The sequence below is a fragment of the Homalodisca vitripennis genome, chromosome 3 (assembly GCF_021130785.1).
Source record: "Homalodisca vitripennis isolate AUS2020 chromosome 3, UT_GWSS_2.1, whole genome shotgun sequence".
Taxonomy (NCBI): Eukaryota; Metazoa; Arthropoda; class Insecta; order Hemiptera; family Cicadellidae; genus Homalodisca; species Homalodisca vitripennis.
The window spans coordinates 108,200,113-108,272,201 of record NC_060209.1 but is presented as its reverse complement, the minus strand read 5'-3'; the positions used below and the strand labels follow the sequence as shown (position 1 = coordinate 108,272,201).

Here is a 72,089-nt window from a genome sequence, read left to right as displayed (position 1 = left end):
ACTAAAGTTTTTGACTTTAACGGCGTTTTGCGGCTTAACCGTTAGAGATACGAGAATAATTTACTGGACCTTTCTGGTCAGCAAGTTAATTTTATCCGATTCTGATCTAGGATTTTAGCTAAGAGTTTTGGTATATCCAGTACAGAGCATGGAAGAAAAGTCTGCACTGGTCAGCTACTGTGAATTGTTTAGTGTAAATATAAAAAAGACCGACCCTAAGTCAGTATTAAAGTTGTTTAGGGGGTTTAATTTACTCAGGAGATTATATGGTCATACCAGGAAATTCGGGGGGGTGGTGGTTATTGTAACCGGGGACTAAGACACACGTGGGGGCCTCTTTTGGAGAGTATTGTGTTTGTGAGCATAAATACAATTTACTCTGTCCCTAATTAGTATTGACCTTCCTTTGCTAACGCTCAGCCAATTCACGATGTGCTCTAATGGCCACGTTTACTGGTCAGTCGTTTACGTTGTATAGAATATATTTATTTTTCTAAAATAACAACTAAAATAATCTGGTATAAAATTATAAAAAAAGAAGGTAATAATATTAATTCACATTTAGTCTTAAATTAATTACTGCAATTAAACTATACAATATCACAAATTATCATAATTAAAAGAATAAAAATACTATATACAAGTTTAAATGCAACACACACATTCTAGTATATCTCCAGTATATATTTACTTTAAAAAAACATAGGGCCTCTAAGGCAAAGCCTGTGTAGAGGTTCCTTCTCTAATATTAAACATTTTGCGCTACAAAGATTTTTATGTTTTATTTAACCACATAAAGTCCTAATACATAAATGCAATTATGGCAATATAACTTCAAAAAAGCTAGCCGCTTAGAATAATGTTTGTTTCTTTAAGATATAGATTTAACACAAATTAAACTTGTATATTAATAAGATTAATTTATAATTTTTTTAAGCCAAATCTTCAATATTTTTTCAAACAACTTAGCATTTGTACAAATTTGCAATGATTTTCGGAATAATATTAAACATTTTCAGACCCATAAAACGATAACTTTTTGTAAAAAATGTCAAATTTGGCTTGGGTACTTCCAAACGTTTTTTATACATAAATTTTTTTGTATCAGTTATTTAATTTATTCGGATTCCCAATTTTTACGTAAAAAATGTTTAATACTTTATGTACAAACATATATTTTAGAGGGAGAACACTTAAATCTACAAATAAAGGCCAAGATGGTTCAAATTTACTTTTTCGTTTAATTAATGTAATAATTTTCTTTTGCTTCGTAAAAACTGGTTTCAAATTGTTGTCAAAAGTCCCACCCCAACAGAAAATACCATAATCCAATCTACTGTTTACTAATGAAAAATGCAACATTCTTAAGACATCTTCTGTGCACATGTTTTTTCAAAAAATAGAAACATCTTAGTGTATTGTATAATTTTTTCTTAAAACTTTCAATGTGTTTCTTCCAATTTACCTCCCTGACTAAAGTTACTCCCAAATATTTCAAACTATCAGCCTGCGACACAATTGCACATCTATTATCGCAATGTGTATTTTTAAGCAAACAGTCCATACATTTATATATAATTTCATTATCAAATTCTTGCTCACTTATTAAATTGAAATTTATGTATTTAGTTTTTTTGAGGACTTAAAAGCATACAATTACTTGTAAACCACCATTGAATGGCGTTCAAGTCTGAATTCATGGCTTGCTACATTTCAGTCCAACTATTTTTTACGTATCACAAAGATGTGTTGTCCGCAAAAGATGTTAATTTTCCATTTAATTTTACATTACAAAGATCATTAATGTAAATTAAAAAAGAATTCCTCCCAAAACTGACCCTTGGGGTACTCCACTACTGATGTAACCAATTTCACCAAAAACGTTGTTAATTTTCACACATTGACTCCTCTTTGATAAGTTACTTGCAAACCAGGAATACACATTTCCTCTATCCCCGCTCATATATAACTTTTCCAAAAGAATTTAGTGATCTACAGTGTCAAATGCCTTTTTTATGTCTAAGAAATTCCAGTAACTTTTTTCCGGAATTTAAGGGCTCATACACTAAATCCATGAAACGTTTTAATGCTACCTCTGTAATCAACCCTTCCCTAAATCTAAACTGATTTTTGTCACTATATTTTGAGCTCGTGTTCTGCTGGTTGGTGGAGGATCTTTCTGCCACAATGGTTTTTTATCACGATCTACAATTAAGTTGCTTCTAACTCGGGATAATGAGGTTGTGTTGTCTGGTTCTTCCGTGTCCGTAGGTTCCCAGTCAGGGTCCATATCCGTATCATCGGCACCATAATAATTGAGAATAGACGATTCATCTTCATCTAAAACACTTTTAATTACAGGATCTTCTGCATCTGAGCCCTCAGTTAGCAAGTCACTTATCATTGATCTCGTATTCAATAAATCGTTAAGAATGTCCTCTTGACCATAAAAATAATTACCATCGATCATGGAAAATCAGTTCTAACTATTTATGTCAGTAATTCACAAAAATTAGACCTAAAAAAAACCAAAACACAAAATTAGCACTTAAAAAAACACCAACACATACCATGGAGGGGTCTTTTGGGACCCCAAGGCCTAATAACTTCTGAACTAAAATAAAAAAAATAAAAGTTATGGCATTCATTTACGACTGCACGAATAGCCCACTGAGAATAGCTAGAACTAGGATGCGCTACCTCAGTGCTAAAGTTGTGAAAAATTAAATTAAAAAGTGTTGGGGTCTAAAAAGAAGTTTTGTTACATTTTGTTTTACATTTGCATACCTATTATACTCGGAACTTAAAACTAATTACTTCTAACGTTATTGTACATATTAAACAAGTTATTCTTTCTATTCTAAATTTTAACGTGATATCAATGGAATTTCGGATATGCGAACGTTTTGTGGCCTAACCGTATCAGATAGGACAATAATATACAGGACAATTTGTAGGCTCAGCATATACAAGCTCTTCAGACTTATAAGACAAAAAATTTGTCCCGTAGCACTTAATAACGTTGGTGTTCAATGGATATTTCAATAGCACTAATCGTACAAGAGTCTGAAGACCTCTAATACTTCAGCCTCCAGAATCAATATTAAATGAGTAAAAATACCATTTACACTTTGAAAACATAAATGATTACAAGATCATATTTTGTGAAGGGGTTTAATTCGAAAACAAATTTCAATTTAATTTATTAAATATACGTAGAAAATTGAGTCTTCTACCAATACAAAATATATAATAAAATTCAATAAAACAGTGATGTTTTGAAGAACAAGTTACTTTGAACATGGGATAAGAAATTCACGGAAAAATAAGATTATTTCACGATAGACCGCGACAATTATCTGGTTATTCTTGTTAGATGTTCACCGGTCACGCAAATCCTGGAAAAGTCACGGATTTAAATAAGACATTACGGATACCGCCAAAAGTATCGGGTCATGACTTTTGTTACAGATACTTTCTGATAAAACGATCGAAGAGCGATATAAAAAGAATATGACGAGCCTCCACAATTGCTACAACTCTGATAATAGCAACTCCATCAATTGTTGGTGTTTTATAACGTCTTGCATGTTAGCCCACGGTAGTTTTATCAGCTCTGATTACAATTCTTTCTATCGGATAGCATGATATGTAGTGTTGGTTTGAACAATGTAACCAATAGTTATTGAGTAGGTGAAGGAAAGCGTGTAGTTGTTCTATAATGGATCTCTTTAAGTTCATTCGATTCATTTCAAGTTCATTTCCATCCTGACATTGCTGGACATTCCGAAGACGGAAAATTTGCCGGATTTGAAGAATTTCTAATTCCTCGATGCAAATTAATCCTCCCGCGTCTTATTGGCTTCATAGTCTTGAAATAAAATATAAAACAACTCACATAGAATAAAGAAATCGAGGAGCGTGTTTGTCCATTGTGAAGCAACAATAATATTACAATCAATAAAGTTACACAAAAATCAGATTTTTAAAACATATGCTTTGCTATAGGCAGGCAGCCATGTTGCCTAATCAAAAAATGTAGTGGAGCTTAATCATTGTTTAAAACAGATAGTTATGTGGGTCAAACCAAACTATATAAGACCCAATTGACGCGATTGACTTTAATATTAAACTGACAAGTTTCTTAACCGCAAGCTATCACCAGTTTGGCTAAGAAGAATTATTTTTAGTTTTATCGATACTTCTGGGCAATATTTATCTCCATAAGAATTTTATTCTGAAATATTTTATGTTGTTGATTTGGTTCGCGTGCTTTGTAGTAATGCTCTCAGCATTTTCCGTCTTTTCGTTTTGCTCGTGGTTGCACGCGAAATTTCCTGCTGAATAACAGAGACGCCATGGGCATATAATATTTAAACGCGTACCAGACACTCCTGTGATGGTTAGTGGAAAATATTCTAATGCGATCCAAGAGGTGGGTGAAACAGTTTTTATTTTGCCTTCGAGAAAATACCTAGAATTAATGTTTCAATATTCCATTTTATTTAAAAGTAAACCGTTGTTTCAGGGTAATTGTAGCACTTCATATGGAAATGATAATAACTGTCAAGTGCCATTTCACTTCAGATTTCGTTTCGTAAAGATTTTAATTATTAGCATGAATTCTTCAATATGTTGGGCAATTCTTTTAGCCTCTCATTGTTGTAAACCATCATCGGACTGCAACGAATATTAAAAACCCATAATTAGCCAAATTTTTTTCAACCTTCCCCGAGATTAACGCTTACCTACACGTTTAGTTATCTATTTTTATATAGCAGTACACATATCCCTAGTAAAATCTAAAAAGCAACATAGAACATGCTTCACAAAAAGGATGTATGTAATATATCGATATCTACACACTTCAACACAGTCTTGTGAATATTGCAAGGCCAAATCCTGCTAAGGCCCAAGACGGCCGACGCGATGTGCCGATGGACAAAGAAAGGCCATCTGGAGGGGTTTATGGTCTTATTTTTTCACCAGTAGAGATATCCTTCATAATTTATGAGGGTTGCAGGTGTTCTTCAGTTGCTCCCGATCTACAAAAATTGGTCTTTCGCTTCATTTCCAGAATTTTTGAAACGTTACAATTACTACCAACACAAGAACACCCTACTGTCTTAGATAGTAGGTTTTTCTTATCAACCCATTCATAAGTTCAAACCTACACTAAAGTACTCATTCAAAAATAAGAAGTAAAGAAATGTGTTACACTTGTATTTATAGTTAATTATTTAAATATCTTTTATAATTTGTTAAGTAAAACAAAGTTTTATAAAAATATTTCAAAATTGTATCAATTTATCTTCAACCACGCGTTTAAAATTATATGATAGCAACCATAAAAATTGCACCTTTTCATCAATTCTTGAAGATAAATTTTTGAAACATACAGTTTGTGCTATTTTGAAATGGTAAAAGACAACTCATCTACTAATATGAAATCTTCGGAGTCGATTTTTTTATATTTCGCAAACAATATTATGATCAATGTAAAGTCATCCAGAATTCTTAATACACATTACCAGTTCAGAGGTATTTGCAATCTACACACGTGTGATGTTTGCCACGTGGCGTTTTTTATTAACGGCTTTATATAGTTTCATGCTCACAAATTACATTCGTAGGCTACACAGTTTTTAAATAATATTTTCTGTTCACTAGGGATATATCTTTGTTACGTCACCGATCATAGGATGATCCACTTGCACTAGCCAAAAGTAACATAGTCACTTTTGATGCTCTTTATGACAAACACATGTATAGGAAGCGTCCTATAATTTATTTTTGTTCTTATTCGCACCACATCAAAATCAAGAACCAAACGTGTAAGTGATCCGTTCCTCCCTAGGTACAATTTTAGAGATGGTTTCTTAGTCCTACCTTTACCTGATGAATTAAAAGACCTTTTTACCTTTTACCTTTTTACAATTTAGCATCCTGTACATTTAAGTTTCAATTTTTTAATTTAACTAACCCAGTTTTCCGATTGGCCGATCTCCCAGTTGCTGCAACAAATCTCGTTAACATTGTAAATATGTGTGAACTTGAAACACTGTTTAGGCATGTTTTAAGTCCCATGGTCATTGGAAATTTTTAATTTATTTTGGCAACTCGTTTATAAAATGAACACCTGCCTTCAAGGACAAGTGCTATAAACCATGGTGCTATGTATTCCGGTCGGTTAATTTACCTTGCCTCATACGAATTTATATCTCGGCCAACAATCGAGGCATACAATACAGAGTGCTTTTCTAAAATATAGAGATTCAGTAGAGTCATCAACAGTAGTTTTTGAAGACACTGGAAATCAAATAAACGATTGCAAATTGCTCGTTCTTATCATCTTAAGCACCCAAAATTTGGTTATTTACACAAGCAAACCACATAAACACTCCATAATAGAAAGGTGGAAGTTAATCGGTCCATAATATGCCATGATCAGATCCTGAGTAGGGAATTATTTCAATAACTACTTCAAGACATTAATGCATGAGGATAATTTTGCTCAAAAATGATACTTATGGCCATTCAATGTTAACCTTTGAATGTTTATCATGAAATTTCAAATATCAAATTCTTTTTGTACGAAGTCTGTCTAAATGACGGCAAAATACGGTCCTACAGAGTGCAAGGTCAAGTTCACAGAATGCTTTTTAACAGATTAAATACAATTTTGTTGAAATTAACAAACGTAGCATCAGCATATTGTACTACTCTTCTGTGCAATAATGATGACCCAATGTCATTACCAGATATTAGAAAAAGAATTGGTCTAAGAATTGATAAAAGTGCTTTTACAACTGTAGTAGAGTAACATGTTACCAGAATTACATTAAAAACATAAAACCAATATTTAATACATTTTATTGTTTTGTGAGGCCTTTCGATATCCAAGATATCTTGGATATCGAAAGGCCTCACAAAACAATAAAATGTATTAAATATTGGTTTTATGTTTTTAATGTAATTTAACAGTGACCAATATAAGCTCCATCTACAGCATGTTACCAGAAGTGTAAATTCACCTTATTACAATCAGATTAATTTTAACAACAAATTCTTTCAACGCGTTTTTCTACACAGTAAAAATTATTATCGTTTATACTGTAAAATAAAACAAACATCTGAGAACACAGGTAAGTAAAATACGGCTGCAATTTTATTACCTTATTCATTACCATGCGCCGTGACTACGGTGGACAACGCAGGGTAGCGTTTCTCACTCTGCCTGAATGGTGTTAATGGTCTCTACTCTCCTGATACTTGGGCCGACCCGGTGAAACCGCAACGGTTTTGTCGAAACAGTTTCGACAGCGCAACTGTTGTTACGCCTTGAAATTGTTGTTTCATGATGGCTGTTCTATATTCAATAATAAAAAATCATTCTCTTTTTACTTCAATATTCTGATATTGATCAGAATCTTCCCATAAAGCCTAAAAATAATATAATGCGCGAATCTGGCTAATAATAATAATTAATCGCCTTAACAATCAAATAATATTATGAAATTAATTAGATATGTTTATAATAATTTATCTAACATTAGAATATTACTCCTAATACCTACAAAATATCTTTGTAAACAATATTTACAGCAATCGTTTCGTTGCACAACATAAATAGGTTATTGTTGGAAGTTACTAATCAAAGGTCAACATTTAGTTGTCCATGTGAAACACATTGAACTCTTTAAACTAATCCTGCAACAATGAGTGTTTGAAACAGAAAGTCATTGAAAATGACAATTTCACAGGAAATTGCAGCCGTTTAATTTGAAAAGGGAAAAGGGTCTGTAGGGATTAAAGAATCCTAGTAATCGAAACAACTTCTTTCTCCAAGAAACATTTGCGGCGTATACGCTTTTTGAATCCAACAATAAAAACCATAACTGCTAAATTTGAGGATATAAATGTATAAGGTAGTAATTCCACTACTCGATGGTTTTAACTGTAGTTAAAGACCGTTTAATCTTCGATTTCATTATTATACTTCACGATCAAGTGTGGTTTAGCCGTTCTTTGGTCACAAGTCGCGCAACCAAAACACGCGGGCTTTTATACGTAATACCTATCTGCCAAAATATTTATCGCTTGCCTAAGCGTAAATATAAAAATCAAATGTAATTCTTGTGGTTATGAAGTTTCTGATTACAATAGCAGTAAAGAAAACAAAGGCAAACCTGAAATTAACGTTAGGCTAGCCTACGCATTTAGAAGTATAGGGAAAGGTGAACAGGCTGCGAAAACAGTATGCGGCATTATGAACTTGCCTAACCCTCCCTCTTTTAGGTATTATAATAAAGCCTTAGCAAGTGCTACAAAACAAGTTTGTCTTGAGTCTATGAGAGAAGCGGCTGAGGAAACCATTTCTATATGTGAAACTAGGGACATAACTGCTATATTTGATGGCTCCTGGCAAAAGCGAGGACACACCTCGCTGAATGGCATTGTTAGTGCCATAAGCGGAGAAACAGGAAAGGTAATAGATGTATGAATTATTACAAAGTACTGCAGATGTAAGAAAAGATTTACAACAAGAGCATGAACCTAATTGTATCGCGAATTATCAGGGTAGTAGTGGAGGGATGGAGGCACAAGGTATACTGGAGATGTTCAGAGAATCCGAGACATTGCATGGAATCCGCTACAAGTACTACTTAGGTGATGGTGATAGTTCATCTTATTCTACTGTAGTAAAAGCAGAACCTTACGGTCCAGACTGTCCAGTTGTAAAAAAAGAATGTGTAGGACACGTGCAAAAGCGCATGGGATCACGTTTACGTCGCCTAAAAAAGCAAATGGGCAAAACCACACTTTCAGATGGAAAAACAATAGGAGGAAAGGGCCGTTTGAGTAATGAAGCCAACCAAGACATGCAGTTATACTACGGTTTAGCAATAAGACGTAATGCAACAAGCCTTAATAATATGAAAACTGCAATTTGGGCAGAGTATTTTCATTTGATATCAACAAATGAACATCCAGCCCACGCTCTCTGCCCTAAAACTCCCGATACCTGGTGTAAGTACCAACTAGCTAAAATAAATGATGAAACTTATGATCACAATAATCACAATCACATTGCTCCTGCTGTCATGAAAGAGGTGAAACAAATATTTAGAGATTTATCAGATCCATCATTGTTATCAAAATGTTTGCACGGTGGTACTCAAAACCCCAGTGAATCACTGAACAATATTATTTCGTCGCGAGTTCCAAAATCAACCTTCGTGATGAAGGAAACATTAGAACTAGGTGTATTTGATGCTGTGGCAAGTTTCAACAAAGGGAACATAATAAAATGTGAAGTGTTGAGCAAACTAGGGATCACACCTGGATGCTATTGTTGTGAAACAATGAAAAAATTTGATGTCACCCGAATCAACAAAGCGCAGAAAGCTGTGGAAGAGATCGAGAAAAAGTGTCGCCAGAAAGTAACTGCAGCTAAAAGGCATTTAGAAGACTTATATGAACAAGAGGAGGATCCTGACAACCCTAGTTATGGACCTGGAATGCATTAAATGTAAGTTATGTTTCTAAATAATGTATATGCAATCTTTAAAAGAGTTTTCTGAAAATTCTTGTTTTTCTTTGTTTAGGAACACGTTTCTCTAGAACCACTCAACATATTTTGATGATTTTTTTTTTATTTTGTTCCTTGCAATTGGAGCAATGTTTATAGCACAGCAAATTGTTGAATGTAGTCTAATAATAATTTAAAAAAAGTTATTTATTAAAATAATTGATAAAAATTGACTTTTATAAAAAAAAAATATTTTTAATATTTAAATTTATGCTATGGAAATTTGCTGTGCTGTAAATGTAGATGAGAAATAGCAGATTCAAATAAAAAAAACCTTATCTTGATATGTTTATTGGTTATTGAGAAACATGTTCCTAAACTTATCTAATTTAACATGTGCGCTATATAGTCAACCGACTCCCCTGAAAGCGCTCAAAAACATCAATTTTCGCATTATATAATCTTTTATCTAATTTATTTGATTAAAATATTGATGTATCATACCTAAAAACCTGCCCTAATCCATAGCGCAGTCGACAGTAAAAATGGTATGAAAATCAGATGAGTAGTTGAGATGCACAAACAGACCTACATAAAAAGCGACTTTAATTTATATTATGTTTGATGATAACGAGCTAAGAACCTTGTCCTAACTGTTAGCAACATTTATTTGAAACAGGAAGGTGATTTGTACATTTATAACAGGAAAGCGTAATATTTAATGTCACAACTTGTCGCCTTTTTTGTTGGCATTAGGTTACAAAAATATTAAAATTTGACCATATATTTTCTTTAATTGTAACAATGTTTGTTATGTTTGCATATTACTAATCACATTGCCTCGGTCGTCGATACTAACACTTTGTATTATATTGTGTTATTGTAATATTAAAAAAACATCTAATTATTATTGTACTGTCTTACAGTTATTTGGGTGTAAGCCTACGCTTCAATCAGTAAATGGAACTAAGAACAAAATAATAGTGATAATAATAGTTTACAATAATAAACTATATTAGTTATTTATATAATAATAATAATTGTTATTTCACGAAATTGTTATATTAATTATTGGATCTAGTTTACTATAAACAAGTTGTCTGAACTATTGCAACAGATTAGTTACTTTAAACTACTGCCCAGCGACAATCCTATGAGGTGCAAGAGTTGGGGACGGCAGAGAGAGATCGACAACATGTGTTCACAAAAGCTCTGCTCCAAAACCTCTATCCGTTTCTGCTCTCCTAATATTCCTGGTACACGTGAAACACAGAAACGCAGGCCCCGCCCTAGCTCAATTTCTATTGGTTAGACAAATCTATAAAACGCCATTCTGGAAGGCCGAATTTTTGGGTCCGCCACCGATTTTTTGTTCTAGGTCGCCTGTCCTCTCGAGCGCTTGTCCGCCCCCGGACCAAATGGTGGCCCGGCATAACTCCGCCCATAAAGAAACAGCCGACACAACTCCGCCCATTACAAAAATATAGCCAATCAAGAACGGAGTTATGAATATTCAACTAACCAATAGATATTGAACCAAGATAAGGCAGCGTTTCAATGTTTTGAGTATCAGGCGCGCAGAGATGGATAGCAGAACCTTGGCCATCACCGATTCCATCACAAATAACTGGCGATCTATTGAGGCGGGCAATTTGAATGAGCCGCTCTGTTTTAAACAAACATATATTAAATAAACCTGCGCCGATATATTTATTTCTGAACATAACATTTCTAATTTCTATAGTCATTAACTGAATAAGTTGGTGCTTATAATAATATAAGATCAATGAGAGCCACAAGTATTGGAATTTAGGTCATTATTTCCAATTTGGCTAGTAAAAGTACTAACGTGTATTAACTATATTTAACACAAACACATCAGAAGAGTTGCATACAACTTTGAACAATAATACACTTATTTATTAATTTAAATGAGATTCGCCTCACGAATATCTAAGTCACAACTAACCAATAGAAATTGAGCCAAGATAAGACAGCGTTTCAATGTTTCACTGTAACTGAGTATCAGGCGCGCAGAGATGGATAGAGGTTCAGGTAGCAGACCTTGGCGATCACCGATTCCAGCACAAATAACTGGCGGTCTATTGAGGCGGGCAGTTTGAATGAGCCGCAGTGTTTTAAAGAAACATATATTAAATAAACCTGAGCCGATATATTTATTTCTGAACATAACATTTCTAATTTCTATAGTCATTAACTGAATAAGTTGGTGCTTCTAACTGGGTGGATTTTTAACAATTACATATTTATTGTAATTTATTTTAGTGAATTAAAACTTATAATCTAACTTATTTTGAACACCGTTAAAAACATAAAAAAGGAGTAAGCTAGGAACCATTTTATTATTGGGCCAGGAAAACACTTCCTACGACAAAGTTTTGGATTAAAGTATAATTTTAATCTGTTTTTTAAACGTTTTTGATAGGAAGTCATTTTGCACCGTTTATAAGCAACTACAAATAAGTATTCAAGCTATCATTACAGTTTGAATACTGGTTATACCCACTAATTAAAACAAACTTATTTCACAATCGTGTATCCAAACTACTGTCAATGGCGCTGTGTAGCGGGTACAACGGTTATCCCAAGATAACCGGATCAAGCAACGTCGAGCGTGGCTGCTGCTTGGATGGGTGACCGCTGAGAGATCCAGTCCTTGCAAGCAGCCCGCCTGCCCGACAATTGGTGGTGGTTCGTAAGTCACCTTTAAGCCGTTGGTCCCCAGGTTAAGTGTTAGAGAGGGCTTCTTAGCCCTCCACCTGGTAGAATAAGACATCTTTACTGTACTTGTTTTTACAAATGAGGGGAACTGGCGCGACACTGACACTGGACTCTCGACTTCTGTTCTCAGTTTGGCGGAAGCTATTATATTGAGTCACACGTAATTATCATTATAATAATATAAGAACAATGAGAGCCACAAGTATTGGAATTTAGGTCATTATTTCCAATTTGGCTAGTAAAAGTACTAACGTGTATTAACTATATTTAACACAAACACATCAGAAGAGTTGCATACAACTTTGAACAATAATACACTTATTTATTAATTTAAATGAGATTCGCCTCACGAATATCTAAGTCACAACTAACCAATAGACATCGAGCCAAGATAAGGCAGCGTTTCAATGTTTCACTGTAACTGAGTATCAGGCGCGCAGAGACGGATAGAGGTTCAGGTAGCAGACCTTGGCGATCACCGATTCCAGCACAAATAACTGGCGGTCTATTGAGGCGGGCAGTTTGAATGAGCCGCAGTGTTTTAAAGAAACATATATTAAATAAACCTGAGCCGATATATTTATTTCTGAACATAACATTTCTAATTTCTATAGTCATTAACTGAATAAGTTGGTGCTTCTAACTGGGTGGATTTTTAACAATTACATATTTATTGTAATTTATTTTAGTGAATTAAAACTTATAATCTAACTTATTTTGAACACCGTTAAAAACATAAAAAAAGGAGTAAGCTAGGAACCATTTTATTATTGGGCCAGGAAAACACTTCCTACGACAAAGTTTTGGATTAAAGTATAATTTTAATCTGTTTTTTAAACGTTTTTGATAGGAAGTCATTTTGCACCGTTTATAAGCGACTACAAATAAGTATTCAAGCTATCATTACAGTTTGAATACTGGTTATACCCACTAATTAAAACAAACTTATTTCACAATCGTGTATCCAAACTACTGTCAATGGCGCTGTGTAGCGGGTACAACGGTTATCCCAAGATAACCGGATCAAGCAACGTCGAGCGTGGCTGCTGCTTGGATGGGTGACCGCTGAGAGATCCAGTCCTTGCAAGCAGCCCGCCTGCCCGACAATTGGTGGTGGTTCGTAAGTCACCTTTAAGCCGTTGGTCCCCAGGTTAAGTGTTAGAGAGGGCTTCTTAGCCCTCCACCTGGTAGAATAAGACATCTTTACTGTACTTGTTTTTACAAATGAGGGGAACTAGCGCGACACTGACACTGGACTCTCGACTTCTGTTCTCAGTTTGGCGGAAGCTATTATATTGAGTCACACGTAATTATCATTATAATAATATAAGAACAATGAGAGCCACAAGTATTGGAATTTAGGTCATTATTTCCAATTTGGCTAGTAAAAGTACTAACGTGTATTAACTATATTTAACACAAACACATCAGAAGAGTTGCATACAACTTTGAACAATAATACACTTATTTATTAATTTAAATGAGATTCGCCTCACGAATATCTAAGTCACAACTAACCAATAGACATCGAGCCAAGATAAGGCAGCGTTTCAATGTTTCACTGTAACTGAGTATCAGGCGCGCAGAGACGGATAGAGGTTCAGGTAGCAGACCTTGGCGATCACCGATTCCAGCACAAATAACTGGCGGTCTATTGAGGCGGGCAGTTTGAATGAGCCGCAGTGTTTTAAAGAAACATATATTAAATAAACCTGAGCCGATATATTTATTTCTGAACATAACATTTCTAATTTCTATAGTCATTAACTGAATAAGTTGGTGCTTCTAACTGGGTGGATTTTTAACAATTACATATTTATTGTAATTTATTTTAGTGAATTAAAACTTATAATCTAACTTATTTTGAACACCGTTAAAAACATAAAAAAAAGAGTAAGCTAGGAACCATTTTATTATTGGGCCAGGAAAACACTTCCTACGACAAAGTTTTGGATTAAAGTATAATTTTAATCTGTTTTTTAAACGTTTTTGATAGGAAGTCATTTTGCACCGTTTATAAGCGACTACAAATAAGTATTCAAGCTATCATTACAGTTTGAATACTGGTTATACCCACTAATTAAAACAAACTTATTTCACAATCGTGTATCCAAACTACTGTCAATGGCGCTGTGTAGCGGGTACAACGGTTATCCCAAGATAACCGGATCAAGCAACGTCGAGCGTGGCTGCTGCTTGGATGGGTGACCGCTGAGAGATCCAGTCCTTGCAAGCAGCCCGCCTGCCCGACAATTGGTGGTGGTTCGTAAGTCACCTTTAAGCCGTTGGTCCCCAGGTTAAGTGTTAGAGAGGGCTTCTTAGCCCTCCACCTGGTAGAATAAGACATCTTTACTGTACTTGTTTTTACAAATGAGGGGAACTGGCGCGACACTGACACTGGACTCTCGACTTCTGTTCTCAGTTTGGCGGAAGCTATTATATTGAGTCACACGTAATTACCATTATAATAATATAAGAACAATGAGAGCCACAAGTATTGGAATTTAGGTCATTATTTCCAATTTGGCTAGTAAAAGTACTAACGTGTATTAACTATATTTAACACAAACACATCAGAAGAGTTGCATACAACTTTGAACAATAATACACTTATTTATTAATTTAAATGAGATTCGCCTCACGAATATCTAAGTCACAACTAACCAATAGACATCGAGCCAAGATAAGGCAGCGTTTCAATGTTTCACTGTAACTGAGTATCAGGCGCGCAGAGACGGATAGAGGTTCACGTAGCAGAACCTTGGCGATCACCGATTCCAGCACAAATAACTGGCGATCTATTGAGGCGGGCAGTTTGAATGAGCCGCACTGTTTTAAACAAACATATATTAAATAAACCTGCGCCGATATATTTATTTCTGAACGTGATAAAGGTGATTCGTATTAATGTTATAGTTCCTATGGCAATGTTTATAATAAAAAGATTATACAAAAATCGAACTAATTTAATTGCATGAAGTAGTCAAAAATGGATATTTGACTTAATAAAACTGATTGTTGGTTGACAACCAACAACAAATGGTGGATATTTTTTGCTTAATGAAAAATCTAGTTTTTTTTTGTTTCACTCAGCGCTAATTTTACGTTTATTATTCGGCTTCTATAAAATACGTACTTAGGCTGTATGAAAGTTTGTAACATTCAAACCTTCTGCTTTTTGACGGTTCTTTAATTCTTCTTGTTTAATTACTATGCCATATTGCGATTCAATTGTACGCATGTTGTGTGCTAGTTTGAGCAGTGGCAAGCGTCTAGCTAGCAGAACAAATACTTTACGCCCTATCCCTTTAATTTGAAAACAATGGTTGTGAAGGTAAACAACCAATCGAGTTTATTTACTTCAGAAAAAGTTTATTTACTACTAGTGTTTGCTCCATCGAAAGACTATTTAGACGTGTTACTGTGTCATTTCCAGTGTTATTATGATATAAAACTTCTAGATATTGAAAAAAATTAATTACTCACATTAATAAATAAAAGTATCCAGCTATCGCGATTGGATTGATCGGACCGGAGTATCAGGAGAGCAGGAAACTGTACTAGTTTTAGCAATGTTTGTAGTTGCCTCTACAGGGCTAGACCGGTTCAAGAATAAACGTTTCTAGACGTATGAACAAGATTTCTTCCGTTCTTTGTTTATTTTCTTATCTAAGAAAGATACATCTTTTTTATTATATATTGGTAACATTGAAGTCTACCTACATTTTATACAGCGTGCTATGTTCTGTAAAAATAATATTGTAAAAATAAAGGACAAAGATTTATGAATCATTTCGTCTCTTTGTAGAATTGCACTATGATAATTTTACGTTCCATTTAAGAAATCAAGTGACCAATAGTTATAAGAAGGTGTTATTGAAAGTACATAAAACATAAGTAGAAACCATTCGATTCTTAGAATGCACAAAAATACCAGTGAAACAAATACAATACCTCTTTTCTTTCGTTATTCAATATTAAAATGACGGTTTATTTAGAGACTCAATATTTCAAATGTCAGTTTTTTGTAAGTTAACGTAAAGTGCATTGTTAATATGTAACCAAGTACATATAAATTAAACAAAAGATTCAGCAAATACATTTATTAACAGTCAAACAAAGTTTCTAATATATGAGTTGCTCTATGTCAACAATTGTAAAAACCCTGTTGAGACAGGCACGCGGCGCGGCGCGGCCAATTTACTCACGGCCGTACTTAGCTTTGGCGAGCCCTGGTAAAGATATTCGGTCGGGCCCCGTCGTGTCCCCCCACCAGACACAGTCCCTTCATATAGACGTGTGACTGGCTCCGGAAGAAATTGTACGAAAACCCGGTCTGAGTTCGGACCTGAATATACAATCAAACAATTTCAAGCAAACCCGCACTGGCAGAACCGTAATTGAAAACGAAATTCTGTAATTGTATTATTACTTTTTTCTGTGCATACGTTATAGTCATAACATTTTAAAATGTTATATTATCATATATCATTTATAACACTACAAGATAATTACCGTTCAAATTGCAAAATTATAATTTATTTTAATTACGAATCACCAAAGTTAACCGAAAGTTAATCGCTAAAGAACGATATTTCAGTAATAAAAAGAACTTATTATAATAAACGAGCAATTCAAGTATAGACTGTCTGCACAACCAGTTAACTTGCAGAAAATTATTCGGTAGAAAAACTAATCTAAAGACTAATTTAAAATAACCGATCAGAATCAACGATTAATTCAAATATAGACTAAGTCTGCACAATCAGTTAACCCTTGACTGGTACAGTGCATTTCGTGGAACACAACTGGTACAGTGGGGTCTTTCAAGACCCCAATACAAGAACTGGTATATAAAGATTTTGTAAGATCATATTAGTACCAAAATTAGTTTCTTTTAATTAATATATTGTTAGTTATATACCAAGACGACAATTGCAGAAAAATAAATGTATACTTATATTATTTTTAAAGTTTTTTAAAACGAACACAAAAATCCTCTTGTTTTGGTAGCTATCTGAAAAACGGGCTAACCCAGCAAAAGTATTGTTAAATTCTTCATTTTATTACTTTTTCTCTACTGAATAGATCTCGGGAAACTACATGAAACAAGAAAATAGCTGTTATCTCTTAATTTCATTAAACCAACGTTAATGTTTGAAGTCATATTTCATGTAGCTAAATTTCAAAAATGCTTATGTTTTGTATTTATATTTTACTTGTAATTACAACTAAGTTTACTTACTCGTCACAACAGTTGTTGCAGATAATTACAAACTAAGAATGCTCTTTACACACCGTTTTATCGCAGTGTTTACAATTTAATTTTTTTTATCTTTTTTCCTCGGGCAGAGTTCATAGCGCTTTCGTTTGGCTGGTTCTTTCTTTTTAGGTTCAGTTTCAACCATCTCTATGTCAGCTACTGCAGAAGAAACAGGTCTGTTTTTATCTGGCAAAAACTCAGGTGAGATTTTTCGCTTATTTCGTCTCATGGTTCCGACATAAGTTAGACCAATCGGTCGAAGTTCCTCAACTAGTTCTATTGATGAGAACCAGTTATCTCCTGTAACATTTCTGTTTGTGTTTTGTATTGAAGACACCAATGTTAAGACATTTCTTGTAGGTGCAGAAAGCTTTCTAGGATTTGGAGCATTATCTTTCCCACAGTACACAAAGGAGTCAATCAAGTAGCCTGTGCGAGCATCGCATAGACACATGACCTCTAGGCCATATTTTTTGGGTTTGTTCTTGAGGTACATCCTATATTTGAACTTCCCTCGAAACGGAATCATATGCTCATCTACTGTGCTGTATTCTCCACAAGCATAGTTTTGAGTACAGTTTGACATAAAAGAATTATATATTCCAGAAATTGGAGCTAATTTATCTTCAGCTGCCTTTCGGTCATCTCTGGTTGTTCCATCATCAAAACGTTGAGATATTAGTAGGAACAAAAATCTTTTGAGAGACATTATTGCACGAAATATGTCCCTACCTGTACCATCAGAGGCAAACAGAGATGAGGCATTCTCGTGGCCAGATTTGAAAACTCCAGATAAAATGAGAAGACCAAGAAAGGCTTTCAATTCATTCATATCCACGTGGCCTGCGAAAGATGGTAAACCCTTATATCTAAAGCTTAAATTTGTAATTTTTTTGTTTGTATGTTCTAGAACATTACAAACAATGTCTTCTGTAAATAAAGAGACCAAGCATCTATCGGCAATTGGGGTCTATTAGTTTTCGCAGGTCCTACAACTTGAGGTATGTGCAGAATATTTTCTCTGCGGGTACGACTTGGTGCAGGGGGATTCTTAGCTCACTTATACCTATTTTCCCATAGAAATACGTTTCTGAATTACGTACTTGTACTTCCCCTTCCTCTAAATTTTCGTCTTCACTATTATTATCTGAATCGTTTGATAATCCGAACTCACTTCCAGTTTCATGATTACTATCAATTACTTCGCCATCAGACAAATCGCTCCCACCACTACTCTTCCGCATTCCAATCAACTCATCTTCCGGTCCCAACCTATGTTTTGTTTCTCGACCATATCGGCTGATGACTCGATATACCCAGCTCCTAAATAGTCCTTAATATTTTGCGCACTTGTTTTCCAACAACCCAATCCGTTTTGGAAGTTCTTAATCAATATATATATATACACACAAAAATTATAATTTAAATTATTTTGTAGAATTTTTTAGTAGCTTGAAACCCATTTGAGGTTCAAGATTTTGAAGGTCGGAATAAAAATACTTAATGAGTAGCCCATCTCGTGGTAGCATATGGTTTAACACTGCTTTTCCCTACCGAATACCGATACCTTTGGTAGAATCAAAACTGAAAATTATTTCACCACTTTCAAGGCAAATTTAGGATTTTTAAAGCATTTTAAAACCTAGAAGACGACAGCCATGCCATAAATTGTTTACTATAATTTGTTTTTCTAAAGAAGATCCCTGACGGAGCTGGGTCTAGACGACCTCTATTACAAGCTAAACATATTATTTCAAACTTCTACCACATAAAAGTATACACCTATAACACTTTGGAAAATTGTTTACTGATTGGGTTGTATTCACACATGTATTCGAGTAAAAGAAAAATATTTTGATTGTTATTGAGGATTGTGATAACCAAAAAAAGTTTTCTGTTTAAAATATAAGCTTTCTTCACGTTAACTTATCATTATTCCTTATTCTTATTCTGCATTTTGTGTGTCTCTTTTGAAGAACGACGTACAAAAAATTTAGAGTTCACGTTAATAATTAAAGGCGTAATTATTTTTGTTGAAGACCCTTACATAATCGGTTATCAGTTATTATTTTTAGATTTATAAAATACTGTATGATATTATATGTTTTGGTATTATATGTTTTTCGGTATTTACCGACCGGAAGTGATTTTTTCTCGATAATTATATAGGTGGTCGAGTACAGTTTAATGATAACAAAAAATCGTCGTCCTAACTCAATCAAAAATACCACGTTTACCTCAATAACCGAAGTCCGAAGTAGGTAAAGTTCTAATCATTAGAGTTTTTCAGGTGTATTTTATTTCCGACAGAAAGTGATTTTTGTTGCTCTGTTTTGTACTTTTTCTTTCTTGTCCAGTAAATCCAACATCACTTTGGTACGTTCTACTCGACCAGAATCTAACTTCGTAAAGTTTCTGTAGCTATACAAGAGAATTTGTGGTACTAGAGTTGCTGTGAGAGTTTAATTTGTCTATTACATCTTTCCACTTTCTATAAGGCGTGGAACTAAAGTTCCATATTTTTGGTATTTACCTTTTACCAGTGAATTCATTGGCAAATAACACACAAAACGTCCCCCGGATCCCCCAGTTTCGGACCTCCCCGAACGAAATTTCTGGCTACGCTACTGCAACTCACCTATCTCTTCCGAGGGATGGTTCACACATTGGGAAGGGTTTACTTAATTTCGTCAGCTGGCCGGGCGAACCGCGCAAGGGCCACGTTTAAGGGTAAACGGACTGTAGGCCCACGTCGTAAAACTGTCGGGACCATTTCAGCGCAGGAAGCTCGCTATCTCGGCCCACCTGCCACACGTGTCCAGTCTAACAATGACTCACAACTAGTGATGGGTTATTCGAATAAAAAAGTTATTCGTTATTTGATAGTTTTTTGCCATACAATTAATCGATTATTTTAAAATTATTCGAATAATTTGGGTGAATAAATGTTTTGAATAAACTGTTACAGGTTGCGGCCGTTTGCGTTTAGTTTTATTCGCTCAAATTATTATTCTTTCTTTGGGGGAAGTATGGGACCTGTTTATTCATTCAGCTGTTTGTAAATGTGAGCTGAACGAATAAATAACACTTATGATTGATGAGTAAGAAATATATTATCATTAAATTAAAACATTGTATTAATTTTGTTGTTTTAGATATAGAAAATTACGTATTTGTTATTTAAAAATTAACCTTATATAGCATTGCACTTAAGATAATAATAATTGCCAATTCATGAAATATTGAAATTATTTGTAAATTAATATTCATGTATTTTATTCGTTAGTAAAATGTTGGAATTGTTTATTTGACCAGATATGTTTTATTTATTACTTATTTTACTGTTAAGTAATAATGTTAACGGGGTAAACAAATGTTAGAACAACTTCAGGATTATTACACACAATTTTATTCTTACATTTTAAAGGAAATTAATAATAAAGGCATAAATTCAGTGAATATTAAAATATTTTAACAAACAAGAATATGAACAGTAGTATTGATTAAAAGTAATAAAAACACATAGACTACATTTTTCTGTTAATACTACTTAGGAAAGCAACAAAGAAAACTAAAGTTTAGGTTCAAAAACCAGCACAAATTAAGTTAAATTAATGTGAAAACACACAAATGGGAAGTTCACTCCAAGTTTGAATGTAAAAATAATATGTTGTTAATGTTTTTTTGGCTTTAATCGGTTTCTGTTCCAAGGGGGTGCTTATTCAGCGCATGGGCATGGCTCAGTCACTGAATTATCACCCCCTAGCATTCAACCAGGAAAATGGATATTTATCTTTTACATATTCAATTTAAACATAAATATAATAGTTGTTATCTAGATTTTTTTTACGCTGCCACTTATAAGCTACCATCTACAATTGTTTTGCAATTTCCGATACACAATTGAATAATATAATAATCAAATATGGCTACTTTCTCTTCAAAATTACCATAGACTTAATATTACATAATAATGCTCCAACTAATAAGGCTAATGTATATGAATCCATAATTAAACTATTGATTTCATTTAATACCTTCACGGAAATGGAGTGTTCTTTTTTTAGTTTAATTTACTCAAATTTAAAAAACTAATATAATTTGTAAACAATTTAGGCTCGTATTTTAGGCAAAATAGTTCACTGTCACACAGTATAGAATTTTTCTTTTCGGCATTTTTGTTTCATATTTAATATTAATTACATTTAAAAATTAGTTTTTATAGAACTAAAAAGATGAAGCATGAAAATTACAGTTTTTGACTTGTCATTAATTACAGAAATAATTTTTCAGTACCTGCCCTTAAATAATTACTCGTAACCATCTGCAGTAAGAAACTAGATTATAATTTTTTATCTTATGCACTATTAGGCGTACCGTGAATCATCTGCACAATGGAACAGCTCCATAGACTTAACACTACACAACAATCTGTAGAATGGTATTTACAAAAATATCTCAAGGTTACGCCCATAAGTATTACTATTGCTTACGTGTAAAATATCCTCTACAGAATCATGCCTATTTTTCATAATTAAAGGAATATATAGAAACATCAAATACACAATATCCCTTCCGGCTGAGTCGGAAGAAAGGTATATTTCACATGAGGCTACAACTTGAAGATACATTATTAGTTTATGAACTTAACACAGTGATAAAAAACTTATGGATGAGGCATTGGTAGCTAAGGATGAAGTATATTAATCCGCAAGGATTCTTCATAACTAGTTAATGTAAAAAAATGTTTGGTCGACTTCTGTCCATCTTACCTCTAGTAGATATATCCCTCTGGTAAAGGATTATACCCTCGATTTTATTACTTTTTCTAACGGTATCGATGATAATTAGTGTCATATTACGAGAATGAATAATAGAATTCATATTGGGACTTTCATATTAAGTGATATCAACTATTACACGTAAAATATTCTCACATATACGTTTTGTTGCTCCTTTTGTGAGTAGCTTGATTGCAGTGGAGGAATGGTGCAAAAGCAATAATATGTCTGTGAACCCCGGCAAATGTTCTGTTGTTACCTTTCATAGAATCAAATCACCGATTCTGTACTCTTACTTTATATCCAATTCCGAAATTCCAAGACTTTTGAACGTAAAAGATTTGGGCGTGTGTTTTTCTAGTGACATGGGATTTACTGAATATTTGAATATTATTTGTAGTAAGGCTAACAAGATGTTGGGCTTTATATCTCGATTCTCTATAGGCATCAATAATCCTTCTGCCCTACGTTCTCTCTATTGTTTGTTGGTAAGACAACTCTTGGAGTATGCCAGTCCTGTGTGGTCTCCTTATACAGTTGGTGCCAGGACTAGACTTGAGGCCCTCCAGCGACGCTTCATTCGTCTGGTCGGTGTGAGGATTGGCTACAACTATCCTGATGTTCCCGTGGAAGTATTAACTGCAGAACTTAACATTCCAACTCTGTCTTTGCGCCGTGATGTAGCAGATGTACTCATGTTGTGGAAGTTAGTTGGCGCCCATGTACAGTGCCCAGATCTTCTCGCTGAAATTGGTATCAGGATCCCTGTAAACACCAGATCTAGTGGGCTTTTCAGCCGCAAGTACCACTCCACGAACTACGACTTTAACAGTCCACTGGCAAGATTTGTTCGCCTGAGGAATCGTGTTGCATCAGAGTGCGATTTTTTCGCTGATGGCCTACATCAAATCAGAAAGCGGGCCACTTATGTTTTGTCTCAACACACTTAAAATCCCCTGTAACTTTAAGACTGTTTCATTTTTTAGCTTTTGCTATTTTGTATTTATTATTATGTTTCTGCTCTACTGCAAGGTACATTTCATTTAATTTCGACTTTTTGTATCATTGGTGTATTTATATTATTTTGGTTGTTGTTATTTACGTGTACTTGTTGTTGTTATACTATTCTATTTTATACATTGTTGTTAATTCTATTGTACGTTGGTCTATTTCATAATATATTGTTGATTTTTATATGATATTAGTGTATAACTAAACTTTCTTGTTGTGATGGACAGTTATTGGGACTTGTAATCGATCATTGTCATATTGTGTTGTGTTCTGCCATTGCTAGCTCTGTATTATTTTATACTAGTTGTACTTTTTACTGCACTATATACACTGTACTGCCATCTTATTGCATATTGTATGTAAATTGGCTGCTTGCCGTTAGTAATAAATAAATAAATAAACCTATTTTCAAATGTGGATCATGAGTCTTTAATTACCTACAGTACTATAGGAAAAGAGGGATCGTGATTTGTAATTACTTTAGAACATCAGTTCAAAAAATCATGGAATGTCGCATTTAAATTAAATTTAGAATATTTTCCAATGACCATAATTTTTTCATCAGTAGTATGCCATTTTTTTAAAGACATCAAGGAGATGTCTATGACGTACCAGTTATTCTACAAAAATTCCGTACGAAGGGGTGGGTATCAGCTAGTAAACATATACAAACTTGAAACTCCCTATTTTTGCCTTAACATCGTTGCTCGTTATATATCGGCCGTCTACCAAATATGAAATATACAGAGTGAAATCAACCTGCAAATATCGATTGTAGGACTGTAGGTCCACACATAATTTTGACGAAGCTGACGAAACCCGTCCGTGCACTACCGACCCTACTGTTCAGAACTGATGTGGCCGTATCGAGTGGCCGAGTAATAATATCGATGTTATTCCCAGTTGTTATTCCTATATTAATACATAACTTATTATGTATAGTGAATTTGGTTGATGAACTTTCGAAAAAAATATAAGAAGAAATCAAACAATGTTTGAGCGTACTGGCCCAAGGTGTGGCATATTATACTCTCTAGGTAACGGATACTTTTACACTAGGAAAGAGTAAAGATAAACTAGAACACGGTAATAATGTATGGACAAAAACTGAAAATCATCGCCTTTTTGTATGCAGTTAAAGAATCTTTAACTATTGTGTGTTACATTAGTCACACGTGCACTTCTAACCCCATGTATCTGGAAGTGTCAAACTTAAGGATGACATTCTTACAATATTGTAAAAAGAAGAATGAAATCTCAGTGAAGTCTTTAATAAAGCGTCTATAAAAAGGTAAAATTTAAAATTACACTTCAGTCTAGCTGTATTTTTATTTTAAGGCTATTTATATCGGAAAGTGTAATGAATGTTTTTACACCTAACTTTCAATTCCTTGTAATTTTTATAGCTGAATTAGGACCCCCGTATTCGAAGGGGGTGCTTATTCAGGGCCTGGACACGGCCACTGTGCTGATTTAGCACCCCCTTTCGTGACGTCAAAATGACGTCAGTAGCGAGGGGGTGCTATGTCCAGGGGGTGCTAATTCAGGCGCACCCGGCGCAGTATCGTGGGATTGGAAGATATCCTAGTGAGGAATCCTGCCCTGGACATTCACGATATCCTAGTGAGGCCTCCTGCCCTGGACATTCACGATATCCTAGTGAGGACTCCTGCCCTGGACATTCACGATATCCTAGTGAGGACTCCTGCCCTGGACATTCACGATATCCTAGTGAGGACTCCTGCCCTGGACATTCACGATATCCAAGTAAGAACTCCTTCCCCGGACATTCACGATATCCTAGTGAGGATTCCTGCAATGGACATTCACGATATCCTAGTGAGGATTCCTGCAATGGACATTCACGATATCCTAGTGAGGACTCCTGCCCTGGACATCTACGATATCCTAGTGAGGACTCCTGCCCTGGACCACCAAGTCTGTTTTCTACCAAAACCACATATGTAGCAGGAACAAAGTGATTCCTATCGTAGAAGTGACAACACCAATCTATAAACATTGTTCATGTGCTACTTCAATCCGTTAACATATTTTCCAATTGTTAAGAGTCACATAAACAAATAAATGTTCATTAAATGTGTCTGAACCATAAAATTACTTAGGGTTTTTTTTAACAATTTCTTATTTATTTGAGGTGTTTTGTACTCTAATTGTTTCAACAGAAAACCAGATAATTGAAATATCATCGGTAGTTTTTAAATAAATACGTTATGATCTTAATTTTATTTTTACAGAACCAATCTTTAAACATCCGTCATCTAAAATATACAACTAGAGTTGAGGCGTAATAGTTCAATTTATAGAGGACTTAATAAGCCTTTAGCATCTCAGTCACAACAAATTCTTTTTAAACGATATCCTACTTTGTTAAATAGTTATAGTAAAGTAAATTACACTCATACACAACAATAACTCAGTTACTAAACACTAATGTATAACGGTATACAGCTGTTGTAATTAAATAAGTAATTATTATATATTTTTAAAAAAAACATTACAGGATTAGAGTTTACATGCAACATTTCAGCTCTGTTGAGTAGTGTAAAGAGGTTAAATATAAGCAATGTATTTTTGCGTCATGACGATACAAACACAGAGATAGTTTGCATACTAGTAGCGGGCATTGAATAGACATTCATACGAAATTGTAACGCTATTATGTTTCAAACCACTTCGGCACTATCAAATGTTTAAGGAGATATCTAAATAGACATAGATAATAAACAAAGTGAAGTAATAAATACATTTCTCAATAGGTTTCCTTCCTTGCTCTTTTCATTTTAAACCAAACCACGTGTCGCGTACCTTATAATATAATATTTGATTAAGAAATGAATATATGAAGCATATTGCAGTATACAAATTGTCTACGAGAATAAATAATAAAGTTTATAATTTTGGACTAGAATCTTGAAGCCGCAGGAGCTGCACGCGGTTGACAGGACATGAAAGGCGGCGCGGCGGAACATTCTTTAAAAAACAATAAATTTTAACCGTTAACCTACGCCTGTACGCGGTGAGCGTGACAGGACTCTGTAATCACAGCCCCGGACAGGCCTGACACAGGCACAATATTCATAGCCGCCATATGATTGTACTTGATATATATTCTTAAGTAAAATCTGGAAACACTGTTCGCCGCTAAATACACATACACGGCTGCCGAATTACGCAATATACGCTTGTGCTGAATGATGACAAATTCTTACGGCAGTAACATGACGTAATTATTGATTTTCTTACTTCCAATTATGGTACTGATCTGATATCGTTGCTATATCATTAATTTAGAATTTTAAAACAATATACTCCTAAATATCCCAAGAGATGTCTCTTACAATTTTTGAATAAGATATTGTTATTGTCATTATTTTCTTGTATAGTAATTGGTTAAAGTGGAGAGAGCTTAAAATTTAAAACTCAAAACCAATCTTCTTTAGAAAAGCAGTCTATAGGCTACTAAAAGAATTGGGCTGGTAATAGATAAATGCAGTTTTTAAACTGCAAAAATATGATGTAATATGTAATCAAGAAGTACAACAAACTTATGTGTATAGAGATAACTAAAATGCGGCTGCAATTTCATTGTCTTATCTAATACACCGTCGTGAGTACGGTGGGCTCTCAACGACTTCAACGTAGGGAGCAATGCAGGATAGCGATGGTCACTCTGCCCCAATGTTATTGTTGTTCTCTACTCTCCTGATACTTGAGACGTTCATCACTGACATTTTCAGACACTGTTACGTCATATCGCCCTCTCTCATCGCCCTCTCCCTAAGCAGCTGTGAGGGAAGCATCATCCAATTCTCTTGCCAACCTCTGTGCGCCTGATACTACTCTTTCCTTGTATTACTTTGGAGGGGGGAGGTTGCGTAAACCACGCCCCCACCGCCATTCTGCCGTCTGATTTGTAATTGGTGTTTTCCAATAGAAAAATTGTGTCGCTTGTCCTTTTGGTCGCTTGTCGGCCTCCGTACAAGATGGTACTGGTCCCACTCCCCACCCGGTTTCACTCCGGTAACAGAGACAGATGTGTTAAAGTCTATTATAAGGATGTCCAGTAACGCAGTCGGGGCCGATGGCATTCCTATAAGGTTAATAAAAGATACTCTTCCAGTTACTCTTCCAACTATCACTGCTATTTTCAATAAATCTCTGGCTACTTCAATGTTCCCATTGACATGGAAGTCTGCTTTAGTTCGCCCACTTCAGAAATGTTCCTCTCCACAAAATCCTTCACAATTCAGGCCAATAAGTATACTCCCTGCTTTATCAAAGTGTTTGGAGCGGATTGTTCATCAGCAATTTTCAATATACCTTGAAAGTAATAACATTTTATCAAATTTTCAATCTGGTTTTCGCTCCAACCACAGCACTACTACTGCACTTCTAAAAATAGTTGATGATATACGCCTTGGAATTGATAAGAGTCAGGTAACCATTTTAACCCTTTTCGACTTTTCAAAGGCTTTTGACTGTGTCTATTATCCCCTTCTCCTCATCAAACTTAGGAAGGATGGTTTCTCTGATGGTAGTGTCAAGTGGGTTGAGTCTTATCTTTCGGGACGACGCCAGTGTGTCAGGTCGGGTGAGAAGCAGTCGAGATGGAGACCAGTCACTCGTGGAGTTCCGCAGGGTTCAGTCCTGGGGCCACTTTTATTTTCACTGTACATCAATGACATTACTACTCAAATTACTCATTCCAATTTTCACTTATATGCAGATGACTTACAAATATACCGCCACTTTTCTATAAGGGACATACAAACTTGTGTGACTCTCATGAATTCCGATATTGACGCTGTTACTCACTGGACTTGGAAACATGGACTAAAATTAAACGTAGACAAAACTCAGTGTATTATGATAGGTCATTCAAAGCTTGTTCGTAAAATTGACTTTACTACGGCTCCCAAATTAAAACTAAATGACCAAGATCTAGAATACTCTGAGAAAGTAAAGAATCTAGGACTTATTATTGACAAACACTTAAGATGGACTGAACAGGCTTCTTTGATATGTAATAGGGTCTTTGCCGGTGTTCACAGCCTCAAGCGGCTGGCTTCATATCTACCACACCAGGTTAAAATAATGCTGATAAAGACTCTTGTACTGCCTCACTTCAACTACTGTGACATAGTCATTAATGACATGACTGTGGAGCTTTCAAATAAACTCCAGCGTGCTCAGAACTTTTGCATTAGGTTCATTTTTAATCTCAGACGTGATGATCACGTAACGCCCTTCTTCAAACAATTATCTATATTAAAATTACAAGATCTTCGAGACTATCACTCACTCATTCTGTTGCACGCTCTTTTAAATACAAATTGTCCCAGTTATCTTTCAAACAACTTTCAATTTATGTCTGAAATAAGTGAACGAAGTACAAGGAGGGGTACATCCTTATTATCTATACCAATTCATCGAACAACTACCTTTAGTAAGTCGTTTACAGTTTCTGCCTGCCGATTGTGGAATGCCTTACCTATAAACATCAGAGCCATTGATAAGCGCGCTCGCTTTGGGGCGGAGGTCAGGGCCTTGATGCTGGGGGCTCAGGGGGTATAGCGGTTGGCGGCTTTGGAATGTGTTACTTAAGGCAACTGAATGCAAGTTGAATGAATGCATGCGTGTATGTCTTATTATAGTTTTGTAAATATTTATAAAGTTACATTAATTATAGATGTTGTTTTTTATTATTTTAAAGCTAAGATTCTTTTAATGTATAAGGTAAATAAATAGATTTATTTTTAGTTATACATGTATATGTATGTTAGTTTAATTTTTTACGAGGTTAAGTGGTAGAGAGGACTTTATAGTCCTAACTTCGCCTCTAATAAAGACATTTTTCATTTCATTTCATTTCATTTCATTTCATTTCATTTCATTTCATTTCATTTCACCCCAACTCCCCGCCGGAGGGGGCCCCTCCTGCGCGGTACTGCTCAGAAATTTGCTTCTGCGCAGGTTTCTTAGCGGTTGACCTGTAATATATGAAATAGTCTAGTAGTCTACTGGCTGCATCTGCCATCCCGCTCTTCTTACCCCACCAAGTCAACAATTCTCCTCAAACCCCTCACCACTCCATGTGTGTCCCATTTTACGTCTAAATAAGCTATCTATACGTAATAGTTCAGCGTTCCATGTTAACAAGTTCAAAATTATAAACATTGGTCTGGCTCTCATTTTAGGTGAGTAGTGTGAAGAAAACTATACACATGAAATCGTATAGTTATTCTTGTTCGGCAATAAAAGTATACATACATACGGGGTCTGAGAAGACTACTTTAGTAAAAAAGAATTTATTTACGACCCTTGTAATCCATGTTCAGTGTATGATATTTACGGCGCCGTAGGAGTATTTCAATTGTTTCCCCGACCAGCAGAATAAATACATTATAAGCACATAGGGGTGACAAAAGTGTCTGCTTTCGATGACATAAAAACATCGCTGCAGTTGCGTATTATATATACCGGGTGATCTCACGAAGAGGTTTAAATATTTGATTTTATAATACTATAATATTGGTATAATTGGTTTTTAAAATATTCTTTGAAAATTTCACCTCTCTAGGAACACTATTGAAACAAAAAATGGCATTTTAAAACACAATAGGCTACTTTTAAAAGAGGTATTAAAAGTATTTTGGTTTCGTCTAATTATTTATAACCATATTATAAAGAAATAATGCATTTCAATCAGAAAATTAGAACATAATCTATAACAAAACCTACAATTACAGTTCACAACTAGTCGAACTGTAATTCATTAGCTTCATAAATGTAAATACTACTTGAAATATTTTAGCACAGACTGCAGAAATATCAAGTCCGTCGTAGTAGTATTAGTGAAGGCAATTGTTATTGTAATATGTGGAATCCCATTATAATTTTTGAATCGTAAGTAAAATATTGTAGGTATTAATTCAGTAATCTTTGTTGAGTTAAGGATAAATAAAATATATACATACTCGGTCTGAGATGAATAATTCAGTCAATAACGATCTACTTGCGGCCATCGTAATCCTATTCCGGTCTAAGTTATTCCTAGTGCACAGTACAGTGTATTTTTCTCTCTATCAATTATGTGTATGCATACATAAATCTGAAAAGTCTACTTCGGTCAAAAAGTGACTTTCCCTGACCATTAAAATCTATTTCCGATGCTTAAGTAGTGTCTCCTTTGTTGCCCTGACAAAGAAATATATAACATGTAGGTTTCAGAATTCCGCTATATTGAGAATGTTACTTCTTCCAGACATGCTAGTTTACATTCGATATGCTAGTAAAAATATAGCTCAGGTAGTCCTCTTTATTAAAAACACGCCATCTTTCCTAAATAGTTATCTTTCCAGACTAAGATATTCTGGCACCATAGTAGCTTTTCCCTTATTTATAATGAAATTTTATATACAAGGGTTTACCAATTACTTCCATTAGAGGTCCTTATTTTTAAATTACAGGACCAACGCAGTCCGGAAACAAAATACCCTGTATGGGCTTAACAATGGAAAAAGTAAACTGTACTATTTAAATATGTGTAAATACAATATCAATAAATAAATAAAACAGATGAGTTTCAGAACATAGGTTATAAAAACAAGCAAACGTTATAAACAAAAGTAAGTACTAATGGTTCTTCCAATATTAATACAAAAATTAACACGTTCCCTTCAACCTTCCAAACCATATTGCAACTCCGCACTGGTTGCTTACAAATTTCTAAGCTGTTTGATACTTAAGGTTTTTTTGACAGTTTATTGTTTCAGAATTGGTAAACATAGCAGCCTAATTTCAACCGATGGTTGGCTAATAAATAGAAATAAAAAACATGTATTATAAAACCAAATTTATTACTTCTATTTTTACCAAATATCGTGTTTTATCATGAAAGACGCATAATTACTATATGTTATAGTAAAAGATACTATTTTATAAAATTACTTCGAATAATAACATTAATAGTATGTCTGCCGTACTTCTTGGTTCCCATAATATTATCGTCTTGATTTCCATGCATTTCAAAAGTTAAGAATAAAGAAGAGTAATTAATTCAATTATATATAATAACGCATTGTAAAATATTGCTTTATTTTTCCAAAGAACGCTCTATTTCGAACAGTTTTTTATTTAACCATCCTCTGTATATATTTGTATATGAATTTCAAAATTTATATTTTTTTATGATAAAGTACCAGTGATGATTATACTCAATTGAAATAGAGCAAGTAGTAAATTTATCATAAACACCTTATTCAAACATATCACAAAACCATATTTGTATCAGTATTTTTATTTCAAAAAATCGGGTGGGCCTGCGAAGAAACCACTGTTCGCAAAGAAAATAACCCTTTTAATTGAAGCAATCCAGTGATTGTGCTTTCTTAACGGTCTTTTAACATTCCGGGTTTACAATGTCGAAGCTCTATTGAGGAATGCATAATTTGAGGTGTGTTGTGAATAGTGCGTTTTAAGGAGAAAGTTAGTAAATTGGTGACAACAGAACTAAGTGCGTGCTGCCTGTCTCTTGAAACGTATATTTATGGTTTCACGTTAAAGTGTAAAGTGTGGCCCACAGTTGACTTTCAATTTGAGGAGTTAATGTGATTGCTGTACTTTGTGACTGCATTCATATATCTCCAAATACCTTTTTACTCTGTACAGTTTAAACTTGGACGTGCAGGAGCACACATGTGCTTGACGTATATATATATATATTATATATATATATATATATATATATATATATATTATATATATTATATATATATATATATATATATATATATATATATATATATATATGTCATTCATCGTCATTACTATAGTTTTAAGCACTAATTTAAGGTAAGGAACTTAAACCAAGACAGACACTGATAAAGCACTTCCGCAAGCTATTGTAAACCAGGGTTATACAACTAGCCGATGGAGGACTATTACTTTATGTCAAATCCTATCGGTTTCGTGTCACTTACACCAAAGTCTTCCACTAAGTTTTCACAAGTTGCGGCAAATTGTTGTGTTTATACTGCAACTTTTCCGTCTTCCAATTGTGTAGAGACGAATCACCTACTAAATTTCGGTTTCTCGCAGAGTTTCGATGAAGATCAAAGAAAGTTGACAACTAAAAGTGGAAGATTTTTTGTTGCGCGCTTGGCGCGATTTTGTATGAAACTTGTGGAAACCTGAGCCTCCTGACGTCCCCCTCCACTCCTCTAGCAGTCCTAACATTCCCCCCGCGCACTCAGCTCACGTGCACTGACACACGTGTACTTCAGCTGCAGGTGTTTTTGGAGATATCGTGTGAGTTTTCGTTGTGTTTGTGTCAAAGCAGCCGCAGCAATAACTACGTCTTCTTCGTCCGACATCCTTGAGACTACTGTCTAAAACTTTTTACGGCAGTTCTTTGGAAACAATGTTCCAATTTTGGTCTATATTTGAGAATATCAACATTTAGTTTTCAATAAAAAATCTGCCACTTATTGCTCGGATTTGAGAAAAGCAAAATTTAGTTGACAACTTTTAGTCTTCTACAACCTTTTGTCAACTTAGGTCTGAACGCGCTTTTAGGTTGGCGGATTGGTGCTTGTATTCTGTTATATAAAGTCTATGTGAGAGCAAATGCAGACTACCTCATTGATCTGCAACCGTACAGATCGTGATCGGATTTTTAAACGAATGAGTACATTTCCATGTGATCTTTGTATCCAATTTTCTTTTTCAAAGATGTTATCTACAGATCCGTATGTGGTTACGGATGCCTATAATTTTAGCATTTACGCTTTAGATATAAGTAATGCGCTACGTCTTTTCAGACGGGTGAAGTTTTGAGTTGGGGAAGCAAGTGCCGTAATCAGCTGGCTGAGCTGTGCTTTTACGAACAACTGTAAACAGTGCAGGTCTGTGGGTTTAACACATGTCCAAAACGTAAAAATTTAGATTAGAAACCTATCTCTACATAGATATAGGTTATAAAGTGTAACAAAATACTAAATCGGTGTCATTGTTTGTAAAATTAAAAATAAATACAAGAAGTTCTAAATATATTACAGCAGTTTTTTACATTTTACATTTAAACTCCTTAAATAAATTTCTTTTCCACTTTTTATTTTCATAGTCTCACCTAAAAGTTTAATATTGCAATGTGTTTCAATACGGTAGTTTTCTCTGAAGAAACCATTTAGGATTAAGAAAGGATAATCCATATTAAATGCTAGATAGACTATCGATCTTTTATTGTATTTTGCTCCCCAGTTTAGCCGCCGCCATTGAGTATTCACAGAACTAAGTAGAAAAGCTAAATATGTTTTTTAAATAAAATAAACCTTTACCAAACAAATTTATACACACGCTTTACTCTTTCCTCTTCGACGATCTCATTGTTGTCCTATTGAGTTATATAACACGCCCCCATATCATAGGAAACTTTGATATTTATTTTCTTATTAGTTTGTTTCACTTAAGCTTTTGTGGGTGTAATATTTGTGCTCCTGTATAGCAATAACCTGTTTATTGTCTCTCCTGTGGACTTATATTTCTTGTCGGATATGGTTCCGTTTTAGTTTCCATCCCTTGCCGCATGGTGTAGTTTTTAATTTTATGTTTCTGTATTAAGTGTTTACACCTCATATAGACGGTAGATATGAATGGTCGAAACGTAGTGTTATATAATCTTTATGTAATGTAACGATGATAAATGTTCTATCTCTTATTACCCATTTATATGCATTTGGTACAACTGCAGCCTGTATATATTGTAAACTCTTACATTATAAAATAGACAAACCTTCATCGTGTATTAAAAGTTTTATATTTTAAATTACATTTTGTATTTTTGCTGATTTGCGCTTTAAAATAATCTAACTAATCTAAAGAGTCTGAATGCAAAGACTGTATGAATGCAAGTTTGTTCATTCGTCACCTAGTAACTCAAATTTAAAATCTGTTTTAATAGAAATAGGATTGCCCACTATTGGGTCCATACTATTTTATTTTGATTATAGAAATATCTTTGAAACAAGCTATAGATCAATGGGACTGAAAGTATTCTATGTATTTTATTAACTGCATTTTTTCCGCCTACAACATATGGTAGAATTACTTTGGTAAGTCTCACAATACAACTATCTGCATTATACATGATATATAAGCAGTTTGGTGTATTCTCTATTTTGTACGACTAGTAAAACATTATTTACTTCACTTTCCTGGACTATATTACGAAATTAGGTTTATTTTCGAAATTTTCGAACTAATCCTGATGAGTGCACGCCGAATGTCTACGGTGTCAAATAGTTGAATTATGAGAGTGTTTTAAATAATATATAAATTATAAACTATAAAAAAACATAAAAAACAACACGGAAAATTCACCTAACAATAAGAAAAGTGATAACCCATGGGTAGAAATCTAATAAAGGACAATTGTGTTACTATCTACGTGCATTTAACTTTTACCTTTTGCTTCACTAATTTTTTACGTACGAACATTGTTATTATATATGATTTAAACTCCCATTTGTTCAAAAACTACAACTTGCACATCGGTAAACTAATACGCCTTAGGTTTGTTAAAAATCTAGGTTATTATTTTTTTTAATATCCTCTATAATTATTTAGAAATACTGTAAGCTTTAAAAATTAATCACTAAAACAGAGGGAAATTATTTTTAACACAGATTTAATTAGCAGTACAGCTATTTCTTTTATATATTTACAGATTAAATTTAAATTCTTTTTTTGGAAGTATTCACAGTTTTTTGATTACATCTTCTATGGTTATTCTGATTAATAAATAATGATATGTACTAGCGTAAGTACATTTCCCTAGTACATTATCATATTGCGTGTTCAAAATATTAAAAAATATGCTCGTATATGCTTCAACTTAAGAATTTTATTATTTTCAGTCCTCCTTTTCTATTACTTTTCAGCTGTTTCACATAACTGACATTCTAAGATATAATAAGACATTCTTTACTTTACTTTACTTTATAACTGCAACTAAAATATATTTTGATAAAAATAGTCTATTATGGTTATTTCTTACTGTTATTATGAAAGGATATATTGTCTTTATCCTAATCACGAAAGAGTTCTAAAATGTTTTAAAATATAAAAACTGTCTTTCAGGGTAAATAAAACTTTTGACAAAATTGAAAAATGGCATTTTGAAAACTTTCCAACTCAGATTTGTCGTGTTTCTTATCATGCATATTAAAAGAAGCTAGATTGAATTAAAATTATCATTCAGAAGTTCCACATTCGTTTTTATGCAGCCTCCTGGGCGGTTAAATAACTACATGTATATAACCGCTTGTTGCTTTGAATTTTAAAACTACACAACTTCTTTATATCATTTCGGTAAATCCATGGTTTAGTACTGGCTTTTAGATTAATCGTGTTTGTGAAAGAAATACATTTAAACACGTTAAGAGTTAAATTGTACGTAATAAATGTTTATAAAACATACATACTTCAACACATCACACATGAACAAGAGATGAACAAGATAGTCTACAAAGCATGTTATGGCTTTAGTACAGAGTCTATTGTGAAAGAATCAGCATTCCATGAATAACAGCACCGCGATAAGATATGCTTTCAGACGACTCACGCGGAGTTTCTATCACATTAGCGGCTTTCACTGGATTATCAGGAAACATCCCACTTTGTTGGCTTTCTCAGTTAAAGAGATAGTTATTCCGTATTATGTAGAGAGATCATTTTCATGTTTTAACACTAGTTTTGTGGAAAAATTATCTTTATACTGGCTTTCATAATTAGTAAAGTTGTTATATAACTATATATAAAAATTCTGGTTACACATTGTCATATTTTAAGCAAACACAGTGATCCAATCAAATGAGTAAATGATAATGTTCGCAAAATTATGTGAGAGTTGGTAAACTTGTATTTATTACGTTCTTATGCCCATTTATAGAGGAAGAATTAGGTATGTGCTTTTTACTGATTCTGCTTGATATTATGATGTATTGTGGTATTATTATTGGTCTTGAAGCCAAAAGTGATGTTTACCTCCCAGGAAAATCATCAAAACCGTCAAATAATCTATAAAACAACTAAAACTATGCATTTTTCAGTTTATTGGTTAAGTTTAAGAATTAGATAGTTTGAGAGAGACTACATTCAAAATGAAAGATATAGAACTCATCGAAAGATTAATACCACCACAAGAGCCAAATGAAAAAGAGATTTCAGAAAACTGGTGAAAATTAGTGAAACTCTCTCAACTACTTAATAACTGGGTGGTGCGTTTATCAAATGTGGTATTCATATAAAAACTAGTACACAAACATTTATCACTTTAAGTTTCTGGTCGGATAAATAAAACCAAATTTAAAAGAAGCCTTTTCATTCTCCTAAACTAGATGATGGAAGGAACGTCGTTTCCAGTCCACCTGTTACTTGTGGAGGATTTGTTTATTTATTTCTTCATAGATGACAACATATTTAATTGCTGATTTTTTGCTAAATATTACTTTTTTAATTCTCAATTATAGTTCTACTGAACCATTGAACACTGGGTATTCGTAAATAAATACTTGACTTGGAGATGGTTATAAGTATTTTATTTAGTTTTAACGCCACTTGTACAATAAAGAAGATTCTGTTGGGTATATGAGATAGTGATTAATTACCTAATATTACGGTATATATGTATAACTGTAATATTATTGGTTTTTATAATATAATGCCTTACTCCTTGTTCCTTAGTGATTGTGTAGATCTAGATTTTGTAATTTTTTCGCTTAATATAAAGTTGAACTCAATGATATAATTTTTTTGATATTTATTTCTTATGCAGAAACAATTTCTTTAGTAGCGCACGTCCAATATTAAATCTCGTAGATTATGATGATTTATATTCATATTTATTTTTTATATAATATGTGAACGTATTACGTCAAATAAAATAAACAATCATTGTAGACGTATGTGAAAATTTGAAGTCAATACAACAGTACTTCAGAATAAATAAAATATTAAAATAAAATAATACAAACACTCATCCAAAGTTCCTATTACGACATTGCTCCTTTATTATGGTGTTATATCCAATAATTATAATTGACACACTTTTATGAAGTATAAAAGGAAACTTTTTATTTAGAACGTTCCCTAAGAAAACCTTCAGTATGTTCTATTTTACCATTATTCATATATATATATATATATATATATATATATATATATATATATATTTTATATTTAAAATAAACGCCAAAGTATTACACCTCTACTTACATATTAATTGATTAGTTACAAAAAAATACATTATGTAGGAGGATTTGTGCTCATAATTACCGTTGAATGATTATGTTGCCTAAATTATAGAATTTCCACATCACCATCTAGACAATACCAGCTAATATATCAAAAGACAGACTTTGTAGGTAAGATTTGTTTTGTATTAACAGATAGTTTGTGATTTATGTGTTTTTTTAAGGAGATGGCATATCCCTTGAAAGTGCCTGGAAAAATTAATGGAGCTATAACATTTCCTATTTCAACTTAAAGGGAAAGCTGCGTATGTAGTAATATGTAAATTTCAGTCTGTTAGTATAGTTAACAAATTACTGCATTAGTTATGTTAGTTTCATATCGTGTGGGCAAAATACCTGAAACATAAAGGTATTCCAATTCAGTTAGAATGTATTTAAATTTACTAAAAGAAGAAGCAGCAATGAAGAGTAATGCACTTTTATAAAGATACCTGGAAGACAAAATTTTACATTGACTATATTGTTTATTACACTATTTGACTTCCATTTCGAAGACTTGTGTAAGAGCTGATTAGTGAAATGCAAAAATCTATATACTATATTTATCGATAATTATAACCTCTTGTATTGTTCAATATTCTTCAAATAATTAGTAGGCCTCATAAATAGTTGAAAATATTATTTATAACATTTTTAATGACATTTTGAAATTTATAAAAACATGCTCCTTAAGCAAAAAGCCGAATATAGACGTCTTGCTGTATTTCTTGCAATATTTACATTGTGAAAGGAATTTATTTAAGCTATTATTTAACTGTAATGAACCATCCAACAACATAGCCTATCAACAATAGCACTATTATAATTAGAAATACTGGATACATTATAACGTACAATAAATATCAGCGTTCAATAAGAATTTACTATTCAATTGTGTAGTTAGTAGCATAGATATTCATAGTCCTGAACAAATAATGCGATCTATCTCGAGCAACATACAAATACAAGTAAAACATTTTTTCGATTAGTACATAATACTTCCAGCAGTATTCACAATATATGTTTTGCTTTTACAAACAGACGAGTGTGCCTGACTTTAATTAGGTTTGTTTGAGCCCAATTACATCGTTGTTGTCATTGAATTTCACTCGCTTCGTTATCCTCCTGTGCACTAGCTACTAAAGCTATTACCACGAGATTTGATACAAGTATTAGCACATAATACAAACTGTTGACCTATAGGCTTATATGCACATTTACAAAATATTTGTTAAAAATATAAAAATAAGCAAATTATCAATATTTGTGTACCACCAAAATGGTGGCAATTAAATTCTTTTTCTAATAAATATGTATGTGTTTAATAATATACTACCAGTATAAAAAAGCAGAACATATAACTAGCGTGAAATATTAACTCCCTTTGTTTTTACAACATTCAGCTGAAGTGACCACTATCTATGTTTATTCTTCTTTAGTGTACTAGAATGTGCAGATTGAAATTTTGTATTGTGTTCTCAATCTTTTTTAACGGTTTGTTATCGTTAAGAAAAATATTGAAATATAAGTAATCCATAGTAAAATGTTATATGTTGTACCGAAAGTTCGCCATTCTTTGGTTAAAGACTGATAAGGTCTATTCGTGAATGGTAGTACTAACATCAACATTCGTACGATAAGTAGTTAAGGCAGAATAGCGGCATATCAAACATTTCAAACGTATAGAATACTACTGGTAGCGGCATTGGATGTTATTTCCAAAAGAATAATAAATATAACTTTGAATATATATGAACAGTGCTAGATTACTTAAATGGCTGTATGCTGCCTTTAAATAATATTATATTATATTATTATAGTATAAACAAATAATATAATAAGCGAAATTAATAAAATAACTGCTAGAATACGGCTTGAAAACTTTTCAAGACATATTCAATGAAGTCAGAATTATTTGGTTGGAGCAATTAAGACATCATGTTAGACATCTATTTCAATTGTATTGGTTCTATGTTATCCTCATAACTCTCTATACGTGCCTTCTTCAAATCTAGCGATGTATTACAAAACGTGTAAGAATAAAAAAGTATGAAAACTCATTTGAATTCCGAAACTGATTTAAACTATTTCATTTTAAAATGCGTGATAACTCAGATAAAACTATTTCCCTTTGAAATTTTCAACACACACTATCATGAAAGCCAAAGAAATCAGTATAAAGCACTCAGTTCTAAATCACTCAGCATTTTAAAAAGTTTTATTTTTTTCCATTACACGAAGTTCAACAAGGTCTTCAAACAGGTCTGATAAGGTTTTGACCATAACATTTAGAAATTGTCTGTTGTGTGATATCAGAAAAGCTATCAGATTTTACCCTTACTTGTTGCTCTCACTTTAAGTGCATTGGTATTTATAAATGATGGAAGATCCTGGTTATCAAATTTCGGAATCCATTCATATTTTATCCAATGGTTATGTAATATTGTTTCATTTTCGACATATTTTTTTCATTCATGTAATATTGACATGTTTCGTAAATTAATTATTTATAGTATATACTATGCCTCTTGCTACTTTGGCGAGTTTGTGTGCATAGTCATCACAAAACTCATATAATATTAATGAGTACGTTTGTGATGCTGTATGAAGTTCCTCAAAACCTGAATGGTACATGTCCACTTTATTGCATTGATCATGTTGAGAATTTTAGACTCGGCTACTAAGTTTGCTATAATTCTTAAGGGTTTACCATATTATATTTCTTCAAACGTTTTATTATTTAAGTCATCCTCAACTACTGGAAGTATGATACATCTTAATATATTAAAAAAATCATGGTATGAAATAAATTATAAAATAAATCGTTTAGTTCTTAAGTATTAATGGAATAAATCAGTAAAAAATAAACATGTAGTTTGAGGATTTTAAATGCTTTGTAAATTGCTAGCAGTCTGTGGTAATTAATTTAGCTGGAGCTTCATTGATATTACCATGACAAGGAGCAAAGTCTGTTCCTGATGTCTGGTTAAAATCTAGATGAGTAAACAGAAAGAAGAATAAATCCTAAATAAAATAACAAAATAAGAAAAAATAACATGATATGAGAAAATAAACTTCACATCAACCGAGCTCCCAAATATATACGTTAAGCTTTATGATTGGAAATTATTTCTATAATATTTTTATAAAAATACCCTTGTGATATCATTGATTTCTATTAAAATTATATTAAATACTAGCTGTTTGACAATGATACCTGACAGAATTTGTGTCATATTCCTAAATTTTCTTTTAATCGATCAGGTTTTCTCTTCAGTTTCTGGAAACTGCGTTCAACACAATACTTGTTTAACTTATTTTACAAGACAATATTATATAGGAAGCTTACTTCCTTTTTGTAACTATGCAGACTCCAAAATCATATGTAGCTGGTTAATGTGAGTATACTGACCACCGCCACTCACGAAGAATCAGTTTTGTTTTGCTTACATGCAGACTCAAAAATCATATGTAGCTGGTTAATGTGAGTATACTGACCACCCGCCATTTACAAAGAATCAGTTTTGTTGGGATTACATGTTACAACTTAAAATGTATTTCTCGGTGATTAGGCCACTAGTTACTGTCCTGTTAGCAGATTTCTTCATTAATTTGGCATTCTTCTCCCACAAAGCATTGTGCACCGTGAGTGTGGATGTGTAAAATTTATTATACATTGATAATAGTATGGCAAAAATAATATAAAACCATCATTCTATTTAGACTTCATTATTATATTAAGGATCAGCGTTTAACATTTATATTGTCAATATATAAATGTCTTACCATTCTAAGATGCAAAACGTTACGATAATACTACACTTTTGGGTTATTTAAAATATGTAATAGATTTCTTTAAGACCTTAAGACCTATACAAACAAATGCCAAAGGATGGCACTCACCGATAATAAAACGATTTTTTAATTGATCAGATTCAAGTCATCAATGTTTTAATTGATAGAATCTCTCCTAAATATTACTTTGCTTATATTTAGAATGAAATAATGATGGCGTACAAAGTAAATACCGCTTGATACACGAGGACACAGATGCAAGTAAAGTATCACATGTAAATTCACATTACATTAGAATTGTTCAAATACCAGCAAGTTTTCAATAAGTCTTCGTGGCCCAAGACACTTACCAATCTAAATAACCATAGCTTGTCTCATTGTTCCTTCAAATTGAAATCATATATTCTTCAACGTTTCTTGCTTTAAAGATTGTTTCACACACACACACACACACACACACACACACACACACACACACACACACACACACACACACACAAAACAATTATATCAAGGTTGTTTTGTTTAAAAAAAGTGTCTACAGTAAAAGTGCTTACGGTAAATATGAATCTAATCCTACATATTTTTTATTAAAGTAGGTTTTATAAGTTTTATTAATTTTTTTTTATTTTTAAATTTGACATGTACCTACCTGTACATAATACCACTTTAAATAATACTTCCTTTAGCTCTCCTAAATTTATATAATTAGTAGACTTTCTAATTATCTGAACATCACAGTTTCTAAAATGTTTAAGAGGCGTCTACAAACAAGTATCGCGAAGGTGTTTCTCATACAATGTGTTTTATGTAAAATCCTTTACAAATAAATTCTCATGAATGCTTGATGTCTAAAGAGTTCAAGTGATAAATTTCTTTCAAGATACCGATTTCTAAAAACGTTTAGTTGGCCATAAATTGCTTATTATTCACAGTATAAAAAATTTGCAAAAATATAAATACTATCAAGATTACTTCAAGCAACCAACCTTATATAAATGAAAATATCTTACGAATAGTATGGGGATATGTATCAATAGAATCTTATATAGTTTAAATTGTTATTATTATATTACCCACTTGTCTCTATGTTTAAGTAGCAAATTTGTTTAAGTAAGACATAAAACAGAAATTTGCCTTATCGATAGCCCAAGAGAATCAGATTATGTGAAGAATTACAAAGGCCAATATTTGATATGAACAGTATGTGGCAATTGTGAACGCAAAAGTGGCAATTGCGTTTAATGATTTCTTTTCAACTGTTGCTGGAACAGACAGTTCTTTGAATCATAATATACAGTGCGGAGGGTTATTGACTAGATCGGCCACGTCCATGTTCCTTCGTCCTGTGAGTGAGGTGGAGGTGGTCCGTATCATGCAGGATCTCAAACCTAAGAGGTCTTGTGACATTAATGGAATGTCTGTTTGGTTAATCAAAAGTGCTTTAAGCATATTTTGACACCACTCACAAAATTAATCAATCTCTCGTTCGCACCGGGTGTCTTTCCGTCCGTACTGAAGATATCCACTGTGATTCCAGTTTACAAAAAAGATGAGCCTTGCACCTCTAGCAACTATCGTCCAATTTTTATCCTCCCAGTTCTTAGCAAAGTTTTTGAAAAAGCTTTCCTCAATCAGCTTGAAAAATTCCATGACCGCTTCGAAATTCTCTGTCCTGAACAGTTCGGGTTTAGGAAAGACAAATCGACCATCGATGCCGTAACTAAACTTATTCATAATGTTGTCGATAGCCTGGAGAAAAGAGAACGTGTTATGAGCATATTTCTGACCTCTCCAAAGCCTTTGACTGTGTGCATCATGCGACACTGCTGCACCAGTTATGGACTAGTGGTATTAGGGGTTTGCCGTACGATTGGCTCTCGTCGTATCTTAAAGATAGAGAACAATGCGTACGGATTGCGAATGCTCTGTCTAATAGGGTCAAAATGCCCTATGGTGTCCCTCAGGGATCAATATTAGGGCCAGTTCTCTTCTTTATTTATGTCAACAAGTTGAATACATCAATCCAGAATAGAAAGGTGATTCAATATGCTGATGACACGACTCTCTGTATTAAATCAAAATATAAAACTGATCTTGAAGTGAAATCATTTATCGATTTAAATTCATGCATCGAACATTTCTCAAGACTCAATCTGAAAACAAATAGCTCAAAATCAAACTCAATAAATTTTTGCCTTCGGCATCGACAAGAACAGGAGTATCGTCCCGCAGTAATGATGGACGATGTTCTGTTGGAAGAGGCCGAATCCGTTAAGTTCCTTGGAATGTACCTTGATCGAGGACTGACATGGGACTTTCATTGACAGCATCTGCTCCAAGGTTGCTTCTGGCATTTATGTTTTTTTATTTATTTATTTATTTCAACGGTTCCACCATTTTTACAAAAGTAATTCAACAAATCAAGTACTTAGCAATCAAGATGACAAATCATAATCAATATACACAGTCTTATGTAAGCTCTAACTTGAACAACATAGGCAATAACAGAGTGATATATATAAATATAAATAACAAAAACAACAATAAATAACAAGGAATAATAACAATACAGTAACAGCAACGATAAATAAATAGTTGACCAATGCTATAACATTAATACAATTTAGAAACTCAACAATATACTATCAATAATTAATACAATCGTAGCTGTTAGTTACTGTAAGTGGATCTGTTTAAGCATGTGTTAGGTGTTTACATTTAATAATTTGTTTTTCAGGGTGTATTTTGAATCGTGAAAAAAGTCGATGTGCGCTGCCTCGCTACCCAGTTTTAGAAGTCTGCATATTCCATGGTTTGATGCATAATATGTGGGCCTAAATCTTCTGCAGAAAAGTGTCTTAGAGCGGGTACCTCTTGGTATAGAGAAGTCTATATCCGACACTAGATAAGGGCAGTCGAGGAAGCCGTTCACCAGCCTGTACAGGAATAAAATATCAATATATTTTCTTCTTTCCTGGAGAGGTTGCAGTCCATATAGCATCTCAATCTCAGCGACGGGGGTTGCAAGATAATTATATCCCAGTTTGACTCCAAGAAGTCTTAAGCAACGCACCTGTACTCTGTTCAGCAGCACAATGTGGCCTGCTTGATATGGAGACCAAACAACGGAACAGTACTCCAACAAAGGACGCACAAGAGTCTTATAGAGGATAGCCAATGTAGAGGGGGATCTGAAGTCTTTGCAAGTTCGGGCAATAAACCCAAGCATAGAAGAGGCCTTATTTGTAACATGCATTATGTGTTCGTAAGGGCTTAGGGAGGGTGTCATAATAACTCCGAGGTCCCTGACTCTGTCTACTATCTTAAGAGGGGATCCATTTAGAGAATAGTCAAAGGGCCTGGCTGTGTTGCTTCGAGTGTAGCTGATGACAAGACACTTGGCTATATTAAGCTCCATAGCATTTACTCTGCACCAGTTACTTATCCTGTCAAGGGAATGTTGGAGTTTCTCTTGGTCATGAGGAGATGTAACCCTGCTGAAAACCTTAATATCATCAGCAAACAGAAGAAACTTCGATGATATTGCACTAGAAATATCATTGATAAACAGGTTAAAAAGCAGTGGGCCCAGATGAGATCCCTGTGGTACACCTGAGGGGACAGAGAATGGCAAGGACGTACCTCCATCGTACTTGACTATAAGAGTACGTTCCCGCAAATAGCTACTCATCCAACGAAGCAGAGGTCCCCAAATGCCATAGCCTTCAAGCTTTGATATAAGTAGACTGTGATTAATCTTATCGAATGCTTTGCTAAAATCTAGATATATGCAATCTACCTGTGAGGAATTTGCAAAAGCTGACATTATATATTCCTGAAACATCAGTAGATTGGTTGTGGTAGAGCGGCCCTTCAAGAAACCATGTTGCTCCAAACAGATGCGACTCTTGAGTTGAGAATATATATTGTTCAAGATGATACTTTCAAACACCTTAGCGAGAGCAGACTGTATCACAATGGGTCTATAGTCTCTTATGTTCCCTCTATCTCCAGACTTAAATATTGGGATTACATAGCTCTGCTTCAAGTTTGATGGAAAGACTCCAGAAGCAAGTAGAGGCCTGAAGAGAATTGTTAAATGAACTGCAAGTATTGGAGCACACTGTTTTAGAACTCGTGGTGGTATATCATCCGGCCCAGCACTCTTCCTGGCATCCAGTGATTCGAGGGTCTGTTGGACATCCAAGGTTGTTATTGAACAGCTGGATAATGTTTGGTTCCAACCATAATCAAATCTAGGAATAGGAACTGTAGTATCACTAAATACTGAAGAAAAATACCGAGCAAACAAATCACACTTGCTAGTAGGATCAGTAGCTTCCTTTTTGTCTAAAGTCATGTGTGTCGGAACGTTAGGAGAACTTTTAAGGCTACCAACATGAGACCAAAAGGACTTAATATCTCTAGGAATACCATTTTCAACCTTACCGATGTACTCTGAATAGCACGCGTGGGTGAGGTCTCTGCACTCCCTTCTAGTTCTCCGAAAATTATCATAATCAATGTGCGCCCTTGTATGCTTGTAGACTTTATGTAACTGTTTCTTCCTGATAACCAGCAGTTTCAATTTTTTAGAGAACCAGGAGGGGAATCTAGCTCCACCAACTCTTTTGAGTGGAGTATTGACCCTAACTAAAGAGGCCAGGTAGTCGCTGAAGTTTGTGAAAGCCCGCTCAGGATCCGCCAACTCACTTGATGCAGGGTAGCTTAGAACCTGCAGCCCATTGAAAACAGCATCGACATCACACCTTCGAAAGTTAAGCACCCGTTTCTGGCTTTCAGTCGTGGAAGGCTGCAACACTTCAAATTCAAAAGACAAAGCAGGATGGTGTCTATCTTCCTCCAACAGTACATCAGGCGCATGCACAACTTCAGATGTCTCAATTGAAGAGAGTATCAGATCAAGACATACATCTCGGTAGTTGGTTATATAATTTAACTGTCTCAGGCTATATGCACCAATAAGTTCAAGCAGACAACGGGAAGAGTTTGACACAGAAGTAATGTCGGGCTGCGTCCATTTTGTGTCAGGCTGATTAAAGTCTCCCATTATTATGACATCTGCAGGTTCACCCAGGGAATTATAGACCTCATCCATAGCATCTCTAAAATCCGAATACTTAATGGTTGGCTGATTAGGAGGTATATAGACATTTCCCAGAAGTACTGAGGAGGTGGGAAACTTACACAATATAAATATACATTCAATGTCATTGACATTGGTGGGAATCCTGGTGCAAGAAATACAATTTCGTACGGCTATGAGAACTCCACCACCACCCGACTTGTCACTAGTAAGTGATGACCTATCACACCTGAAGATATGGAACCCCGTAAGATTTTGCGTAACCTTGCAAAATTCTGTTCTATTGATGTATTAAAAACTGCCTACTTTGGCCTGATACATCCATATTTGTCTTACGGTTTGAGATTGTGGGGCAGCTGTTCTAAATACAAATTCGAAAGAGTATTTAGAGGTCAAAAGAAAGCTATCAGAACTATTTACAAATTGAATTTCAGAGAGTCGTGCAAAGATGCCTTCAGAGAGCTTAGATTGTTAACTTTACCCTGTCTCTATATTCTCGACGTCGTTCTATACTGTCGACTTAAATGCGAGTTGATCCAAGGCAGTGACGTCCACCAATACGAGACAAGAGGCAGGGACAACTTTCGGATTGTTCAACATAGAACGAGTGCATTTGAACACTTGCCGTCCCAAGTTGGTGTGAAACTGATAAACAAGCTGCCTAAGGGAATAAAACAACTCATTGATTCTAAACTATTCAAATCTCGATTAAAACACCTCCTGGTGTCAAAGGCGTTTTACTCCGTTGAAGAGTTCATGTTGAGTTGCTGGGATGAAAATTATTGAAAACTATTGAAAACAAGAATAAAAATAAACCCCCAGTTCTGTTATACAATTAAATAGCAATAACTGCAATGGAACTGTATCTTATTATGAATGTACTTGACGCATGCATGCAATGTAATAATTGTTGACGCAATAAAGATTATGATTATTATTATTATTATTATTAGTATGTAATAGTTTGAAGAATACAAAAGCATACATGATTAGTTATAACGACTTGGATTGTAGGTATTATATTCCAGAGTATTAATATTTAATTTATCAATGAGACATCCAAGACGATATAAAATATTTTTTTGATTAGTAAGCTCCTAGTAAATATTCAGTACAATTTAATACTAAATTTGTTAGCTATAAAATATTATCTGGTTTGTCTAAAATAAAAATCACAGTTGAAAATACAAACAATGGATTTATTTTAAACTGGAAAAAAAGTTCAACGTTTCAGAATTTTATCATATTTTCTACAAAGAATTGACACACCGTTTAGTAAATTTAAAAGTTGGCAAAAAATAAAAAATAATAATCAAATATATCAAATTAAAATCAGAGCTCTCTTCTAAAATAAAATAATTAAGTTTTAAAATAAAAATTAAAACCACTTGAAAATAACTAAAATAAAAATTTTTACTTCTAAGTTCACTCAAAATTCAAAATAATAAAAATTTAAACATCTCTTTAGACTAGTTGAACCTTAACTTTCAAGTCTCTGCAATTCAGATTACAACTCTCTTTACAAACAATTATTAATGTTAAATTAATTTCCAATTAATAATTCACAATAAAACAGTTCCAGTTAAATATTAATAAATTACAAAATTTCCAACTTTCAATTAAAGTTATTAACAAAGTTCAATTTTAATTCACTTATCTTGCAAGCATGAACCAAATGTAACTTGTATGATTCTATTATGCTCTATTATTCCTCGAGAATAAGTTATTCAGATTGCTCTGTAGTTTCTATGAATTTAATTTTTTTTTTTTAATTTAAAATTAATTTAAAATCAGATCAGGAAAACTATTTCAATAAAACGTACAATAAATTTGGTGCTTACCTCAAAATCCCTCGCGGAAAAAAATTAAGAAACACGGCGCACTGTAATTTTTTTTATTTATTTATTTACATACGGTATACACCATTTTACATTGATATAGGTATCATGAAAATACAAGAGACTTGATAAAAACAACTTACATAAATAGTTTATATGCATACATGCTAAAGCAAACAAAAGTAAAAACAAGCAAAACAAGTGCCAAATAACATCAACATCGTGAATAAAAATGAAAAATTACAACAGCAATATAGTTTATAAGGAAGTGCAACATGCAGGTGGATCCGCAAAAAAACTTAATTAAAGTAGCGTATAAATTATAGAGTTACTTACTATACCACTAAGAAATACATATACATATGAGCAAATTGTATATGTTGGCAGTATGACTAGTAAATGTATCCTACTGCAAGCAATTTAGCAATCTTTATACATCTTAATCACATCGGATGTATGGATATTATCTAAACTGCTTAAGTGGTTTGCATATTTAATTCTCAAGGATTAATTTTAGCGTCACCAATCACTCATCACTAACTCTATCATTTGCAGTAAGAAGGCGCACGGCTTGGCTACGAAATCGAGCCACACCAGGAGAGAAAAAGTCCACAGATCAATCTTAATCTTAAAAGTGTAATCAACTTAACTCACGAAAATTACCAAAGGAAGTGGCGAAAATTATGAGCGGGCGCTTAAATACTTCCCTTTCCATTCAACTTTGCAGGACATCCGCGGTGTTCTCTCGTTGGCCCAGCTGAATCAAACAAGGAGAACAATAGTCGCAACAAGACAAGTTCTAATCAATTTAAGGCAGTCACCCTGCCTTCATAACAATTTAAAACTACCAGTACTAACTTGCCAAAGGATTACATGTTCGTTTTTAACCTGACTTTTCACAATCTAATAAAAAAGTAAATCCCAAAATTTCGATCCCAAAATTTTCATTTAATTTAAGTTATAATTTAAAAAAATAAATCAATGTAGCTTTAAAAACGCTAAATTAGTACAGTTTATTTATTTGTTATAAGGGATTCTCTACCGAAGTTGTTAATTGGAAGAATACTTGATTTAACTCTAAAACTAATACAATAGAATAAATTCTTTACCTTGTAAACATGTAATGTAAATTAATATAATTAGTATCGAAAAAGTAACAGTAAATTTTAAAACAGTGCCGTGTCATGTATTGAGTAAAATACACATACGCTTCCTGTTCATGTTTGAGGATTCTCATGAGTAATAAATAGCATAGTTAAGACAACAACTTCTTCACGTGATGAAGTCTCGTGGAGTGAAGAGGACTTCACACAAGAGCCATTTATCTGAAATATCCTCCGGCCTCCTTAGTTCGCTAACCAACTGGCCCAACTGCACTTACTCATCCTAACACATTTTAATTTGTGTTGCTTGGAAATTGATATCATAATCCATACACAGCCCTCTTTTGGCTCTAATTGTATTTATGGACAATTTAATGAACTTTTTTATACAACTAAAAGGAATACAATATTATGAAATTTCTTTTTTATAATATTATCCTTTACTGTTCTTCATGAATTAAGTTTGTCTTGCAGCTAGAATCGCCGAAAGAAGAAACATGAATACACCAAATTTTAGGCTTCTCGTGAGTTCTCTCATTTTTCATACATTACCGTAGAACTAACATTGAATATATCAAATGTAACACAAGAACACACACACCCTTTTAAATTGTACCTAAAGCAATTATTAAAAATGTATGTTTTAAGTATAATCTAAGTATATTTCCTTGAGTAATTTAATCATGAGTAATTTTGTTTACATTGTACTATCTTTATTTTAAGGGCGTCCAGCCCGGAGCTCTCAATAATGAAAGCTCTGAAATATTAAAATAATGGGTTATTGAAAGATTTTAAGTTTAAAATTTGAGGCTTGTGTGTAATTATCTCTAGTGGATCGTGATGTACTATGTAGTACTGATGAAGGAATCTATGTCCCAGGGTATCAAATAATAATTCTAAAATAAACCGTACCGGTAGGTCAAAGGGGGAGGCTGGGCGTGATGGGATTTCTCCCTGATATAAATAGCCCATAAAATGTGCAAAATGTTTTGTGAAAGTAACATTTTATACAATAGTAAATTAGAAAATAAATTACAGGTTAGGTACAATACAGAACCGCATTCTTACGTAAATACATCAGGGTAACTTAAAACTGTAGAAGAATAACCAAGCCATGTCAATACAAAATTAGCACCACTTTTAGTTATAGCAATGATGCGTTAGGAAGTAATTAATTTTATATTTATAAATAATTTGTTGAAGTTGCCAGTGACATGTGGGGGTTCACTTCTGCCAACATTGTGGACATAAGCTTGTCTGGAATTTCCTAATAACATATTGTATGTTATTATCGTATGTAATAACATACGAGCACCTAGGTTACTGTACAGTAAGTAGGGCTTTGAATGTAATATGAGGAAAATACGCAAGGAAATTACAGTGAACTGTTAACAAATGACAAATACATTTCATAGCTATTGCACATTCACTTGAAAAAATTCGTTCCAAGACAGAAAATGTTTGAACTCGCTAAATGTTATCTTTATGTAGACCAAAATATAGAAATTTTAACCCTCCCAATGTGTGTGAATGATAGCTAGGATGGCCACAAAGCCCATCCAAACTGTTATTAGTGGCCCAATTGCCTTGTTCGCTTTGAATTCTGGTCAGACACCCCTTTAAGCTTCAGAACCAAATTATCCGTATGGTATTGTTTCTACACTTTTATTTTGGTTTACGGTTCATTTACGATTAGAAACCATTTGATGTGCTCATATGAACTTTCGCATCGACGGTATTTTTAATACTGCTTTTATTTCCAATATGCACATTGGTTTCACTAGACTTAACAATGAAAACATATAGTATTTTGGTCTGTTTAGTTGTAAGTGATTTATAATTACAAAAGTTTCATTTCATAGAAACACGCTTATAATAGGTGAAATTAATAAACAATTTACGCTGAGTTTATGTAACATATACATGTAATAACTTATATGTTACATGTATGTTATACATAACATATAAACTGAAACCTAAATAGCTATCAAAAATTAACTATGTAAGATTGTAAAAAATCAAGCAATAAGATTTTTTAATGAATCAAAATGTTTGCTAATTCCAAATTTTTAAAAATACATTATATCACGTGTTATACATTTTTAAAGAAATAACCCTAAAGAACTCATCTGACACTTAGGTAGAACCGTTTATATATATATATATATATATATATATATATATATATATATATATATATATATATATGTATATATATATCACAAGTACTTTTTGTGTTTCTAAAATGTAAATATAACTAAAGTTTTTAAAGGTACGATTTCTCTAAAGGTTTTGTTAAAAGCATATTCTAAAAATAATTTGAAACCCAAATATCTGGTAAATAGGAAACCAGCATAAATCTCCCAACATAGTTCTATTGGTGTGTAAAGTATTCTTTTATATGCTACACTGTGTTTACAGGCATTTTACTTAAGTAAACAGACAGTTAGTGGCCAGCAGCTGTTCACTATATTTGTGTTACAAAACTAAGCCATCATTAAGTATTCATGAAGAACAGTCCAGTTGCTGTTAAATTCCCATAAAACTCCTAATAGATTTAGTAAGCTGTAAAATGATATAAAATTCCCTACCACATATTTAGAGTATACCAATTACAGCAAGAACCTATTTTTTATGATAAACAGGTGCTCAGTATATAGTTTCAATTGACTTAAGCCAGATATCATGGAATTTTCAGTAAATTTCCATAAACATTTCAGTATTTTTAACAATCGGGTAGGCTATAAAATATAATAACATTCATACTTTTTTCTGATAGGTAGGCTATCCCATTAATACGATAGACACTTGTTCAGCCTATTACAGCTCAATATGTTTGTGGTTCCCAGCTAATCCAGCATTGTTTATATCATTGAGAGCTTTCCAGTTATTGGTAAATTGACATGAACATCTTATCATAACATCATAAACATCCCAGTAACTTATACAATCGTTAAGGCAATAAGATATATCAAAAATATTTCCATTGTATAGTTAGGTAGCTAAGGTAGACCGCATTAAAAATATAAATCCTTGATCAGCATAATACTGTTCAATATGTTTGTGTTACCCAGCTAAACCATCATTGTGCATTTCATAAATTATTGCTTAGTTGTTGGTACATTGGCATAAAGATCCTAGTGGCTTTAATAGTCGGTTAGACTACAACATTTTCAACAGCATTCTCCACAATCAATTTACAGACAACCCTCTTAAGGAGACAGGTAGTTTATGGACTTCGGTTTCGCATTATGTTTGGGATACAGAGCTAATCCAGCATTGAATATTCATGTAGAAGCTTCCAGTTGCTATTAAATTTTCACAAATTTCTTAGTGGCTAAAATTCTCAATAATACTATAAATATATATTGTACTAAAATGTATTTTGATAAAACTAAGTTATATAATTTCATTGTAACATTAACAAATTTGTGAATGTAACATAAATCTCAAATAAAGTAACTTTAACTGTATACGTTTTAAATGTTTTATTACACAAAAGAAAGAGACGAAAAATTGTAATTTATTTTTAATACAAGCCTTTTTAAGTTTTAGATGGAAAGCACATACCACTGTTTTAGGTGCAAGTAAATTTTTTTAAACTAATACACAAAGTTGCGTAAAGTCCTCACTGCAAGTAAAACTTTGTGGTGGCTTCCGGAGTGACAGGACATTCTGGATACGTAATTTTGCTAATAAAGGCCCTCGAGATAATACTAGGAGGGATAGTGGGCTCTATACAGGTATATCAGGTTCGTTACCTAAAAAAAAGTATAAACTAGCTTTGTATAATCTCTTGAGGTCGAAATGAGGAGGGGAATGGATTTACTCATTTCCAAGGTAGCTGCAGTCCTCAACACTAAGAGATCTTCTTTGTAGACTACACATACCGAACCACCTTTCTACAAAATAACTTTAAGTTTGCTGTTACCATACATAATGGTATGAACATGTAATTTTTAAGCTCAATTTAGTTATTTTCAAAAATATAAATTCTGCTTTACATACAGTTACATATTACTTTCATTCCAATACTTCATAAAATATGTAAGACTCTTAATATTAATAAAAAGCTTTAAAATACAATTGTGTACATAATGGTTTGCTCCTGAAGCTCCGTTTCATTGTCTCAACGGGCACCTAAAATATGCGTTTCGTTACATTTATCACATTGAATGTACTTGAGAACTCTCGTTAAAATTGATCTAACCACAATGTGATTGGAGTAATAGTACACATAAAAGATTTGTTTCTAGGGCCCTACCAACTTATCTCAGGAGCCACTGCAAAACGAACTAACGTTCATGGTTATTTGGCGAGGAAATATCCATACCCTAGATGTCTAGCTTAACGCTTATAAATCGGTTTCATCCCATGGGATTCCTTTGTTCCACGTAACAAACGTAACAATCCCTATCCATGGTAAATATTCACCAAGTAGAACTTCAAATCTAATTTTTATTATTAGCTACCCAACGACAATGAGTCCATAGTAGTTGTGTATACAATTTTTTTGAACCTGAGGCTCCACCTATCTTGGTTAGATTAGCCCCAAGAACTAATTTAACCTTGCCATTTCAATGAAAATGAATCTTAACAAGTTTGTATAGATTTTTAAGGGTTACAGCCTTCATTATGATGGTACAAGTGTATATTTATATTCCCACACTTTAATAGATTGATTATGAGTCTACTTAAAGGTAGTAAATATGAGTAAAATTTAACCAAGTGAACGAGAGATTCACCGTTAATAGTGGGAAATAATTAATGAACATCAGCACTATTTACACACGATAGGTAAGTAGATTTAGTGAATTATCCATTAGTTATTAGCCTACAAAGCTCAATCTCATTTCTATGTATTAGTTTTGTTTTTAGAGGCTATTACAATAAAAAATTAAACAAACGAAAAATTGCAAATAAATTTTTAGATTAAGAGCTATATTTGAATATAAGTATATTGTATCAGAGGATTTATATTCTAACTAAAATTTTGAACTAGAATGTCGTTCAAAATTAAAACAAATATATGTTTTGACATGTCGGTTGTTAAAGATTATATAACCTAATACGATAAATAATCCAAATAAAGAAAATAGGTCAAAAACTGTATATTTATGGCCATTATAATTTACTTTGTTAGATGGTAATATTGTATTTCAGACCTAATACTTAATTTTTGATAAAAAAGTAAAGCTAAAAGTACATTAACAATGACACTACGCGTTTATTTGTTTATAAACAACATCAAATTGTCAATATTTTATAACATTTAGAGCTGGAATGGTACATTGGTTAAAAACACAGTCCAACGAACTTTCATCTAGCATAGTTCCTACCGACTGCTTCAAAAGGAGTCTTCGTTATCAAATTCTGACCATATTGTTTTGGGACATTTTGTAAGATAGATGAATACTTACCTAATCGCTGAAATGTAAAACGGAGGAAAAATACTGGTACTCACTATAAATATATAACCTAATACGATAAATAATCCAAATAAATGCTTAGCGGAGGTGGCTAAATCTTTTGCTGGACCATAGGAGGTACAAAACAGATCTTCTTTTAGTATGAACTAGTTTTTGCAAATTTATTTCATTTCTATAGAAATATTAAATCATGAAATTGATATTTACATAACATGCTCACCAAATAATCGGTACGTTAACAGTGATCTAAATAACGCACTGCATTTGCAGTTATTATAGGGATACAGTTAAATTCATACGAAAGTAAACTGAAGAATTTTAGCCAGGATTCGAAAAACAGGTATAATCGACTTAGAATATCGAGGAGATGGCAATTTCAGTTCCCAAAGATAAAAAGCCGTCCGCCGAAATAGAAATTTACTGGCTTGTGAAGCCTCCCGTAAGCAGTTATTGAATGAATCTGGATCAACTGAATAAATTATCAACCAATAATTTACTTTGTTAGATGGTAATATTGTATTTCAGACCTAATACTTAATTTTTGATAAAAAAGTAAAGCTAAAAGTACATTAACAATGACACTACGCGTTTATTTGTTTATAAACAACATCAAATTGTCAATATTTTATAACATTTTAGAGCTGGAATGGTACATTGGTTAAAAACACAGTCCAACGAACTTTCATCTAGCATAGTTCCTACCGACTGCTTCAAAAGGAGTCTTCGTTATCAAATTCTGACCATATTGTTTTGGGACATTTTGTAAGATAGATGAATACTTACCTAATCGCTGAAATGTAAAACGGAGGAAAAATACTGGTACTCACTATAAATATATAACCTAATACGATAAATAATCCAAATAAATGCTTAGCGGAGGTGGCTAAATCTTTTGCTGGGACCATAGGAGGTACAAAACAGATCTTCTTTTAGTATGAACTAGTTTTTGCAAATTTATTTCATTTCTATAGAAATATTAAATCATGAAATTGATATTTACATAACATGCTCACCAAATAATCGGTACGTTAACAGTGATCTAAATAACGCACTGCATTTGCAGTTATTATAGGGATACAGTTAAATTCATACGAAAGTAAACTGAAGAATTTTAGCCAGGATTCGAAAAACAGGTATAATCGACTTAGAATATCGAGGAGATGGCAATTTCAGTTCCCAAAGATAAAAAGCCGTCCGCCGAAATAGAAATTTACTGGCTTGTGAAGCCTCCCGTAAGCAGTTATTGAATGAATCTGGATCAACTGAATAAATTATCAACCAATATGAACGGGTAAACATTTGTAATGATAGTCAAAGTATGACAAGATAAATAACACTTACATCCTGTCAAGTAGCAAAATAGATAAAAGTTCTAGAAAAAAAGAGACACTATCAAACAGTGTAATGCAACATAAAGTTACTGATTGTCATGTAATACGCAGCGGAAGCTGGTACCAGATTCAAGTAGAGACAGATAGATCCAGTGATTCAAATTCTTTATACTTACTTTTTAAAGTTTAAATATTAAATGTATAACATAAAAGAAAACTTGTAGTACAATCAGGAAGCACTAATAAGGATATTTTAATAAACATCCTTCAGTCGCACCCAACCGTAAATTGACATCATAATGTGGCGCCATTTCCTCAAGGAAAAATTTATATAAATAAATAGAACTTTTCCAAGTGACCGATATATGATCGAAACTTCTTTTTATAGCATTTTTAGAATAAAAGATAAAACACTGACCACTGTCGGATTAATGGTAGTTCCCTGAGCCACCATCTAATTCATCATATATAGAGGTTCACAAGTTTAAAGTCACTCATAATAAATTATACTTAATAAGCAACAATAAATAATTAACAACCATAAACTAAAATAATATCGTAATTGACAAAACTATAACAATAAGTTTAAAGAACTATTTCATGAGTAAAAAATCAATGGTTTTACTATTCGATCGAAAAATTATCGAGCGTAGCTATGATTTCAAGAAATTAAAACATACATGTTAAAACTTCGACATATCATAACAACGTGTCTGAAATGACAAGTTGGACCAGCCAGCCGTCAAAGGGAACAATTTTCTCCTATATGAAACACATTGAGGCGGGTTTTTTAAAATCTAGAGTTACAAAAATGCAACCATTCCATCAGTATTTTCTTATGACGTTGTCACGTTCAACTATCGTCAGTAAACGATTTACAGACAACCGGTTATGTTTTACTTTGCAATTAGACAAACTCAACTCTAGCACCTAAACGGTTTCATACGCTTCAAAATATGTTTTCCACACTTAAGTATGTATAAATCATTTCTTCCTCTCGACAACACAGCAAACGCTTTTATAGCACTGGAAATATTTTAAACCGGAATTAAATGACAAGGGCTAGAAATAAACGTCTTTTTACGGGAGTAAGTTTCCTAGACCTATGTATTATTGTATCAGGACAACAAAGCAGAGAGCAGTGGCGTTGGAAATAAACTTAATTCGAATTATAATCGCACAGGTACAAAACATGATTAAACAAGGAAGTAATATGCACCTGATGTATGCCTATTGATGTCTGAAAAATGCTATTACGCTCCATATATTACATCACAATTGCTGTAATACGCAATTTAGGGATTGAGATTTTGTAGAGATGTTATAGAGCCGTGGGAAGCATGTAGTGAAGTAACCATTTTATTACCATTCTTTTTTTATAAATTCATAATCTAAAAGTCACTTTGTAGTGATGGAAAATAAATTGAAAACATTGAAACTAGTTTTTAATAATGTATGTAGGTTTTAGCGGAAAAATGAAATTATTTTTCTTAGGCAGTTATTAAAGAGATGTTGCATGAATATAATAATAATAATAAAAATATATATTATTATGTATTGTAGCTAAGTTTTTCGTTATACCTTTTATTCAATTAACAAAACATTGCAGTTTAGATTGTGTTGTGTAAGAAGCCACAAAAGAATAACTCACAATCGAAATATTAAATAAAAAGTTTAGTTCTTAGAATTGCAATATTGAAATTGTAATAAAACACACTCAAAAATAACTCTCACGTAATAATTGTATTACGATAGATAACAATAGTTAACAATATTTCGACAACATTTCGTTATCAAGAAATATTAAAATAAGAAAAAAATTAAATTTTAAAATTTTAAACAACCCAATTAGTAAAAAATTAGTTCAATATACATAGATATTTGATATACCGTTACGAGAGTGTGGGAGACAAACGAACCAATCCCCAATACAAAGGAATAATATATGAAAAATGACGTTGGACTCTTCCAACGTCTAATCCTCTGAGCGGTCAAGTTGGTATTATATTCGGATTTATTTGTATGATTAATAATTAATTATTTAGTGGATTTAATATTCGCGGAGTGTTTTATTCAAGCAAACTCGTAACAAAACACATAAACACACACACACACACACACACACACACACACACACACACACACACACACACACACACACACACACACGTGGTAATGCAGGAAGTACTTACAACTCCTGGTATTAGTACTTCGTACAGTAGTTGGCTTATACACTTTAATGTTAATCTCTTCACTTCAGTCAAAGACCAAACTTAATCCATCATGAATATGCAGCAAAGAGAACCCAGATTAATCTCTCTGTCAGCCGATTATAGACTTCAACATATATACTGACAATTTAAAAAAATATGAATTATTATTGGATTTAACACTTATTTGTTAAGTTTATTATATGTCTGGCCAGGCCAACAGTGTTATGTTGATATGATTCATATGAAATGAATATGAAATGGACAACTTATTATAAAACCAGTGCCTACATAGTCATTTCTATGATTTGTACTTTATATGACCAAAACCACGAGGTAGCCTATATGAAAACAGAATGAGGAGGATAATTTCGTAAGTACGTGGATACTGAATAGAATATAGGCTAGTATATTTTGTTTGATAATGTATTATTGTGAAATTTCTAACGTATCATGAGTTAATATTGAGATACGTATGCAACATTAATAAATTTATGTTATTAGGTGATATGTATTAATTAAACAACGGCGACACAACAGATTTTCATCAATAGTTCTTAGCAAAATCACTCTTTCCCATATGCTTTTTAACAATTACATATCACCTCTTAAGCTGGTTTTAACTATTTTGTCAAGCTGACTCGGCTCAGACTTCCGTAATTTTTGAACTGCGAAAGGGCTATCCAGTTCCCTTTACCACTAAGCCTCATATTGTATAGGCAAATTTATAAATAATTGGATACAAAAAAATTTACTGTAACATAACTATACTAATTTATAGTAAAATGTCAACAAAGTTGGTTAATTTTATAAATTGATTAATGAACTTAAGGCTATAGTTCTTAATTAAAACAAATAGCAACATAAGAAAAAAAACACATACAACATCTGTAACACACTGTCTGTCTTCACAGACGCAACAGTCACCACCACCCATAACCCTCACAGCCCCTCCAGTAGCTAGTCCCTGACCCTCGGCCCGTACTACGCACGACTCCCAATGCTTAGAAGTACGCAAGCAACAATAGGCCAAGTGTTTATTGATGTTCCGTTATACTTATACATGAGTAACCCAGGAAAAATGTATATGACACTTCGTACATGACTCTCTGTTTCAATAAATCATTCGGTTCAGATATAATACGGTTTACTTAACTGTCTGTCAAACCTATCCCCAAATGTCACCTACCTAAAGTGTTTGTTTATTCGAGTACTGAAGACAAGTATAAGTTATATTTTTGCAAATGCAGTGTAATAAGAATAATGATATTTAAATTAATTCTCTATTTTCATTATTCATTGTTATGTAATGAAAAAAATTACATATAAAATATAAACAGTAGATTTCAATATTAACTACGAATATTTTATTGCACTATTAATATCTATATCCAATGTTTTGTTATATAAAATGGTTCTTTTAGCATCTTGTGGAAGTACATCTGAATAGTAAGTTCTTTCTAATATTTATGCGTATTTATATATTCACATATACGTACCGTAACTAAAATGCACGATTATTTGAAAGGTCTAATGGTTCACGTGATCCTAATGGTTTAAGTGGAGTGTTGTGTTTTTAATAACACAAAAATTATCAAATTTGATAAAAATAGTCCTACTTCTTTAAAAAAAAGGATTATATAGTTTGATATTAACATTATAATACTGGCTTATGAATAATAAAGCCCTAATTATGTGTAGGCTTTGATTCTTAATCATTGCAAATAGCTAAACATAATTAAATTATATAAAAATAAATCACATGAACCACAATTTTATTTTTGATGCAGAAATATTCAATAATATAAATTACTAACGTACTATAAAAATCTGTCCTGCTAGAGGTGTAATAGCCCTTTAAAAATAACAAACACGTAGAAAATAATTAGATGACTACATTTCTTTAAATATTTATAGGCCTGGAAGTAATAGCACATACTATTGCATGTTATTCTTTAATAATGGTTTACTTAATTTAGAATATCTGAAAATTCGAATTTATTAATATATTTTAATTGCATGTTTAATCAATATTGAGCTTGTTATACTGCTTTGTTGGCAGTACAAGACTAATAGCATTTAATTACAAATGTAATATAACATGTTTATTATACGTGTTGATGTATTGATTTCAAATTAGTTCATGTTTAAATATATTCATTAAAATTTACGGCAAAGCCCAAACCACTGTACAAACTGTGAATGTGCACACACAAATACCGACTGTGACTAAGGAAATTTTAACGATTTTGAATTTATTTGTTATATAAGGTGAAAGGAACTCTGCCACTGGTTCGTCTATGCTGCGAATTCCTTACCATAAATCAGCATTAATTAAGAAGTCATTTTTAATAACTGGTTATCATACATGGAGATTCGTTCCACCTTCTATAAAATGTTTAGAGAGCCGATATCGGTTTTAATTCGGCTGTTTACACTTACCCTTGTAGCGGATAGCTACGGTAGTGGGGCCCAAAAGGGCATAATAAATCCGAGGAAACTAGGCTTGGTTAGGATGGTGAAATGGAAAAATTACTTTTTTATTTGAACACTTAATATCTAATTGATGATTTGTTTGGTTAGCATGGACCTTAAAATAAAAAAATTAACTTTTGTTTAATATGTTAAGGTAACCAAAAGTGCTTGCATAATTAAAATTTTTCCTAACACTTTAGGTGTTATAAAATTAAAGAAATATACGTATTCATATTTAGATGCTTTACATAACTTTCTATATTCCGAAAATCTTTCTCATTTATTTTAATAATATAACAATATGCTACGTTAAAAGCATAGTCTACTCTACAAAATACATATATTTCATTTGATTCTCAGTATACCACTTCCTTCTTCTTTGCTAAATACATTTAATCCTCCTTGATTTTGCCTATTATGTTAGTTATTATAATACCTGTATAGTAGGTGTTAAATACTTTTTTCCATGAAACTAATTCTATTTATCACCGCGATTCCGCTTGAATTAAATCTGCCTTCTTTATTATACGTTTAAAGAGGCTACACGTTGCAGAACACAGGGGAGACCAATATAATCTTGAACAAGAGGGACGCTAATGCCGAACTAATTGGCACTTTACAGAATTGAAAGACAATCGGGGAAGAAGATTTTCACAAAGCTTTTATAGTTTGTAATCAGGCTTTTTCATAATTCTAAAATAATTGTTATTATTACACTAAATTATTACCTGTTAAACATGGAATCAGGGAATAATATTTTACAAGTGTTATAACCAAAGGTATGACTATTAGCTATAATTAACCTTATTTAACAATTAAGTGAGAAAATCAATAACTTACACCATATATATTTTAATGTTATTAGTTTTCCTATAATAAGACGCAGATCCAAAAATGGTAAGTTTTGGATACAAAATAAAAGAAGAATATATACATTTTTGAACAGTGGTTACAAAGGATCGTGGAATTTAGCAGAAAGTATTAGCTATTTTTACTCTGAATTCTTTACTGATACTAATTATTAAATACTAGCAGTTACCCACGGTTACACAAGCTCGCAATTTCGTAGGTTTTGCACGTGTATGAGCACGCTTCTTGTTCAAGTGAATTATATTACCGACGCTAATGTTGAGTTTGTCTTCTTCCCACTTCCAATAAAATATTTTTAAAATGTATATTTATGGTAATTGTAGTTTACTTCGATGTTAGTATTTTTTAATTCTATTGATAACTGTGTCTCTTTTATGATCAAGAAAATATATTCATGCACAGCTCCTAAAGCCTACTTTTGTCAAAAGACAACTAATTTAGGTTAATTAACAGTCAAGTAAAGTTTAGACTACATTGTCTTTTATATCTACTCTGATAGCAGCTACCCGCTCCTTTGTACGCAATTTAGTAGGCGATGCACGTGCATGACAACTGCTGGTTCCAGTGTATTATATTACCGACGCCAATGTTGTGTTGCCTTGTTGTTATGATCAAGAAAATAGGTCAAAAACTGTATATTTATGGCCATTATAATTTACTTTGTTAGATAGTAATATTGTATTTCAGACCTAATACTTAATTTTTGATAAAAAAGTAAAGCTAAAAGTACATTAACAATGACACTACGCACAACAACAATTGTCAATATTTTACAACATTTAGAGCTGGAATGGTACATTGGTTAAAAACACAGTCCAACGAACTTTCATCTAGCATAGTTCCTACCGACTGCTTCAAAAGGAGTCTTCGTTATCAAATTCTGACCATATTGTTTTGGGACATTTTGTAAGATAGATGAATACTTACCTAATCGCTGAAATGTAAAACGGAGGAAAAATACTGGTACTCACTATAAATGTTACAAAGTGATAAAAAGAAACAATGTTTACACGCTTGATTACAATAGAAATGCCTTTTTAATTAGTATTTTACAACTTTAGAGACCACAGTGGGTTTTGTAGCTATTTTAAAAACCGAATGGCCGTAGCGTGGAAGAATTTTTTTAAATAAGCCTTATTTTATGCGCGAAAGCAAAGCAAAAAAAAAAAAAAATAAAAAAAAAAAAAAAAAAATATAAAAAAAACGGCACTTATGCATTTATAATATTATTAGGACACACACACACACACACACACACACACACACACACACACACACACACACACACACACAAAATCACTCTTTTGGATATATAGATATATTATACTTACTCACCCATATAACATATATCTGATCATTATACGGAGCTAAAGTCAACATAGTCAATTTTTGTAGCAAAATTTACTGAAATTTTAATATTTAAAATAGGAACTGCCAACCAAACACTGGCCAGCTCTCCAAATAACCTGCGGCCTCTGCCTAACGCAATTTTAAATACATAGAAAAATTTTAAAATAATTTGTTTCATCAATTTATTTTGACAGATATTCATGACATGTGAAGTATTTTTAGATTCTCGTTTACATATTCTATTTGCAATGTTATTTTGGAGCAAGTATATAAATTATGCACATTCATAAGATAGACACCCCCTTAAAATGATATATTTTATTAATGTTCAGAAATAGATGTTTTGATCACCTTATCAAAGAAATCATTCTTAATTTATGAGGGTGACGAAAGCAGTCCTTTTTAAATCAAGAGAAATAAGAATAATGATCACCGGCGATTCAGTATCATTTTAGGTAATCCGCTGCTATAAGAAAATAATTTGAAAGATGGATAACCAGTACGACAGCTCGTTCTTCTCAGCGACTTGATTTGATGAATCAATGTTTCTGTGTTAATACCTCTGTCAATATTATAATGAAAATAGTTAAATTGCACAAAAACAGCATAAAATTTATTGCACATTGCATAATTTTTTTTATTATACGAAAAGGTATATTTTACAAACGCCGCGTATTTTGTTATGTGCAAATAAATTTACTCAGATATCAAGTTAATTTTTTTCACGTATTTGCTGCATGTGGGCAGTTACAGGACTGATTATATTGGGGCTATCGCAAGACACTTTAATTTTGAAAATGAAGCATATGCAGAGTTAATAATAGATTTCAGATGTTTTGTAAAAAAAAAAAAAAAAAAAAAAAAAAAAAAACAGAACACTTACTCAAATTCCTTAGTGAGGAGGATCTATTAGTTATAATTTACATTGTATCAGTTTAAGAATTGACAAAGGATCCCCTTATTTTGGTCAATAATATGTAATGGCAACACTAGACCATAACATATCCAGAATATTAATTTGTTATATTTTCATTATTTTAAAATATATTGCTTGTTTGACGGGGTTCAAGGCACAATAAATAGAGATAAAAAATTATTAATTATTTCTGTAAATTAAACTACACCCTGGGACCTTGTACCTTAAAGTATGTGGCCATTGAAGTTATACGGACATCAAAATTGAAGAAATGTTTCGTTATTATAATAGAAATAATCATGAATGGTATTAAAAATATTTCAAAATAAAATGTGAATAATAAATCATGGCAAAAATATGTACTGATCAAAATCTTATTAAACAGAACTTCCCTGAAGAATCACTCGCCATACCGCCATTACCGGGCTTGCACAATGAGAATATAACCGCGGTCGTCCATCATCTCAACAAAGGCGCCGGAACACAAGACACAAAGGCGAACTGCTCGACATTAGCTGGGAAACTGTTACGTCACGTCAGTGACTTGCTGATCTTGAGATTGATGTCTTTGATACATTGTTGTTATACACGTTTTACGTATTTGATTACTGTTTTTATAGCTGATGATGGTGTTTTCATTAATTGTAAAATGAGGAATGTAATTTATTCATTTATCATTACAATTACAAATAAATTCCAGAGCTAATGTTTCGTGTTCATATAAAGGCTCGTTTTAAGTACATAGTTCTTATCAACCAATTGTAAGATTATATATATATATATATATATATATATATATATATATTAGTGTCACAAGAATACGTTGGAATTACCAAAGAGGTGTTTTTGGTAATAAGCTTGACATGTTTTTATAAATACACATAGTTTGTATTAGAGCCTACTAAAACATGTCAGGAGTACGTACCCCCACACGAGATCACCACTGGAATTCAGTTTCACTGACATACAATGAAAAATTGTAAGTATAACCATTAAGTTATTGACTTAAATAATTACAAGTATATTATAATTACATAAATGTCCATATCCCCTCCATCGTAAGAGAAAGTATGTCGGGATGATAGTTTTTAGCAACGCTCAGCCCAAATTTTACCGTTCCATATGTTCTATGTATATATCAATTTTTATATTATTCTATATAAGTAAACAAATCCAATGATTATACATGCATATATAATGTGGCTGAGCGATGGATAATAATTTTAAATTCGCGTGTAACTATGTTAGCAAGAGAAAAATAGCATAAAAAATAAATACTTATAAAAGCTGATAACAGTCATAACAGATTTTAACGTGTGATAAGTATTTAACATATTTATAGAGTAAATAGAAAAATAATAGTTGACCATGTTTGGATCGTTTAATTTTTCCCTAACTCCTCGCAAAATTCATTGTTTAGACACTCTGTTATGAAACCAAACTTAAAGAAAACAAATTAATTATACAATGTGGGCATAGATATTTAAATATTAATTTTAATTAACCTTCATTTCTAACCATACAAGATTAATTTTTACGATGGTGCTTGCCCAATAATGCAATTGGGGTGTGCATCATTGAAGCCTATTACTCAGTAGGCTTGCGCAATTTATCTTTTACTTTCATGGGGAATGCTAAATATTTTTTTAATCCTGTGTATTTATCTGTCTACAGAACATCTCAAGAATATAATAAATTATGTACTTGAAAGTTATCATGTAGCCCCATAAGTCCGTTATGCGACATAAAGTGTGGTTACTCTTACATTGTACATAATAATAACTATATACAATGTAATATTAGGAATCAACCGTGAACGATGCTTAAGTTTACTATTAGTATATGCTTCCATTTTAAACTACAAGCCTCGCAGTTAATATAAGTCTTATGGTATACGTGCGTGTGTGTTATTTTATAAGACGTCTTATCTTAAATATGAATTTGATAAGACTTGGTAAAACATTTTCCTAAAAAGAATTTATATTGGTAGTTATAAAAGACAATTTGTATTAAATGTTTACAAACTCAATAAAAATATATTACAAATTTTATAAAACTATATAAATATCGTTTTATTCATATAATATTCCTAATATATATTAGGAATATTTTATTATATTTGTATTGAAATACTATAATCTGATATATTACTTGTTATGTTGCTTAAAACAGTTTAAATTAATTTTAAAGGGTGCCTCAGTAAAAGTTCATCAAACTTCATGCAAACTATGGCAGAACATTGATTATTTTGGGATCGAAATATGATAGAGTTTAGAAGCCATTGATGTTTGATTGCATATAAAGAACTAAAGACATATTTATGAGTATTCCTAGATAGGAAAATTATCAATCCAGTTAGCATTTCCACTTTTATACCATTATGATTTCAACTTATGAACGTATACATAAAATTATAAATTAAAAAAAAAATCACCTTACAACCACTTGTAATATAAAACATTACAGTATAATTCAGAAACAATTATTTGCACTATGTTTGCTATAATATAAGTTAATTATTATTTAAAAAAAATAATTTTAAGTTAAAATTTCTAAATGTAGTTCATTTGCCAATGGTGTAGAATTTCTGGTCTTTGTTTCAGTATAGATACCCTCCCAGATATACAAATAAAGTCAAACGGGATTGCCCTATATACTCACTTTAATTGAGTACTGTTTTAATGTTGCCTACAAATCCTAATATATTTCCGTATTAAATTTAGTCCATCTAATGTCATATCTATAAAGTACAATGATTATTTATAGAATCAAGTCTTAGTAAATATTTTACAATTATCATTATGTAAATTTTTTAACATTTCAAAAGATAATATGTTTTCATACATTACTTTTAAAGTTATAGTATATAATATACAGGGTGTTTAAGATAACCCGGCCGCAGTATGCTGTGGTTGAGAATAGAGTGGTTAAAAATGTTAACCGTAATAAATCTCATACAACGAAAGTTACATTTTTATATTACAATTAAAATGCAGACGGTAGCCGAAAACGAGAGTCACAAATTCTAATCTCAAAAATTTGAAATAAAAATGTAGTTATTTTTATTAATGCCTTTTATCACAGGAAGATTAAAATGAAGAGTATAAATTTATGGAGAAGTTAAAATTTGATTCGTTCCTCAACCGACAATTACTTTTTATTTTACAAAGTTTAGTATTGCAAGTAAATCGCGATACCAAAAAAAAGCGTAACGGATTTTGAAACTACATGGTGTTGTACTATAACCAATATATTTTTAGAATCTTGAAACACATTTTCGGTAAACTTAACTGATGAATTTATGAATATAAAATATAATTTAAATGTGTTATTTATGTTTTCAGTGCAATTTCAGACTACAGCCTATTGTAGAACATTAACTGTTTTAAATGTAATGATAGTCAACAAACATTAAAAGCACAGAAAATTTAAAAGTACTGCTAACAGTAAAGATTCATTATAAAAATATTAAATTATAGAGTATAAATATGTATAGTAACTTTAAGACAACATATAAAAATGTGCTGTTGGTTACAATCATATTGATAACAGATTGAGGAGTTAGGTTTGGTGGGTTATCAGCTTCTGTATAAGAAACCTATTTTCTGTTTGCTAAGAAGTAGATTACCTTTATTTTTTACAATTGTTACACAAGAATGAGTATTGGTAAAAGTTGTAGTTGGGTTTCGATTCTAAGTTATGTAAATTATGGAATTAATTAGTTATATTCTTATGTAAGGCCTACCGTGCAATGTTTAGGCTCACTAACAAAGAAAGACTAAAATAAAATAAATTATGTATTATGATAATATATAATACACCTTATGATTCACTTACAATCTAAAATATTTTGTAAGTTACTAAAAATTTTGGTATTTTGCACTAAAATATAAAAATATGAAGCTCATGATATATTGTCACTTAGCTCTCCAGTTACATAAATTATGAGTCTAGATAAGCTACGCGTGAAAATTATATTATTAAACTTGTTTTTTAAAAAATAGTACTCTCAAAGAAATGTTGTGTCTAAAACATTTTACATGTTTTATTATGAAATGAAAAATTCTTTATTTTTACAGGCAAAGTTAGGGCGGCATGGCCCTTTCTTACACTTAACCTGCGACAAGGTAAAATTAAAAACATTAAATAAATATAATCTTAAGAATAAAACAAAAATAATAATGATAATAAAATAAATAAATAATTACAGTTACACAATGTGGTGAAATTAATGTAACATTTTAACGTGTTGTAAAATTTAACACATTAATAAATAAACTGTCTTTGTTATTCTTAAAACATACAAAATAAAATTATATTTTTAATATACAAATAAATTAAAGTATTCATTGCCAATGAATCCTAACTTTTGTCACACACAATCTCACATTCATCCCTCTGCCAGTGACACGCCAACAGCATCTCAGACCGGAACTGCCCCGGCTAACCGCTCAAGATACAAATCTTTCAGTTTCGCCACAAACCGGGAACGGCTATCGATGGAAGGAATTGTTTGGGAGGGGCATTACACAACCTACAAGCCATTACATGGAATGACTTATCAAACACTGCAGTCCTGTGCTGAGGCAATCTCAAAATGTATGAGCCAGAGCGAGTGCTTCTTACACCTACATGAGACACAATTTAAAAAATGCAGAAAAATATCTTGGAAAACCACATTTAAATATTGAATAAACTATGTTTAGAATTTTTATGGATCTATGATATTTTAATTTAAGAATATTTGACTGAATATAGTACGGTGTGATGTGCTGCTCCCGTCTCACATCGTAAACGTAACGTATACAATAGTTTTGAATTCTTTGCAGCTTCCCACTAAGTACTATGGTCATATCATTGATCACGGAGTTACAGCAACGTTTGAGTGAGTGAATAGATGAGAGAACCCGTTTACAAATCCCCGCAACAGCGTCAGTCTAAGTCAAAGTCGAGTTTATAGTCAAACCAAGATCCTTCACCTTGTATTAGTATGGTAGAGTGTTACCATTTACAGTTAAAGTTTCAATAGTATTGAAGTTTATTGATTTTCGTAAACGAGAGTGACAATCATTGGTTTCGTTTTTGCATAGTTTAGTCTCAGGCCATGATTTTTGGACCACAAAACGATATTTTTAATGTCAGGTAATATTATCAGGTAATACAGTCAGGTTTTGTAGTTTTATGTACATTTACCAGACAACAATAAGTAGTTATGGATTTAATAGTTGTAACTCTTGAATATTATTAGTATAGACATGAAGTTGTAATATTAATACATTTTGTAATCTTTAAAATTCAAACTTGGAGCTTTTGGATTAATATATTGAGGAACAAATCTCGATTTGCATGGGAGCCCAACAAATATATTTCCTGTTAATTTCATTGAATTGATATGAACCAGTGGATACAGGCTGCACTGAGGAAAAGAATAAAAGATCAAAGACACCATTCAACTGTTCATGTGGATTTTGCTATTGTTCCTTTGTACGATCCACCCGTATTGTTCTCATATAACTATAGTATTACCTTAATGTGTTCAAATAAATGTTATATTTATTTATACAAAAATATTTTATTACTGTCACAGCTGAACCATATACAGGGTGAGTGGCTCTTGGTGTGACCAAATTTTTTGGGTTATAACGCAATGTAAATGTGATACATTGGTGGTTATAAAAAAGTCTAACTCCAAAAAGTAGGTCTGAAATGAATTATTTTCAGTTTTTCTAAAAAACGCGTGTTTTTGAAGGTAGATCTGATATTTCTCATGAACGTATAGACAAATGTGAGCAAACTGCATCATTTTTAGATTCTCCGTTAAATTTTTAATTTGAAAAAGTTATCGGTTCAAACAGTAAGAAAAGAAAATTAAGCTTCAGGTCGATTCAAATGGCAAAGTTGCTAAGTTTCAGAAAAACTAAAAGATCATTGAACCCCATCGTTTTACCACACCCTGTACACAAGAATGTGTCAAGTGATATTAAAAACTTTGCCATTTAATAGGCTTTAAAATGATATGCCATATGACAGTATTTATGTATTTGGTTACATACTTTTATCGGTTTCATATTTAAAAACATACAAACGACAAAAAGATTAAAACAATTTAATTACAACTGTAATTAATTGTTATGTTTTATAAAACTGCCTCATAAAACAAGGAATTGAAGATTACAAAAAAGTAAGCAGTTTAAAATAATTTGTGGATGCTACTTACGGATTAATGGTCACATCCTTTATCAATGTTTAATTTCTTATCATATCACTTTCACCAGTATTATTGTACGTTCATTCCTTATCTTGTTTTTTGAGACCAGTGTCCACATGAATTACATCTACCTCCAATAAACTATTTTTCTGCTCAATTTAGTCGAGTGTAGGCTGCCATGGAGTTCACTACTCGAGAATACGCTGATTTGCACTTTATTTACGGGTTTTGTGATGGAAATGCGCATGCTGCCCAAAGAGAGTATTAAGCTCGCTACCCTGATCGCCGACTTCCCAGTCATTCTGTGTTCTCAAGACTCCATCAACGTCTTGTAGAGGGAGGTACAGTTCACAAAAGACCTAACGAAGTTCATGACAAAAGGACACATTGTTCATGATGTAGGATTAGATGAAGTAGTTCTAAATTCAGTTCGGAATGATCCAGAAGTTAGTAGTAGACAACTTGCTAGAGACGTAGGTGTATCACAATGGAAGGTTTTGGATATTTTGCATAAGAATAAGTTCCATCCATTGGTATTTTACACCTGTTCAAGGTCTGAAAGCAACTGATTATGCTCCTAGAGTACAAATCTGTCGTTGGTTGCTAAACAGAGACATAGAGCAGCGTCATTTTTTTCGAAAAATCCTTTGGACTGATGAGTCATTGTTTATAAGAGCAGGAATTTTCAATTGTCATAATATGCACCACTGGGATCCACAAAACCCACACCGGACAAGGGAACAATCCTTTCAAACGCGTTTTAATATTAATGTTTGGTGTCGAGTCTTAGGTGACCGATTGGTTGGCCCTCACATATTTGATGGAACTGTAAATGGAACAAACTACTTAGATTTTTTGAAATACGACCTATCTAACCTTCTAGATGGTTTGAACAATGTTGAAAGAGACGAGCTTATATTCCAGCAGGTTGGAGCCCCTCCACATTTTAATGCAACAGTACGTCAATGACTGACTGAAAACTATCCCGAGTGGATTGGACGTGGGGGAACTGTCGCATTACGAGGCAGAATTGGTCCGGCTGCTCAAAGGCTTAGGGAAAAACTGTCTTTTAAAATGACCGTAGGAGCAATGAGGAAGCGAGCAAGAGCATGTGTGAGAAAAGAAGGTCGCCATTTTGAGACTGAACTACAATGATTTTACTTTTAATGTTTTGTGTTCATGAGGTATTCTAATATTCATTTACCTTATTTATAATTGATTAAAGTTCCATTATTAAATATTTTTACTAATGCTCAAAAATTATGTTTATTATACCGTCCTATGACTACTCAGTGTTAACTTTTAACCTACTGATTTTTTTAAATGGCAAAACACCTAAACAAATGGTATGGCATACCTTGTTTTGTGAGGCAGTTTTATAAAACATAACAATTAAGTACAGTTGTTATTAAATTGTTTTCATCTTTTTGTAGCTTGCATGTTTTTTAATATTCAAACCAATAAAATTAGGTAACCGAATACTTAACTACGGTCATATGGCATACCATTTTAAAGCCTATTAAATTACAAAGTTTTTAATATCACTTGTCACATTCTTGTGTACAGTGTGTGGTAAAACGATGGGGTTCAATGATATTTCAGTTTTTCTGAAACTTAGCAACTTTGCCATTTGAATCGACCTGAAGCTTAATTTTCTTTTCTTACTGTTTGAACCGATAACTTTTTCAAATTAACAATTTAAACGAAGAACAGATTTACGTTCAAAAACACGCGTTTTTTAGAAAAACTAAAAATAATTCATTTCCGACCTACCTTTTGGAGTTAGACTTTTTTATAACCGCCATTGTATCAC

The 72,089-nt window shown here is 32.7% G+C and overlaps 1 protein-coding gene across 1 annotated transcript; it reads right to left on the bottom strand.

Annotated features, from left to right (window-relative positions):
• Positions 1–26,351: 26,351 nt before the first annotated feature.
• On the bottom strand, positions 26,352–46,558 carry LOC124358312. Its single transcript, XM_046810610.1, has 3 exons — positions 45,082–46,558; positions 27,207–27,440; positions 26,352–26,407 (listed from the first exon to the last, which is right to left on the bottom strand). The coding sequence occupies exons 1-3, from the start codon at positions 46,556–46,558 to the stop codon at positions 26,352–26,354; spliced, it is 1,767 nt and encodes a 588-aa protein (XP_046666566.1).
• Positions 46,559–72,089: the final 25,531 nt, after the last annotated feature.

Coding starts and splice junctions, on each gene's coding strand:
- LOC124358312 (XM_046810610.1), bottom strand. CDS start 46,558: ATGGATGAGGTCTATAATTCCCTGGGTGAACCTGCAGATGTCATAATA. Junction 27,441..45,081: donor TATAGTCAAGTACGATGGAG/GTACGTCCTTGC, acceptor TTAACCTTATAG/GAATGCCATCGGCCCCGACT. Junction 26,408..27,206: donor CGCAACCTCCCCCCTCCAAA/GTAATACAAGGA, acceptor TGCCTGTGTCAG/GCCTGTCCGGGGCTGTGATT.